This window comes from Cupressus sempervirens, chromosome 1 (genome assembly GCF_028749045.1).
Source record: "Cupressus sempervirens isolate cs-2001-9-10 chromosome 1, ASM2874904v1, whole genome shotgun sequence".
Taxonomy (NCBI): Eukaryota; Viridiplantae; Streptophyta; class Pinopsida; order Cupressales; family Cupressaceae; genus Cupressus; species Cupressus sempervirens.
Genome location: NC_143118.1, coordinates 273,656,148 through 273,728,236, shown reverse-complemented (window position 1 = coordinate 273,728,236; position 72,089 = coordinate 273,656,148). Strand labels below are relative to the sequence as shown.

The window sequence follows — 72,089 nt, the reverse complement described above, 5'->3', positions numbered from 1 at the left end:
CCCTTTCCATGAATTTTATGACAACATATGTCCCTAGTCCTATTTAGTTGGTTTGAATGCATCAAAAGGGGTCATGGGTTAATTTATGATCCTTTTTGATGCATTTCATGACAACATATGTCCCTAGGGGCCTTAGGTTCCCTAGGGATCAATTTGGTTGGTTCGAATGCATCAAAAAGGGTCATAGGTTAACCTATGAATAATTTTGATGCATTTCATGATACTATATGTCCCTAGGGGCCCTTGGACCCCTATGGACCTAGTTGGTTGTTTTGAATGCATTGAAAGGAGTCATACAATAAGCTATGACCCCTTTCTATGTATTTCATGACAACACATGTCACTATGGGCCCTAGGAACCCTAGGGATGTTAAAAGGGGTCATAGGTTAACCTATGAACCCTTTTGACACATATCATGATAACATATATCCCTAGGGGCCCTAAGACTCCTAGGGAACTATTTGATGTCGAAACAGATCATAGGTTAACCTCTGACTCCTTTTGATGCATCTCATGACAACATATGTCCCTTTCAACACATTTCATGACAACATAAGTTCTGAGGGGCCTAGGACCCCTAGGGAACTGTTTGGTTGGTTCAAATCTGTCGAAAGGTGTCAGAGGCCACTTTCGACGCATTTCATGACAACATATGTCCCTAGGGGCCCTAGGATACCTAGGGACTCATTTGGTTAGTTTAAAAGCATCAAAATTGATGCATTCAATGAAAAAATATGTCCCCAAGGGCCCCAAGATCCCTAGGGACCTATTTGGTTGGTTTGAATGCGTCGAAAGGGGTCATAGCTTAACCTATGATTCCTTTTGATACATTTCATGAAAACATATATCCTTAGGTTCCCTAAGACCCCTAAGGACCCATTTAATTGGTTGAACTGCATCTAAATGGGTCATAGGTTAGCTTATGACCCCTTTTGACACATTTGTCCATAGGGCCCCAAGACCCCTAGGGACCCTTTTGGTTGGTTCAAATGCATCGAAAGGGGTCATAGGTTAACCTTTAACCCCTTTCAACATATTTCATGATAACATATGTCCCTAGGGGCCCTAGGACCCCTAGGGACCTATTTTGTTGGTTCAAATGCATTGAAAGGGGAACCTATGACCCCTTTCAATGCATTTTATGAGAACATATGTTCGTAGGGGCCTTAGGACCCTTAGCGACCCATTTGGTTGTTTTGAATGTGTTGAAAGGGGTCATAGGTTAACCTATGACTCCTTTTGATGTATTTCATGACAATATATATTCTTAGGGGCCCTAGGACCCCTAGGGACATATTTGGTTGGTTCGAATGCATTGAAAGGGGTTACAGGTAAACCTATGCCCCTTTTGAGAGATTTCATGACAACGTATGCCCCTAGGGGCCCTAGGAACCTTAGGGACCTATTTGGTTGGTTCAAATGTGTCGAAAGGGTTCATACATTAAAAAAGTTTCATAAGTTAACCTATGACCCCTTTCGATGCATTTCATGACAACATATGTCTCTAGGGGCCCTAAGACACCTAGAGATCTATTTTGTTGGTTTGATTGTGTCAAAAGGGGTCATACGATAACCTATAAGCCCTTTTGATGCATTTCATGACAACATATGTCCCTAGGGGACCTAGGACCCCTAGGGACCTATTTGTAGGGCCCATTTGCCGTTGCACCAAAAGCCATGACTGTTAGTGAACATGGAACACCACATAATTAACCACTTGTGGGAAGGGGAACGCATCACATCACCCAACAATCTCCCCCTCGATGCGCATACCAGGTGCTTACGTGGGTCGGGATGGCACCGGGGAGATTTGAACCCATGACTAGGCCAAAACCAGGCTCTGATACCAATTGTAGGGCCCATTTGCCGTTGCACCAAAAGCCATGACTGTTAGTGAACATGGAACACCACATAATTAACCACCTTTGGGCAGGGGAGCGCATCGCATCACCCAACACTATTTGGTTGTTTTGAATGCATCAAAAGAGGTCATATTTGATGCATTTCATGTCTATATATGTCCCCAGTGGCCCTAGGTCCCTTAGGGACCTATTTGGTTGTTTTGAATGCCTTGAAAGAGGTCATATGATAACCTATCACCCTTTTTGATGCATTTCATGACAACATATGTCCCTAGGGGCTCTAAGACCCATAAGGACCTATTTGGTTGGTTCAAATGCATCAAAAGGGGTCATAGGTTAAACTATTTCCCCTTTCGAGGCATTTCATGACAACATATGTCCCTATGTTCCCCAGGAACCCTAGGGACTCATTTGGTTGTTTTGAATGCTTTGAAAGGGATCATAGGTCAACCTATGACCCCCTTTGATGCATTTTATGACAACATATGTCTTTAGGGGCCCTAGGACCCCTGGGGACCCATTTGGTTGGTTTGAATGCATTGAAAGGGGTCATAGGTCAACCTATGACCCCTTTCAACACATTTCATGACAACATATGTCCCTAGGGGCCCTAGGACCCCTAGGGACCCATTTGGTTGGTTCGAATGTGTTGAAAGGGGTCATAGTTTAACCTATGACCCCTTTTGATCCATTTCATGAGAACATATGTCCCTAGCAGCCCTAAGACCCCTAGGGACCCATTTGGTTGGTTCAAATATTTTGAAAGGGGTCATACAATAACCTATTACCCCTTTTGATGCATTTGATGACAACATATGTCCCTGGATGCCCTAGAACCCATATGGAACCATTTGGTTGATTCAAATGAGTCGAAAGGGGTCATAAGTTAATCTATGACCCCTTTTGAGGCATTTCATGACAACATATGTCCCTATGGGCCCTAGGACTCATAGGGACCCATTTGGTTGGTTTGAATGCATCGAAAAGAGTCATAGGTCAACCTATGACCCTTTTCAATGCATTTCATGACAATATATGTGCCTATGGGCCCTAGGACCTATAGGGATCAATTTGATTGGTTCGAATGCATCTAAAGGGGTCATTGGGCACCTTATGACCCCTTTTAATGCATTTCATGACAACATGTCCCTAAGGGCACTAGGACACCTATGGACCCATTTGGTTGGTTCAAATACATCAAAAGGGGTCATAGGTCACCTTATGACCCTTTTCAATACATGTAATGACAACATATGTCCCTAGGGGCCCTAGGACCCCTACAGACCCATTTGATTGGTTTGAATGCATCGAAAAGTATCATAGGTCAACCTATGACCCCTTTCAACATTTTTCATGACAAAATATGTCCTTAGGGGCCTTAAGACCCCTAAGAACCCATTTGGTTGGTTCGAATGAGTCGAAATGGGTCATAGGTTCTTTCAATGCATTTCATGAAAACAGATGTCCTTAGGGGCCCTAAGACCCCTAGGAACCCATTTGGTTGGTTCGAATGAGTCAAAATGGGTCATAGGTTCTTTCGACACATTTCATGACAACATATGTCCCTAGGGGCCCTAGGATCCCTAGGGACCCATTTGTTTAGTTTGAATGTGTGGAAAGGGGTCATATGTCAACCTATGACCCCTTTTGACATATTCAAACAAACTAAATAGAAATATTTTCCTAGAGGCCCTAAGACTCGTAGGGACCCATTTGGTTGGTTTGAATGTGTTAAAAGGGGTCATACAATAACCTATGACCCCTTTCAATATATTTCATGACAACATATGTCGCTAGGGGCCCTAGGACCCTTAAAGACCTCTTTGGTTGGTTCAAATGTGTCGAAAGGGGTCATAGGTTAACTTATAACCCCTTTCAATGCATTTCATGACAACATATGACCCTAGGGGCCCTAAGACCCATAGGGACCTATTTGGGTTGTGCAAATGTATCGAAAGGGGTCATAGGTCAACCTATGATGCCTTTCGATGCATTTCATGACAACATGTCCTTAGGGCCCCTTGGACCCCTAGGGACCTATTTGGTTGGTTTGAATGTGTTAAAAGGGGTCATAGGTTAACCTATGACCCCTTTTGACACATTTCATGACAACATATGTCCCTAGGAGCCCTAGGAGCCCTAGGGACCCATTTGATTTGTTTGAATGCGTTAAAAGGGGTCATATTTTGACCTATAACCCCTTTGAATGAATTTCATGACAACATATGTCCCTATGGGCCCTAGGACCCCCAGGGACCTATTTGGTTTGTTCAAATGTGTCAAAAGGGGTCATATTTTAACATATGACCTATTTTGACACATTTCATGACAATATATATCCCTAGGGGCACTAGGACCCCTAGGGACCCATTTGGTTGGTTTGAATGTGTCGAAAGGTGTTATAAGTTAACCTATGACCCCTTTTGACACATTTCATGATAACATATTTTCCTAGGTGCACTAGGACCCCTAGGGACCTATTTGGTTGGTTCAAATGCATTGAAAGGGGTCATAGGTTAATATTTGACCCCTTTCGACGCATTTCATCCATTTGGTTGGTGCAAATGCGTCGAATGGGGTCATAGGTTAAGCTATGACCCCTTTCGATGCATTTCATGTCTATATTATATTTAATAATAATAATATAATATTGTATATTTTAATATAGTGATAATATATTACTAGGTTATATAACAATAATAATCATATATATATATATATATATATATATATATATATATATATATTACTATATATATATATATATATATATATATATATATATATATATTACTATATATAATAATAATCATATAATATTACTAGATATATTTAATAATAATAATAATAATAATATATATTACTATGTTATATTTAATAATAATAATCATAATAATCATATATATTACTATGTATAATAATAATAATATAATATTACTATATATAATAATAATAGTAATCATAATCATATATAATAATAATAGTCATAATCATATTTAATAATAATACCTAATAATAATAATGCCCACACTTCCCAAATTTTGGTTTCCCTCCAAAATTTCAAAAATATAGGTTAGGCTATGAATGCTTGAAAGAATTTTGGCCGCCATTTTTCGAGTACCCGATCTTATATCGGGTATCCAATTTGTTGTTGAATACATGATTTGAAATTGGGTATCCGATTAGGCTTGGTATTTACCAAACCTGTTTGGTTAACTCAAAAAATGTGTTTGAGAAAGGTTTCACTGACATTCAGACTTCGAGTAGCATTTTGACAATATTATTTTCATCAAAGTTTAATGAAATGAAAAGAGTTTTTTATAAAACTCTCAAGATTCTATAGATATAATTGCTGTAAAATTCTAAGTTCGATAAGTATTTATCAATTTTTTAAAAATAAAGATGACTGTAAAGTGCTGATTAAAATACTAATTGAAAATAACTATAACTTTGAAAGGGTATAACATTTTTGAAATCGAAAAGTTGCATCACATTCTATGCTTCGCCTAGTACAAGGAAAAAAAATAATTTGGTAAAGTTTTCAATTAGTTAAGGTGGTCAGAGATGAGAGTTTTTAAATTCTAGAAAAGTTATAGTACAAAATTCATATTTAATTATTTATTTAGAATAAAAACACCCAAAAATATGTGTCATATCTAAGCATGAATCTACTTTTTATATCTATAATTATATTATAAATATTATCATTTGATTTTGATTAAGGTGGTTAGACATATACCTATTTTTAATTTTTGCCCTTAATTTTTTGTAGTACTGCATTAAAATCCAAACTTTTGACCAATCAAATATTTTTTTCTCTAGATAAGGGCTAATATTTTAGAATCTAAGTTTAATTTTCTATAGATTATTTTCTTACAACTTTTTGATATAAAGTATTGAACCACTTTAAAATTATGTGTCAAGTTGACATAACCCTGATTTGCTGATTTTTCATTATCAATTAAGGCCATAGTTTGGTTGACCATGATTCTGCATATACCCCAATATATAATGTCAATATTTCCAAAGGGCTTAGTTGGTGTATTCTTGATTGAGAAAATTCTTCTATCAATGTTGTACAACATTCAAGAGTCAACAAGTGAAGCTTCATCGATGAGAAAGATTTGCAATTGTTCAAGTCACTTTCTTAAACTATCCAACATGTTTGAATCTAGCAGTAGCATCTTTGAAGAATTGCATGGTAAGTGGAAAATGGAGTGGACATTTACATTACTTGCATTCAATGCAAATTTTCCTGTAGAGGCTACAATAATGCCCTTGGATTTGAATGGGTCACTATTTAATTTCTTAACATAGACACATATTAGTGCTTGAAAGAGCACTTTAGCCACGAAGGTTTTTCCTATGCGAGCTCTGCTTGTCAAGAACAAGTACAAGGGCTTGTTAGGTGTGAAATGGATACACAAATTTTGAGTATGAGAAGTTTTTAGTATCATATATATCTTTTGGGTTTTTGTAATGTTTGAGGTTAGTGATAATATCATATTTGTTTGTTGCATCTTCCTCAATTTTTTTTGTATAGTTTATTTTCTAGACATATTGTTGGACAATTTTCAGTTTGTATAGCATCTTGTTCAAGGTCTCTCCCTTTGGTTCTAACTTTTGTTGTAAATAATTTTTCAATCACTAAGATTCGATCTTGATTTGCATGAAATGTTGCACACCATATTTCATGTCCAAGTAACAACATTTTTTCATTGATTCTGAAAGGTATGTATAGCATAACTTTTTCTCGGTAGTAGTTTTTGTAATTGATGTGTAGGTTGTACCTTACATAGCGGATGATGAGTGGATTTTCTCTCTTTTACCTTTCTATTGAATGGCCAAAGTATAGTATGTTATGTATTCAACTAATGATAAGATTTCTAAATCTATTGGAGGATGTATATACTTATCTACTATAGAGGCATACATAATATTTTCCAAACTATTTGGTTCCTTTCCCAATAGTTGTGGACTTTTTAACATCAAGACTCTACTTTGTGGTGGTGTATTATTGATGAAGACAATTTTCTCTGAACTCTTATGCAATGAAAATGAAAGGACATGGTGTATGACTTGGTGACTGTACATCTATTGGTAGTTAAGTACTGTATTGCCTAGTTTTCATATGAATTGCATTTTTTCATTGTAAGAATATGTACATTGCTCTCACAATTTTCAGAATGCAAGTGACATTGTTCTATCTTGTTTGGTCATGTACGAACTATAGTAAGCTACTGCAATGAATGCATCCAACATAAATTGCATATCAATATTTTCATACTATAGTGGGGGTACCTCTTTGGGGAATGAATTTATCCAAATATCAGCTAGGTCTCATTGCAAGAGGACAATTTTCTATAACAATGTTTCTTGCAATATCATAATATATTCTACCTCATTTAATTGGAAATTATCTAAGAAGTTGTCAAATGTAGTTTCCTTTATGTATTTTTTTTCCTGTAACTATTTGAAGAAGTTTTGTGCTTGTTCTTTAAGTGTGGTATTGGTGAATGGTAGGGGCTCTATTTTTTTTTTTCTTCTTATTGGGGGCCAGGGGAAGTTGAAGTGACATGATGATTTTTTGTAATTTTTGCACCTTTTTGTATGGTGGTGGGTTCACATTTTTGATAGATTTACATCTAGTAATGAATTGTCACATGAAATGTATTTGTTGATGAAGTTTTTAGTGTCGTGCCTATGTCCACATATGGGTACATCATTTATCCATAACATGAAATGGATATGTTTATTTTCTCTATTCTAGAATTTGATCACAAAGAAATAGTCCAAAAAATTCCAAATATCTTGTCATTTGAAAGCATCATCCTTCGAAATGCATTGATTCTATGATTGAAATAGTGACTACAAAGCACTATATTTTTCTTGTATTTCAATGTCTAGGTCTATGTCCTCTAAAATCTTGTTGTACTTGACATTGGTAGATGCATATCACAATGCATTAAATAATCACTCCCAAAGATGCTCTACACTTGTTAGTGTGACAAAAGAAAGTCAGGGGGCTTAGTTGTCTTGTTATTGCAAATATATTCTTCTTGATATGTTCTAGATAGTCAGGAGAAGTATGAATACTCTTTAGAGAACAAAATCCTAATTGTGATCTTATTGTAGGTTTTTAGTGTTACATAAGTCTTTTGTAGTTAACCATTTCCCACGTAACTCACCTTTCTGTATACAAACCCATTTTAATGATGATATTTATTGGATAATGATTTTGATGGCTTTGAGAAAGATATTTTTTATGTGTGTGGCAAAGTCATTTTCCTTGTGCATGAGCTACCATTTTTCTATTTTCTGGTATGAGAATGTCTTTATTATGTTATCTAGTCATGGAAAGCCATAAAAGAGTTTTGAAAAATTCATTTCCTCTGAATAGGTATCTTGGAATATACCTAGAGGTCTCAAACCTTCTAATGGAGAAATTTCAATTATGGTTGTATTGAGATCTTTGATAGAGTGTGGGTTGTTAAACCAATGGATGAGTGATTCAACTATGACTCTTCTTCATGTTCAGACAATGTTTTGCTCAAACTTGTGTCTTCTTCCATGTCCTTTTGTTCATGTTCTTTGTGCTTGGAAAAAATCCTTTCCCAATCTTCATTAATGTTAATGTTCTCTTTCACATATAGAGTAGTGTTTTTGATAGTTGTGCTAAAGAATTTATGACATATGTAGGACATGCATTATCCTGTGCATAAGCATTTTCCTATTGTAACTTGTGCTTCAATCAAACAACTACTGTTCTTGTTTCATTCATTTTCCTAGGACATGCTTTTTGCACTTTATAAAAATCCACCGGTACATTGATAATGATGTTGTCTAGTCTATATTATGCTCTTTTGTATCCTAATTGTTGAATATGTGTGAAATAAATCCATAGTGAGACAAGTCTTTCTTCTAAAGTGGTTAAGTCATGAACAAAATGTATATGTGTATTGTGTTCCATATTGTATGGAGAAGCAAAGGAGGGGACTTTACCAAGGGTCATGAAATCTACACATTGCTTGCAAATAGGTGTTAGGATTAACCTTAGACCAAAATAATATTTACATGCAAATATAACCAATATCAGAAAAATACTAGATCACATAGAAGAGAACACAAGACATCAAGATTTAATGTGGTTCACCCAATTCCTAGGCTACTTCTACCAACAACAATTCCACTATTATTATTATCCAGTGACTACAATCCGCAATCCCTTACAACTCAATACCACCACAAGAAGCTACAATATCACCATTACATTATGAAATCCCTAACCCCAAGCCTTTTTATACAAGCTTTTGCCACTTACAAAATTAGGGCTAGAATAAGTTATCTAATAGAAAAATAGCAATTGATGCCTTTTACAATATTAGGTCATTATTGGCTTCATGGGCACTACCCATGAAAGCCCCCAAGGAGGCATTTCTCCTTGACCCCACATTGTATTGTGACAAGGAGCGCACCTTGGACGCTGGCCTAGGACCCTGTCTTGAAGGCAGTACCCCTAAACCCTCTCGTAGAAATAATCTAGGGAAAAAATGTATCGAATAAACTTAGAGTCTAATTAGACTTCACATCACAACAATAGGTTCACCTACTAAGATTGTTTTCATGTTAATTGGAATAGATATCAAAGTCAAATCATGTATAAATGTTTGATCAACCTTGTAAATATCCTTGTGCAATAATTACATTTTGTAGAGGGTGTATGATTGGGTAAGCAAATCATTAATGCTTCACAAATATAGTGCAACGGATTTGTCAATTGCATTTTTTTGGGGACTTTCACGTGCATTACTAGCAAGGTAGTGAAGTTGACATGACTTACGAAAGGTAACTTTCCTTTTTCACTTTTTGGGGGAGTTTATATCAATCGGAATTTTGCTAGGTACAATACCATGGTCATGAACTATTTGTGATGTGTTTGTATGCTTGTTATGGATGTCTATTTTTAACAGTCGTAATGAGCAATGTGCGATAGATTTGTCAATTACATTTTTTGTGGGACTTACACATGCATTATTAGCAAGGTAGTGAAGTTGACATGACTTACGAAAGGTGACTTTCCCTTTCCCCTTTTTGGGGTCATTTATTTGAATTGGAATTTTGCTAGGTACAATACCATGGTCATGTAGTATTTGTGATGTCTTTGTATGCTTGTTATAGATTTCTATTTTTAATAGTCGTAATGAGCGATGTACGATGGATTTGTCAATTGCATTTTTTTTGGACTTAAATGTGCATTACTAGCAAGGTAGTGAAGTTGATGTGACTTATGAAAGGTGACTTTCCTTTTCCCCTTTTTGGGGTAGTTTATTTGAATTGGAATTTTGCTAGGTAAAATACCATGGTCATGTAGTATTTGTGATGTGTTTGTATGCTTGTTACAGATTTCTATTTTTAACAGTCATACTACGTGATGTGTGATGGATTTGTCAATTACATTTTTTTAGGACTTGCATGTGCATTACTAGCAAGGCAGTGAAGTTGACGTGACTTACAAAAACTGACTTTCCTTTTCCCCTTTTTGGGGGAGTTTATTTGAATTGGAACTTTTCTAGGTACAATACCATGGTCATGTAGTATTTGTGATGTGCTTGCATGCTTCTTACAGATTTCTATTTTTAATAGTCATAATGAGCGATGTGCGTGAGACTTTGTCATAGGCAATGTTGGGATTTTGGTTGTGGAGATGTCTGGTAAATTGTTATTGCCCATGCCCTATAAAGAACATGCATTTGTAACTTCTTGATAAAGCCTACATTGGTTTGTATCTATGCCATTAGAATGAATCATGTCTGATTATAGTGGCTTATAATGACAATGACCTAGACTATCATTGAAAAAAATTAAGTTAATAGAACTCTTTGGTTCTAGGCAGTTATAGTATACGTGAAATTGTAGTTGTAGATATGATGACCATACATATATGGTTAGCTAGAATATATTTGATAACCATAGTAAATAATATTAAGATCCTTCAAGGCCACTTGCAGAATATGGAATCCCAATCTTAGATATCAATGCTCATATTTGTTCAAGAGGACCATTTGTGGTAGGAGAGTGTTGCAATGATCTAAAACATGATAGTGATTAGTCTGCTATATTCTTCTACTATAGCCAAGTGAAATGACGACCATAAACACTTGTCACAAAATTAACAACATCATAATATGGAGGAGTTCTGGCTGGACTTTATTATTTGGCTCTAACCTTCACTGTTTACTATGATGAATATGTGCCATTGATATAAGTAAGGAAATATGTTTTAGATTGGATGAGTTGATATTATAATTCCAATAGCAAGTCATTTATGATGGTAAGTCAAATATCGATAGCTGACATAGAAGACAAAGACTATAAAATAAAAATTATTGATTTGATATGAAGTTGATATCAATTGTGTTATGCTTGAAGTCTTCTATGCAATGATTCAATAATCAGTAGACATGATGTACAGAGAATTATTTTCATTTACATAAATACAAAATGGTTCAGGTATAGTACAATCAACATTTGTTTTCCTTTCCTCTTTTTTTTCTTTTTCTGTGAATACTACTTTTTTGTAGTCCAATCCGTTCACTTCTAGAACTTGTATTTGATGTAAAGAATAGATTTGATGTGAGGATTTACTATGATGTTAGAAATCGTCAAAAAATGGCATACAAGGTACTTTTTTGTCAAATTGGGATGGAAACCTTTGAACTAACTTTTTTGTGGCTTATTTACTCATTGATAGGATATTTGTTACACAAACAAGTAAATATTGATAAAATTTATGCAACTGTTGGATTTATAGGAATACTTGTTTGTTGCATATGGTGATTCAAGTTGGTCATGAAATTTAATTGAGTTCATCTATGTAATTTCACCAAGCTCAAATTCAGTCATCAACCTAACTAAAAAATCTAGTTGAAACTCTTTTGGGTGCTCCTAGTAAGACAATTTAGTAGAGAATGATAGTTTACATAAAATACAGAGGCATAGCATAGATCTAGAGTGGTTTTTGGACCAAAGAGGACTTTTAGAAGTAGACTACTTGAGAATTTTATCTATATCTGTGCCATTGGTTGAAACATAAACTTATGAGGGAGTTTGTACAATCCTAAGAACTATCTCAAAATGAACAAATAGAGGAGTCAATTTGCCAATTTGTGTCATTTAAAACCATCTTGCATTCGTGAAGGGATCACACAAGGTCAAAATTGTATAGATGAGGACATATTGGTAGATTCTATTGGATCAATCGAACTTGAAGCATTTGAAATTTTATCTCTTCAAAAGTAATGCTTTTAAATTACAGAGTTGGAGCTTATGTATGTCTCTCTGGGATCATGAAATGCTACCTTGGTTGAGTGTTTAACAAGTTAAAGCATGCCATGTGCAGAAGGCATTATTTTGTATGTGACCATATTATCACAAAAAAATCTTTCCATTTCTCTATGGATTCTTTGTATGTATATATCGATATATTTTGGGAGTTAATTTATAAAGACATTATTTGTAAACTAGAAGATGCACTGGAAGGGGAAGAAAGAAGATAAAAAATAAAGGAGCACATTTGGAACATGAGAGAGGAATTCAAGAAGAAAACCAATCCAGGGAATGGTAGGAATATAATGTGGTGACAAATGAGTGGCAAGAGTTTATGTAGAACCCAAGACCATTAATAAATTAGAAATTACCAATATGAAACTAGCAGATTAACATTATCATTTCTAGTATTGAAATATCCTACACAGAAGTTGCCATATATAGTTGAAGTTTGTTGTGGGATAATATAACCTTAACACTTCAATGTATAGCATTCTGTTTGAGCTCTTAAATTTGGGATGTTAATGATTGCAAAAATAAGGTTGTTGCCATGATTTTCAAAGAATTATTCATTAGGATCAATTCAAATTGTGAACAATACTAGTTTTTGTCATGGATTGGGCCATGTCTAATACTTCCACGACAAAAAATAAAGATACTTGCAAAGTATTAATTTAATTTCAATAAAGAATCTAGATACATCTAATGAAGATAATGAACATCAGAGAACCATGCCTGTAGGTGGTAATCACTTTATCTTCATTGAAAGCTTACTTATTTAGGATTCTAAATATTTCATCTCTATGACCATCATAAATTCAACAAATACAGAATAACCAATGGTTCTATTTATGATGGAACATTATAGTTGCCTTATAATACCACAGGTATTTGGGTTTTCCTCTTGATGCAAGAAAATAATATCACACAAAATCCTTTCTACTGATAAAAATCAAAACCTAAAAAGATGCTTTGAACAACGTTAAAAACTTGCAAAAGATAACTCGTAACTATTCATTTGAATTCCTAAAACCATTGATTATCAATGTTAGTCCTAAAAATTAGAACAACTAAAAAAATCTGTCCCTTTTTTTCTTCTTTTGAAAATGAAGATATGTAGTTTAAATTTGGAAAAATTGCATTGGAAAAATAAGAGTTTCCAATAAAAAAAGATATCCAAAAATATGTTGAATTTCCAATAAGTTCTCTAAAAAACTAGAACTAAAATGATTGTAATTAAGAAAAATAGCTTATACAATCTTTTTTCAAGAATAATTCGTTTATACAATATTTTATCAACAATAATTAGTTTAAACATTTTAGGAAAAAAATAAAAATCATTTAGGGATGATGCGGTTTCTAACAAGGCGAAGCCCAACATAGCATGCACAACATGTGTTGTTTTTTTTTTGACATAAGTTTTAAAATGGTTCATTATTCTCTCTCTCTCTCTCTCTCACACACACACACACACACACACACACACACACACACACACACACACACACACACACACACACACAATAATAATCTGTTCCAACAAAGAGATCAAGGTCTTTTGATAGAAAAATGGAAGAGAACTAGAAAAGAGATACCATTTTAGTAGGAGAGACCCACAAAAATGTGGAAAATTAGAGAGGGGGAATGGCTAAAGTTGCAAACTATGGGTATGGGGGTTTATCAACATTTTGGGAAAACTCAAAGCGATGCATGAATATAATCTCAAAAATTGCATTAAGCAATGGAATGTCTCTATTTTTGGTGGTATTTTATAGGAATTTAGTTGCTACAGTGGTCACTAATCCTCCTCTGGCATACATCTTAAAGAGGTGAGGAAATATGAATTATAACACAGAAGTCCTAAATAAAAGTCATACTCTAACAACAGGGCATGACAGTTCTGTAGAAAATTTGAAATTCCAATGCATTTGCTGCATGAAAAAGGTATACATTCGAAAGAAAAAAAACTATTATTGAAGCGCAATAAGGGTAGAAAATAAAATGACCAATAGGAGATGTCATAAAAGAACACTTGATGATCACCAACTAAGAAGTGCCTAAAATAACTACCATGGTAAAGTGAAGATAGTTAATAAGGGAATCCCATATTAGTGAACAATTATTTCAATAAACAAAGCAGGATCCATGCAATGAAGAACACCATAGAATGTTAGTGAAACGTGCAAAGGGCACGTGCTTTGAGCTGTGTAAAGAACATATGGAACTACATCTATTCCAAATTGATTGCATGAGAACATAATGAAAAAGACTACAGGGAAAAATCATTTGGGACCAATAGAAATGCATTGAAAATTACAATGAGGATAATGATAAATGAAAATGGAGTGGGAAAGAGGATTTTCGTGGGTTTTTTTTTATAGTTTTCCCCAAACAACCTCTAATAGGAAAGCATGGTGAAAATATTAGATCTCAGCTATGGGCGACACAGACTAACAAAGGATAATAATAGCATAGCACAAGTAATATAGTAGAGTAGGTTGACATGAAATGTAGGCAATAGTAGCACAATTAGTCAGACTTTACAATATTTAAATAATTTAATACTTATAATCTCAAAGTTTACATAACTTATTAATACTTATTTATTTAATTTAAGATGCACTTACATTTAATAAAGTCAACCTTATTAAATAAAATAAAATATTTTTATTTTCATACGTCAAGATGATTATTAATATTTTTGTATCTTTTTATAATTAAAAAAAACTACAAAAAAGTTATGCATCTTGATAAAGTGCAGGATGAAAGAAAATTAGTGATATCCAACCAAGATGTATATGAATTCAAAGAAGAAAAAACATCAAACTGCTAGCTAACCCCCATTGGAGGGGCATTGAACAAAATACCATCCTAGGGAAGAGGGACCAATAGTCATCAGAGTCAACTTTATCAATATGTAATCATGAGATGAAATATATAGCAATATATTGCTATCCTAATAGTTGTAGACATTAGAATAGTATTTAGTGTAGAGTCAACTTTATCAATATGTAATCACGGGCTGAAATATATAGCAATATATTGCAATCCTAATAGTTGTAGACATTAGAATAGTATTTAATGCAAACCTAGCAATGATTATATAGCTTCATTTTCTCTAGGATATTTGGGATCATGATTGATTGAGGTGTTTCTTTTTGTCATTAATTATGGCACCACGTTCATGGAGAACTAGATTAAAGTAAGCTCTCTGTTTGAATGAAATCATATAATTCAAAATGGTTATACTCGTCAATTGAGTTTAAGATTGCTTCAATGCGAAAGAGAGAAAACTAATTATATCAGCAGTAGCAGTGACAGGGGAGATGGTAAATTTTGACACAAATAGCAGTGAAAGTAAAGGAGGAAAAGAAACACTAGTAGCATATATAACAACAATAGAGGGTACATTAAACAAGGGGGTAGTAAGCCTTATGACGTGAACATGAAACATACTAAGCCCTGATCAGTGAGAATAGAGCAAACCAACATAGTAATAGTAGTAACAAGAGAGGACTATAGTAATAGTAGTAACAAGAGAGGAACATAGTAACATGAGGAGCAGAAGATAGCAACATAGTGACTAATGAAGAACATAAAGTCAAACTTGCTAGTAGAGATGACTGGCAGAGAGAGATTCATGGGGTAGGGCGAGTTCGTAGGGTGTCTGGTTGGCCTAGTCGAGGTTGGGGCCGGTGCTGACTCCTAACATCTGGCAATACCTCTCAAAGAAGCCAATGTGATTCTCCATCTGCGCGTTGGACCTGTTGGCGCTCAAAATTGTAGCCTTGATTTTGAGCATTATTGAGAATTTTAAGCCCTATAAATGCTTTTTGATGCCTATATACCCGACTGTCAGTTTGAGGCCTAAGGTGTTTAATGTTTCTAACACCTTCTATTCAGTGCGTCTACCTGTTCCATGAAGTTAAACCATCATTTTGAGTCATTTTCTGAAGTAATGTTTTGAGAAATTGTCAGATTTTCTTTTTCACCTAACTGTTAAACAACGACAGGAAGCTGTGTCTGAACTTGAATATCTTGCACCCAGAAATGTGTCATAACTTGCCACTTCAGGAACTTATCTAATATCCATACCTGAGAACCTTTGTTTCAGATTTTGAGTTGTTTCGAGTACGTTTGACTAGGTTTTGTATCCCTCAAAGTTGGTCAGTTACTGATTTCATGCTTTTGCAATCAATTCATAATTCTGGGAAGCCTTGTTTGACATGCTGTAACTTTTGACTAGTTGACCCAAATGTTGAAATTTCTTTTGCGTTACATTGTAGATGTCAGAAACTTGTTGTGTTTCAAGTTTTAGCTTATGATAAATCCGTTTGATCAGTTTTCAAACACAATTCCAAATGCAATTTTTATCTTTTCACTGGTGTTAGCATTTGCAGATTTGTCAGGACCCCTGTTCGAGATGTTATAACTTGAAATCCGTGATAGATAAAGTTGAATGGATTGTACCATTGTGTTGTCTCCTAAAAATACTCCAAGTGTGCTAGTTTGTAAGTCATGACGAATCTGTTTGCACACTTTTCCAGGCCAATTCCGTTTGCTAAAATCACCTTCAGTCAATGTTCCTAGTTGTAAAATTTTGAGTAGCCTACTTTGAACGTCTGTCATTTCCGCTCAGTTATTCATAATGAGCCTAAATTGTAGATCCATAATGTACTCATGCTAATGATTGAGTGTCCTAGCTTTCATTTCCCCATGTGCTCATTTGCCTAGTTTTCCAAGCCGATTCCAGAGCCAATTTTTTGTTTTTTGACGTCTTTGCTTGCAAGTAAATCTAAGTAAGGAAACTTTGACTGTCAATATCTTTTGACCTTGAATTCGTCATGAGACGAGATTCAACAGGGTACAAGAATGTAGAGCAAAGACTCAGTGTATTCAATTTCAGGGCATGATCAGTTGATTTGGTTAGTTTTCAAAGCCAGTCAATGGACCTCCTGGCGCATATTTGATAGTTGATTGAACATTGAAAAATGAGTTTTAAAAGTTGTTTTCAGTGGTTGAACTTGGTTCTAATCAGCATCAGATGGTCAATGGATTAATTTTGAATATTAGTTGTTTGAAAATGAATTTTTTTTTAGTCGGACCCGTTTCGGGGCCTGACTAAATGCTATCAGACTAATGTGATGTTTAGAGATGAAGGCACTTTGATATGAGGGCATCATTGTAAAAGATTTATCAAATGTGGCTTGATATAATTACAAAGTCTAAGGCTGGTGGATTGGATGTTATTGAGACATATGTTTTTCGGAACATGCATGAGCCTAAGAGACATAAGTAGAATTATGGAGGTTTCCCAGTTTGGTTGCACTATATACAACAAATTCTGATAAGGACTGACAATGAACCATTTAAGAATGAGATGCAAATCAATGCAACAAGATAGTGATATAAGCTATCGTCAAAGTAGTTAATCACAGTCTTAGCCAATAATTGCAATGTATATGCTGAAAGGGAGGAAGTCCGGATTCTTCTTAGAAAGGATCCACAATTTTGGGCAAGTAGACCCTTGACAAAAATGATGAAAAGAGCAGCTTCGGATGATGTACGCTTTCTTCTCGATATTTATCATAAAATGATGGAAAGGTTAGATCAACGTTCTTTATGGCAACTTGCCGTGAGAGGATCTCTTTATTGTCGTTGTTTCTGTGTGAATGATAACGACTTCAAAGATTGGCCACCTATTCTGTCACTACCAGATAATTTGATCACAGATGGAGAAATCCTTGAAAAAGAAGTTCTTTCTATTATAGATGTTCCAAATGGGAAAATGGGAAGAGTAATTGGAAAGAAAGGTGCATCAATTTTGGTGGTTAAAGAATGTTGCAAGGCTGAAATTTTATTGGTGGTGCTAAAGGGCCACCATACAAGGTTTTTGTAGTTGAAGGGCAGAAAGAAGCCCGCAAGCAAGTGTTAATAGAAGCTAAGTGTGTTTCAAAAAGAACCCCACGACTTCACAGAGGGACACCTTGTGGTTTGGAACAGAGGAAGGAGCCCACATCAAGAAGATCAGGAGGCGTTGTAGTTTGAAAGCATGCCCATGAAAGAGAGGTGCGGCATGAGTGGAGGAGAAAAAAGAAGCTGTTGGAGGGAGGAAAAGACAACCAGCGACAGGGGATTTCTAGGTTGCAGGAGACAACTCATGCCTCTGAACAAGAAAGAGCCACAGACAAAGAGAAAACCTGTGCAAAGTGGAGGAATCCGTAAGAGAACACATGCAACAATAGATGACTATTCACGTTAAAACAAGAAGAATCTGCCTGTGGAAAATGCCACAACAAAAACCAGAGGAGCTCAAAGATTGAAGGCAGTCATAAGAAATGCCACGCACAGTCAAAGGACGGCATAAGCCACGCAAGGGGAAATAGAAATGAAAATGGATCCACGCATTTTAAAAGTTTCCCACGTTAGTAGCAGAGGTGTCATCGTTGAGGCATCCACAGCAATGAAAGAACCAATGCTAAACAAGGATGCCACCAGCGTATTTAAAAGGGGCTTCAGTGTCAAAACAGAGAGCATGCATTTAAAGGAATCCATTTTGCAAATAAAAAATAAAGCCGTTAGAGGTAAGAATAGAACCCTGCGGTAATCAAAGAGCACACGTCTTATAAAGGAGAGCGCCGCCAAATGGCAAGACCAAGTTACCCATCAAAATAGAAACTCACGCAAAATTGGAGGCGTCCATAATCTTGCAAATGAAGTGAAAGGCAAATGATATGGCTGGGTTTAATGTGGATTGTTCAAAAAACATGAATAGGGCCAAATAATGCAGTCTTTGTTGAACATTGATGCCAGTAGTAGCAAGGGCGGCATTGAAAAACAAGCTACATGGAGGAAAACAAGCTAAGGTTTTATCCCATATTCTTTGTGGGAAGTTGTTTTTAGTTGTTCAAATATAAACTTACACAAAGCTATGGTGTCTAATAAAGACACTAACTTTAAAAAAAAAAAAAAGCCAACCTTGCACGTGGGCCCCCCTTGTCGACTTAGTCATGTAGATGCCAGCTGGCACGGTATGAAAGCAATATTTTAAACAAACCCGCACCTCTGATGATGTGGCATGCTCGAAGGCAAAGCTTGAGAGATGTCGACACGTGGCTCAATCTAACGATAGGCGCAAAACTGCAAAATCAACATGCTCGCTGGTTAAAAATTACGGGAATGCAGATTTTTGCCAAGTGGAACCGCGGGTCTCGTGGATGATGAGATGGCATTGCAAGGTAGGTTCAAGCGAGAAGCGACCAGATCGTGACACGTGTCACAATCCGATGGCTGGTGCTTCCCCGCAAAAAGAAGTTGTGCAGTCGTTAAAAAATGCGGGAATGCAAATTTTTTCCATGTGGCACGGGCCCGCCCAATGATGATGTGGCATTTGAGGAGTAGTGGTTGGCCAATCAGAGGCTGCCACATGGCAGAAAGGCTCGGTCAAACATGAGTTGACCCAGATTATAAGGCAAGGGCAGTATTAAAGAATAAAAAATTATAATATTTTATTATGATTTTTATAAAAAAAATTTGTTACGTGCAACTCATTTTAAAATCAGAAGAGGTCACTTTATAAAGTAATGACTTTAGTTTATTTCAAATTTTTGAAATTTCAAATATTTGAAGATGCAGACCTAAGTTTCCTAGCAAGGGAGTCTTTTTCAAATCAACCTTCTGGGCATTTCTGGGAGGCTAGATATGCACTCCAATATACCACCGGAACCAGGAAGATCTAAAATTTTCAAATATGAGGTCAATTTTTGCACATGTAGCAGTCTGTTTTAGCTACAAGAGGTTTTCTTCCAAATTCTCGTTGTGCAACCGAATTCAGGTATCAAAGCTCAGAACTAATTTCTAATGAGGTGATGATCTAAATATGGTTAAAGGGCAGTGAAAATGCAGTTAAGGTAAAATTCTGATCAGATTCACTCCATAAAAACTGAAATTTCACTAGCATTTACTGAGGTGGATCAAATATTTTTTGGGATGCATAAAGGTTATTCATCATTTGAACAGAGTTATTTTCCAATCAGTTAGAGTGAAATGATGAAACAAGATCAGATCAGAATGGGAGATGAAAGGAAGAAGTTATTCAGTTATAGAGGATTGCATTTCAAATGGACACTTGTCACTTGAAGATCAGATCCGAGATTCTTTCCTTTGCTATGTCTTTCTATCTTTCATTCTTTCTAGGGGTTCCAGTTTTTTGTGACTGAGAGACCATTCATGGTTCCAATCTTGAGTTCTCTCAGATCTGTGATACCATTCTTCAGCAAATTTCTCATGTGATGAACAACAAGAAATAAGAATACAGATAGTTTGATCTGTTAGGTAGCTTTGCATTTAAATTTTATGCATCTTATTGTAATTTGTTTTAAGGAAATGAATGATAAGGCAACAGCAAGTCAATCTTCATTCTGATATCTTGTCTCCCATTCATGTTGTATGTGATCTTTTGTGTTTTGTAAACAAAGAATATGAAACTCAGTTGCAACCTATTGGTTGTATATGTTGATTTATTCTGCTTATGACTCAAAGAGTTATGTAAATGCTTGATTCATCATCATAGGATTGCAGATTTCATGAAGGGATAAGTCGAGTATGAAGTTCAGAAGGATGCAGATGTCTAATTCACAAAGTGGATAGATAGATCAGGAAGTCCTTATGTATGGCATATGTCAGTGACTTTCAGGGATGTGTGTTAGGGTTTTGTGTGAATTGCCCAATAGATAAGGCACTAATAATTTTGAAGGATCATAAGGCTGTGTTGTTCATATCATGTTTTGCTGAGATCAAGATCAATAATCAAATGTTTTTCCCCTTTTCATGTTGAAGAGCTATAATAGAATGCCCTCACTAAGCTTATGAGATTCCTAAATCTGCATTTAGCTACTCTAGATTGATGTTATCTCATGAGTTATTAGGAGAAATAAGAGTTTTATCTGCTTCATGTTAGATTCAGTGTATGCTTTGATAATTGGTACCATATAAAGAATCTACAGGTCTACACGCCTAGTTTTTGTAGAGCCTGAAGAAGAAGAAGGGTCAAGCTTTATAGTTGGCCTGATGTCTGAATGAACATGTTGAAAATAGGAGTTAGCTGCCCCTAAAAGTGTTTTGTTCTCGTCAGAGTAATTGAAAACCGATAACATTTTCAAACACTAACAGAAACCCTTTCCCGCACTTAAGCCCTCCGTTGATGACGTTGGTAGTCATTCCGAACCCCGCGCTCCTGCCCGCCGCAACGTCATTCTGCGACGGCGTCCACGCGCCCGTCATGACGTCGTGGCAGGACGGCTTCGGAGACTGCGACGTCATCCAGAACCAGATCGCCGTCTCGAAGGAGATGACGGGGTCTCGAGCGACTATGTCCGGGTAGTTCAGCCCGTCGAAGCCGATGGCATTCCCGGCCGGCACGTAGTTGTAGTTCCTGCAGAGTACATATACATGCAATGCAATTCAGAAGTGGAAAACCAGCCAATACCTAAACCAACTTATAAGTACTTAACTCTAAGATACCATGATAGCTGGATGGGCCCTCGGCCGTAGTACTGCTTTCCCGCAGCGCAAGGAACCTGCCGCGAGTCGCAGTAATCTGCCTTGTTAATCTCTTCGACGAAGCAGTACCCCCAAGCGTATGGACCGTCTGGCGCTGTTGCCCACCCACCTGTTCATCATCAGATATTGCATGACATGACTTTCTATAAGTTATATCGATTGAGCTCATTAGATTATAAGATCACACAAGCTGCTCGGAATGCAAAATCATTAGTCAGTCAGTTACCAGTGGTTTCGTGCGATGTTTGGGCTAGAAAAGCGGCGAGCTCTCTTTTCTGAGTGGTCAGATTGCCGGTGGTGCCAAAGCCGGGGAAGTCATTGGCAGCTGCAATGAAGGCGTTGTAAGTGTAGAAATCCTTGGCGGGGCAGACGGAATCGTTTCTGTGCTTGAGCATCTCATTGAAGACATCTTCGGTAATAATGGAGGCCACGCCTTGGCCAGGAGGGGAAGGGGGAGAGGGAGGGGAAGGGGAAGTGGGAGGGGGAGGAGGGGGGGAGGATCCTCCTCCGCCGTCGCACTGGCTCTGGCAGCCGGGCTGACGGCAGTAGGGTTCAGTGTTTCCACACCACCCGTACTCGCTGCAGCACAGCCCGTTTGCACACACGGCCCCACCCGCTTGCGACCCGCATTGCTGACCAAATGCACCAGGGACGCCCACAACGAACACAGCACACAATACCATTACTATTACTATTACCCTCGCCATTCTTAAACTCTAAGTCGATGATATGCTTGCTCAGGATATGCTCGAAACTCTCCTATTTATAGACTTCTTTTATAACCACAGCGCGTGTGGTGTTGGTGTTGGCTCATGTGGACCACATTCTACCATCTAATCTAATCACGGGTAAGGTGACAAACTTGTCCTCCAGGGAATCCATGCCTCGCACGCCATTAAAGTTTCTCAAACTCTTTCTAGAGAAGGTAAGCACGAGTTGAACAGAATGTACTAATTCAACATGTTTTCTTTACTGTTGGAAAACTACTTGATCTTAATGTATTCTCATGTGTCTCATTCATATAGCAAAATATGAAAAATGAAGACAAATAATAAATCAGTATGCGACCCCACATTGCAGATAGGTCTCACTTTCTCGATAATGGAGTCCTATAATAAAATATGATGTACTTGTACTCACACATTAAATACACTGGCATTATGCAATTCACATATGTACAATACTCTTCTATATAGATCGCATGTTTGATAACTTCAAAAAATATACTCGAGGACATCACTTCTACTCCATTTTTTCTAGAACACTCAATTTTTTCTCATCCAAATAATGTGCAATGAATGTTATTTTGAAGATTTGTACAATCTAATATTAAAATGCCCTAAAAAAAAGTGGCATTCTCATGTGTTCTCTACTGTTCGAAAACTACTTGATCGTAATGTATTCTCATATGTCTCATAAATATAGCAAAATATGAAAAATGAAGTCAAATAATAGGACAATATGTGACTCCACATTGCATATAGGTCTCACTTTCTCGATAATGGAGTCCTATAATAAAATACAATGTACTTGTACTCACACATTAAATACACTGGCATTATGCAATTCACATATGTACAATACTATTCTGTATAGATCACATGTTTGATAACTTCAAAAAATATACTCAAGGACTTTACTTCTACTCCATTTTCTCATCCAAATAATGTGCAATAAATGTTATTTTGAAGATTTGTACAATCTAATATTAAAATTCCCTAAAAAAAGCGGCTCACCATTTGATAATGTATGAATTATACTAATACATGTCATGGAAAGAAGTGCAAGGGGTATGCTTATAGCAGGAAACAAAAGTGCAAGTTTATATACAATGGTTGTATATTTTTGCTTTGTTTTTGTGTTTGAAATTGTGCCTAACATCATGAAGATTCACTTTAGTGCATACATTCAGGCCATGAAAGGACTAAAATCATGAAGGGCAATGATTTTCCTTCTCATAAACCATAGTCACACATTGATAAAAATTAAGGAGGAATGTTGATCTTAAGTCAATCATTCATTTATGCAAGTGGCAAAACAAAGTTGTCTTAATTGCAAGCTACAACCTATTGTTTGCTTTAGGTTGCTAGTTAATTGGTGGTTATATCCTAGGCTACCCTCAATCTTTGCAACATATTTTTAGCCATTCATTTGAGACAAGATTTTTTTTTCTAACTGTAGATTCAAAATGATTTTTAAGAATATTAAAATAATGATGCATTCTAGGAGGATTCATTCAACACTCTACATGTGAGACCATAGTTTGAATGCTATAATACAACATAATCGAGAAGCTCACAACATAATAATTGTTGTGTCTAGTGGTTAGATATGATTTCTTCTATAAGCCAAACTATATGTAATGTATTCTTGCAACTACAAAGAAGGCAAGGCTAGTGTTGTGCCCTATTTACCTACTCGAAATAATAAACATGGATTTAGTTTGGAGTTTAAAGTATAAATCTAATCTGACTTGCTTCCATTTTTATATATAATCAATGGAGACCAAATCAAAAGGGCTAGTTGACCATTCAAATCAATTTGAGTTTCAACATATAAATCCCCATGAGAAAACAAACAAACTCATTTTTTAACTTCTAAAAATCTAGTTTAATTGAACTCTTAGTGTTACTTGCACATTTATTTGTGGTTTTGCAACATTTGAGAGATCCTTCTAGTTGATTTTCCTTATTGGATTAAAATTATGTCCCTCTACATACAATTATAAATAGTTTAAGACAAAGTATATAGAGTGCAACTAAACATAAAATTATATTATGCTTATATTAAAATATTAACATTTAAAATAAATGAGAAAACATATGGAAGGATGTATTTTTCACAATTAAATTATTGTAAGTTTATTGTTATATAATTTCATTTAAATGTCATAGTTTAATCTATTTTAATGTTTCTTTTTTATTATTCAATTATAAAGTTTTAATTGTTCAAGCTGACTATTTTGTCTATAAATAATTAATAAATATGATTTTTTTTTTGTGATCCTTATTCTATCAGTAGTGAACCTTATTGTATCACTAGGGCGTGACCATCTCAGTAGTGAAGTCTATGATAGAGCCATTTCATATTGTGGAGAGCATCTCAAGAAGTTAGCATTATTGTAGAAAATCATGTTTAACATTGTTTTTCATTTCATGAGAATTAGCTTCTTCATGGATTTTTTCCTTTCTGGATATTCCTTGTAAATCCTAGTGTTGGTGTTTCTCTATTTTCGTTCCCATCTTTACATTGGCGATTTACTATGTCATGATCTGTAGATCTTAAGAGGAGGTTGTTGATTTGATTTTGTTGATAACTGTTTGATCATATGTAGGGTAGGCCTTTTGTTTCTGGGACACATTTGGAGGTTTTTAATGATAGACATTGGACAAAATCACTCTTAAAAAAAATGAAAATGACTTTTAGTTTATTGTTCTTATAAAATAGATAAATAAATTATATGACGTGAGCTAGTGTTTTGATATATAATATGAAAATTCATAAGTGTTTCTTACCTTTTTAGATTCCTAGATGAAGATGCCAATTGTATATGGTATAGCACCTTGGGTGACCCATATCATCTAAAACACTTTTGAATGGGTTCTCCACCAACAATTAATCTTGCAATTACTCTATTACTTATTTATCCTTTGTATTTGGCTCTCATCTTCTATCTTGTCCTCTTAGGAAGTTTTGATAAGAAGTGACTTAGTGTCATGTATCTACTTCATTGTTTGATCCATTTTTATATTTTTGACAACTAATATTTGCAGGATAGTCATTTTAGATGTTGTCAAATGATGAGCACTACATAATCTAGTGCACAACACATTCATAGACACATCGCATGTCCCAATTAAGTACATAACACATTCATCAAATCATTAGTGCTATGCCAAACACAACCACACATGCTAGTATTTTGTAGTCAACCTTGAGAAGTCTAGCTGTGGGATGCTTAAACATTGGGCAAGTACCTATCCATTAAATGGCATCCCTGACACAACCAATGTATTCCTCTTATTTCCACATGCCAACAAGTATGATGAAAACATCTATGCCAATTTTAACATCTAGATATCAATACATTGGTCAAAGTGGTGCACTTCTACCTCCACCACGTCATAATTCACCACTACCCTATAATCCATTTGGAAAATCTCATTGATTTTTTTGCATTTTATGGAGAATGCTTATTTGACATTGGTTTTATAGGGACAATATTTACAACTATCCGACTACAAAACTTAACTGTAAAAAATTTCATTCATTTATTCTATTAGGAGGCAGATTCACATTTCCATGGTCGTGTCACAAGAAGAGGAAGTGTGACAACAATGATGATCATGAAGCCCATGAGCAAAAGAAGGTCCATGAGGTGGAGCAATATGATCATCATGTTCATGTTCCACAAAAATGAACAATGCTCTAAGTTTACCTTTGGCAAGTTTCACCAATGGACGTAAAAGCTCTTGACATTACATAGAGAACACCATATTAAGGAACCTAAATCCAAAATTTCTAGAGTACAACATAAAACATCAAAGAATGAGTCAAAGGGTGACCCCTTACCAATTTTCTCTTGTGACGAAATGCCCCCTATTCGAGAAGAGGAAGACCCATGACTATAATTCTCCATGGAAGATATTAGGAAAAATCATCATGAATTCCATCCCTAAGGACTTTGCATGCCAAATTCAATCATTAGATTGTTGTAAATCCAAAGAATTGGATAGTAAAATAAAAACCAATTGATATGGTAAAGCAATCTACAACCCACTGGAGATGGAACTTCATCACCTAGAAATGCCCTAACATATCATGCACATTTTTTTCGCAATCCATTTTGAAGAAAACATTCAGATCTTCATTTGAAATCTTACTAGCACAAATTATTGGTATGAATTCCAAAGATATGCACTAACTCATAAATTTTGCACAATGAGTTTCATCCTCCTAGAAATGCAGCGAGAGTTGAGTTCCTCTTCCCTCTAGTTCTCAAATATGATTTCATCTAAAGTCATGGTGTTAAAGCAATGACAACATGTATGAACCAAACCAATGTGAGTGAAGGCAATAATGAAATGAAATGGAGGGTGAAATGAGAATTATTGAGTGAAATATATAAAAAGACTACATTATTGGGAATGTTTCCATTTATGCGAATTTCCAACTACTCATATGAAAACCACTGCTTTTCCATCACATACATGTGGGAGTGAAATTGTGTCAGGACTCACCCTATGTCACATATATTTTCTAGCATATTTTATGACTATTTGACTGTTGACTTAGTCGTTGGACTTTGACTATAGATAATCTTAACTTTGGATGATTATATGACATTAGTTAAATAACTTTGGTGATTTATTTTGATTTTTTATGAAATCTACGATGGATGATTATGTTCAATTTAATGTTATGTTCCATGATGTTCATGCTACTTATGTTGATTTCAGACATTTACAAAATGTTTACTTAATGTAAGAAATAGGATTAAATTGTGAGTTATTATTTGATTATGATTTATAAGACACTAACCTATTGATGTGTCTTTGAGTGTGTTTGAGTGGTTGGAGGAAGAAGATGAGAGTGTGTTTGAGGTAGAGGAGGCTAGTTCCTCATAAGGGTAGGTGTGGATTGTCTAGTGGGCACATACACCACTTAGACATTATTGCATGCTAGACTATTGATTTTTATTTTTACCCTTGTGTTTTATTGCTAGTTTATTCCATAGATTAACATAAAATAAATTGATAGACATACTGGAGTAGAGGAAATGTTAAATTTTTCCATGTTAGAAAATAGAATGAATAATTTTGCATTTTCTTCATAGACTAAAGCATTATTTTAGCATGGTATTTTATTTTCGAATTGTTTTCTTGTAATTGTATTTTTATAATTTAAAATATTGAATTTTTATTTAATAAATTGATTAATATATATTTATAAAATTGAATTGTTTAAACTTGAATTAGTTTAGATTTAAATTAGTCAATTGAGAAGGTTGCATTATTTGAATTGAAATTAAATAGATTGGTTTATGCAATTTTATTTTCTTTAATATTACAAAATTTGAATTAGCTAACTAAGAATGATTAAATTTTAAATTAGTTACCTCAAAAATTTACTTTTTCCTATGTTGTCTATTTCTAGCAATTAAATAAGAAATAGCCTAAACTAAGTTTAGAAGTAATGAAAACTTTCTTTCCTTGTGTGAGTTATCAAAACATAAGTATGGAGATTCATTTTTTGGGAATTAGCATGTTTCATTCTAAATAAGAAGCTGAGAGAATTATTATAGAGGCACGGAAAAAAACATAGGGAGGGAAAAAAGCATAGAAAAATAGTGGTGGATTTGGGAAGCTTCATAGGTTTGGGAAGTCAAAGAAAATCATTGAAATCAGGGAGCATTCCATCTTTTTCCAAGTTCCAACTTCCTTCAATCTTTTTTGTGAATTGTATAAAGAAAGTTGTTTATTAATTCTTGTTTGATTATTTTTAACGTCTTTAACAAGTTCTTGTAAGTTTGGCCTGGATTATTATTTTTTCTATTTGTTTGCAAGATTTTGTCATTTGTGTGACTGTTAGAAATCACTAGCACACTCACTTTTATTTTATTTTTGTGTTGGCTTTTAACAAAAAGGAAATGCAATAGCAAAAGTGGTTGCTCATTTCCTGTTTACTATTATTAAAATTGATTTACTTATGTTATTTCTTGATTAGATCATTTTAATTTATTAAGAGAGATAGAAAGTAGTAGAATTTCAAAGTTAAAGTGTTGTAGTAACATCATAAGAAAGAAATGTGTTTCTTAAATATGTCTTCCTAATTTTTTATTAAAAATAATATCCTTAAAGATATAATTATTAAGAATAATATTCTTATGTCATATTTATTTATTTATTTTGATGAGATGTTTGAGAATATTTAGTATTAAATTATTTTAAAAGCAATTAAACATATGTTAAGATAGATCTATTGGAAATGTTAGCTCATTAATCTAATGATTAAATTAGTTAATACATGAGATAGAAATTACTAATTTGATGAAAATAATATTATTCTATTTTTATTCCAATGATTAAATTTGTTCCATCTTATGTGATAAGAAAGTGTGTTTTAAATGATATTGGCAAAGTTTTTAATTTTTTCATCTTCATAAGTTAGATAGTGAAGATAAATTATAAATTATCTATTTGAATATTCTAATTGATCAACTAAATATCAATAGGAAAAAAAAAAAAATCTTGCCTGGTTGTGAATATTGTATACAACTAAGGGCTCATTATGATAGACTAAGTGACTTTGTAGTACAAATATTTTAGAAAATTCATTTTCTTGAATGTAATGATATGGGAGGGATGTTGAATGTGGAATAATAGGGAAGGGTAGAATTGAAAATGATGTGCATTTGGGTGGGTGCACCAAGATGGTGTACAAAAAGGGGGGAATAAGTGGACACCTTTTTCATAAAATCAGATAAACTTGAACTTGGACAAGACATTTGAGGGTCATCCACTAAAAGTTACAAGATGTGTAAATTATATAAATTGTAGTACTTGGAGTCTACTTTCTAAACTACTAGAGTTTTTACAAAATTGATAAGATTAGGTGGGTCAAACCTTGCACACACGAAAAATAGTTCCTAATTTTTTTAGAAAATAGAACATAGCTATTTTTGTGTGAAATACAAAAGACATAGTTATATTTAGTATTTTGCATATCCCTTTGGTAGGATGATAGTTAAGAGTCATATCTAGAAGTTGTGTATTCTTTTTACAATTTTATGATGAGTATTTTTTTGTTATAAGTATTGAACAGACTACATCCTAAAATTTTGGTACCTATTCATATGCTAAGCATAACTTGCATCAAAATAATTGAAAATGGAAACTACTTTTATTTAAATTTGTATATAATCAAGTGTAGAATAGTAATATGTAATTTATTTTGAATTTGGTTAAGTATATCAAAGTTATTAAAAAATGGTAGATATATGTCTATGAGGAATGTCAGGGCATTGGTAAAGTAATTAAAGTTTACAATATTAATATTGTCCAAAAAAAGAAAAAAATTATATGGTTAGAAAGTTAGGAAGATGTATAAGATTATGGTTGTGATTTTAGAGATACCCACTTCATCATTAGTGTACTTGATGAAGGAAAAGATGAGAATTCATTTTAGAAGATGAAAAAAATATCTAAAGGAAAAAAATGGAGGGAAAACAGTCTCCCAAGACTTTGGGTCATTTCCCTAGGCTATCACAAAGCCATCATGATCGAGTTTTTTGGATTCAAATAACTTGATCAGGTTATGAAAATAAAAAATGTATTTAGAGCCCGATCAGGTATTTTATCCTAATCCTTATCTCCATCCCATCCTCTCTTTCTCTCTCTCCATCACTCCCTCTCTCTCATTTTTACTCTTTATCCTATTGCCTAATCACTCTCTCTCATTATCTCTCTTTATCCCATTCCTCTCTCTCTTTCTCCTATCCCCCTTTCTATCATATCTCTTAATCTCTCTCTCTCTCTCTCTCTCTCTCTCTCTCTCACTTTCATTCTCTCTCTATCCTATCTTCCTCTCTCTTTCTCCTATTCCCTTCTCTCTCATTCTTTCTATCATATCCCCTAATCTCTCTCTCTCTCTCTCTCTCTCTCTCTCTCTCTCTCTCTCTCGGCCTAACTTCTCTCTGCATCACATCCTCTTCTCTCACCCCCCCCCCCCCCCCTCTCTCTCTCTCTCACACACACACACACACACACACACACACACACACACACACACACACACACACACACACACACACACATTCCCTCTCCCTCTTCATATCCCCTTATCTCTCTTTATCTTATCCCCACCCTCTCTCTCTCTCTCCTCTATCACTCCCTCCCTCCTTCAATCTACCTTTGTGTAGTAGTAATGCATAACCTGATTGAGTTTTTAAAAACTCAACCAGGCTATTAGTCCATATGGATAATGTAGTCAGAACTCAATAACTTGATTAGGTTATTGAAAACTATAAATAAAACAACATGTCAATGGTTATTATGTTGTTTCAATGCAACCCACTATATTCTATTGTTGTTTCACATGTATTTCTATACCAAGTATGCAAGTGTAAGGTTTTTTGTTCTTGGAAATGCTAATTTTTTTTCATGCACCAACATCTTATTTTATACTAGTATCTTGTTATTGAGCATAAAATAATCATGTGAATTAGTTTAGTTTTCTATTTTATTGTGTATTTTTCTCATGTTATTGTTTGTGGGGTAATTTCCATCTACAACCATGGGAAACAACAAGAGAGAAATTATTGAAAAATGAGAGGCAACAGTGACAAAAATAAGAGAGTGTATAAGGAGATTATGTAAAGATACATCATCAAATGCCTCCAATGTAAGTGATGAAAATCTACCTATTGATATTGATGTTGCAAACCCACCTAATTTGACAAATGAAAATGTTCAACATACCCCAATTGAAATGATTATGACAAATACATTTATGTCACCTGATGCCTCTAATGCGACATCTCAAGTTGGAATGATGAATGCACATATTGTAAGTAATAAAACTATAGAGCATGTGTGTACATCAACATCTCGTAGAATAATTCATAGAAAACCAATGTTTCTAATTGACAATGATAAAAATATTTTGAAGGCAATGCATGATAAAATGTTAGAAAGAAATTGTAGGAGAATTGTTCAAAAGATTTGGAATAAATATTTTGAAAATTTAAATCAAAGTGGAATATGCCAACATGTTGTTGAAAGGGTTTAAATATGAAATTTAGAGTGACAGTGATAATTTCGGGGTTAAGAACATTTAAAAAATAGTAGTGAAAGAAGCATTGTTAGAAGTCTCTTTGATGCATACCAATCCATTGGTTCAAAAGCACATACTAAAGATGCTAATACAAGTCAATGGGTCCTCACATGAACCATAATGGGAAAGGAAATGGTAAAAACTCACATGGTAAGAAAAACAAGTAAATCATTAAGGATAAGTAGAACAATGTTACTCAAAGCCTTAGTGAGGTGAGAGAAAATTGAGAATTCTAATGAGATTTCTTTTTGTTCATTCCAATGTAGAATCTCACATAAGGATAAATTTATTTTTGATGCACTAAGAACATTAATAGAAAAATTTTGGCGTGACAACACAAGGGATTCACCAAACCAAAAAGATGTTGTCAAAAGACGAATTGGAAAAACAAACCATGAGCCACATGCAAAACATTTTTTGGATATGAGTCAAACACAATTTTATGAAATGTTTCTTCAAAGATTTACTCAAATTAAAATCAAGCAAAGGTTTTTTGAGATGACAAGACAATTATATGTTAAGATAAATTATACAAGAACTACATGTCGTAGGGTTCATGTTTAGTTTTCTATGCATTATGATATTTACTATTATATATGTTGTACTTTGCATAATAACAAAATATGAAAGGAATGTGTTCTAAAATTACCTCCTAAGTCATCGAGAGAATTTATTGCAAGTGTACTATGTAATGAGATGATGGGTGCATTTATTATAAGACCATGTGCTTGGAAGATTTTTTCCCTCAATGTGGTGGTTTGAAAAAGTTGCATAGATGCCTACATCTAGATAGCACACATGAAATTGGTAAGACACTAGTTTCTCTTGAAAAGTACATGTCAGTTATATATGGTATTTGTTAATAAATAGATTTTTCATTTGAAAATAATTACAAAATGTCCAAATGAAAGAACAAAAATATACTAATAGTTGGATGCATTATCATTGATTGATAACCATCCTATGAATTGAGAGCTAGAACTCCCTCTTAGAAATTTTTTCAATGAATTGGATAACTCATAATGTCTTTCACCTAAAGACACAAAGGTTTTCTAAAATTCATTCATAAACATGAAACAAATGTGGTTGCTAGATTTACAAATAAGAATAATGAGAGAAAGAGAAACAAATAGCCATACAACCATTTACTCAATCTTTCTTTACATTGCAAAGAAAATGAAGGAAAATGTTATTTATTCTACAAACTATAACTAACCATAGGACTACATCCAAACAACAAAAGACATGACTACACAATCAATATATATCAAAGAAAGATAGATTTAGACCACAAGATTTGATAATATAACCTTCTCTTATTTCTAAACACAAAACAAAAGAAACCACACAATTGCGTTGTACCTATGATTACAATAAGCTCTTGCAAAAAATAAATAATCTTTCCCCTATTTCCTTTTTACAAACATAATATATGTTCCTCCCTAGAAGCCACAAGACTTGTGAAAAAGAAGAACACCTATATTATTAGCCAATTGTATATTTATCTTCTTTCTTGCAAGGTCCCTTTCAGTTATTACAACTAATTCTTGTAAATCATGTGTCTTTTTTATTTAGAAGACTTCATATACATTAGGCTTCTTCATATCTTAATACCTTTATTATTCTTATGATATGAGTCTCCTTTGGATGATATGCATGTACAACTAAAACTTGGAAACTTTCAAAAATAATATCATGTATCATGTCATAGTGTAACAACTCTCATGGGATCATTGCCACTTGGCTTTGGACCCATCACAGATAGATTACTTATCTATATCATTGTGCTCGTAGTTTCTATTTGAACTCACTTATTGACTAATTATGCAAGATGCAACATAATGAGAAGATTACCTATTAAATGTAGCTGTCTCCATTATTAATTCCAAAGATTACCATGTTATTGGAAATACCTAGCCCTCTATATATTTCACTTCTCATCCTCCCTTAACAGGTCCCAAATGCATTTATCCTCCATCATGGAATGTGCAATTGTTCTTCATATTTTCCCTATTTTGGCTACCCTACTGTCTTTCTTAAAATGGCTTGATAGACTTGAAACGTTCCTTTAAAATCTTTTAGCCTACAATATGAAATGGATGGGTGCAATGATTTCATTATTATGACCACGAGATTTCATATTAACACAATTATAGTATTTGGTGGAATTCATAAATCCACCACTATCGGCATTTTCAAACCATGGTTTATGTCACCCAGATATCTTTGGACTTTGGACTGCATGTTTTGGGAATACATGGCATCAAAATATGAAGTCTTCCCATTCTCAAGACTTTAAATTTCATATGATACCACTACCATGTGTTGGTCTGGGACCTTTGTCTGTTCTAATTGATCGTCATCATCCATAGGCTATCGTGGAGTATTCGAGTATTTTGAAAAAGAATTGTGGGATCTCATCATATAATGATTTTAATAATTGTTAATGAATTTTGACAATAGTTGTGTAATGCTTCCATACTTTTTTGGTGATGACTCACATGTATCCAAGCATTGTTGGTACACCACTATTACGACTATGATGTCATTTCATCAAATAGTTTATGAGCATGATCATGACTTTGGTTTCATTGCAGATACCCATTGATTGACTTCAATATAGATTTATTAGATCACCATTTTTGTTCCCATGTTTGATTCAAATCTATATCCTTCAATCCCCTCTCATCTCTACAAGGCATCTATCAAAGGTTGACATATGTCTATGATGCAAGAGCATCCTAGGGTAGTTAGCTATCCTACATGATTAAGGGATTTTGGAACTGGGGTTGAGTGCACCTATTTGGATCTTAGGTAATTAATTTTGATGTATTTAATAAGTATTGTAAGCCTTTAAATGCATTTGGTATTTAATATCTGTTGGAGGCCAACTTGTGGCTCTTCAAGTATTTAGTGTAAGGGATATTTATTTTGTAGCATATTGGGCCATTTTGTGGCTTAGTTGGGTATAATTAGGGGTTTTGGTGAAGTCTTTAGTCATTATTCATCCATCTTGGAGAAGAGGAGGTGGTAGAGGAGTGAATTTTGAGAAGGGCTAGTAGTTGAGGCTTGGGAAGCAAGGAGATTGCTTGGTGGGCTTGTGAGTACCATTTGGATCTTCGTTAGAGGTTTCTACCAGAGTGTGGATCTGGACTAGCTAGGGTTTGGATTGGATCTTGAGGGATCTTGCATAACTATTACTTTCTTTATATTTGGCTATAACTGGGAAGGCCTTTAGCCTAGAACATTGCATGTAATCAGTTATATTTATGAATAAATTATTGTCACTTGGCTTCAAATTTTGCATTGTTGTTTATCTTCCATTGTGTGGTTATTTGTTAGGGGCTAAGACATCTCCTTTGGGAATTTTCCTACCTTGCACTGCATCAAGTGGTATTAGAGCAAAGATTATTCCTAAGTGTGTAGACCAAGCACCAAAGTTGATGTAGTTTGTACTAGGGTCTTGTGAAGTGGATTTATTAGGGTTTGTAAAAATCTTGGAAGATTCCTTCAAAACGATTGGACTCTAGGGTGATTGATGATCTTAGTGATGCTATGGAAGAAAGGATCTTAGAGAAGGTTAAAGTAGATTTTAGATCTAAAATAGAGGAGGTTAAAGCCAGTTTTAGATCTAAGATGGTGTTGATGAAGAGTGATATGATTGTTGACATCATAAGTGCTATATGTGGTACACCTCAACATATGGGTATTGAAGATGGTTATGAGGAAACTATTGAAGAATTTGAAATTTCTAGATTGAGTGGCAAGGCTAGAACTGATCATGTGGAGAGACCTATGGGAAACAGGGTTGTTTAGTTTTCTAGACTTGGATCTTAGTTGAAGTTGAAGCATAAGATGAAGGTTTCTAATTTCTTGGATAGTTTAAGTCCCAAAGACCTGATTGATTGGATTGGTGAATTGGAAGACTACATTGAGCTTGAGGATATTGAGGATCCACTCAGAGTAAGGTTGGAATAAACTAAGCTGAAGGGACATGCTACTCTTTGGTGGAAAGAAATACAAAGAGACAAAGAAGAAGAAGGTGAAATGAAGGTCACTAGATGAAGATTGATGGTGACTAAGTTGAAGGTTAAGCTCATTCCTACTGATTATGAACAAGTTGACTATTTAGTTTGGGCATAGAGAATTGTCAAAGGAAAAGGTAGCTTGGTACATTAATGGTTTGAGATTTAATATTTAGGATGAGGTTGGTATGTTGAATATTTCTTTAGTTGAGGATTCTTATTAGTATACTTTGAGAGCATAAGAAAAGTTGAAGAGGAAGAATCAAGGTAGTTCCTGGGGGAAGGAGAAGCATGACTAATTGAAAAAGGCTAAACTGATTGTAGAAGATAAACCAAAACCTATTGATCAGAAGAGAAGGATAGGTAGAGGTGAGTTTAAGGGTACTTGTTTTAGATGTCATGAAGAAAGACAGAGATCATATGAGTGTCTACAGAAGGCTAGTGATAGAAAAGATGCTATTAAAAATTGAGGTTGAAGACAATGAAACTGAGAAAGGAGAGAGTTTTATAGTTCAGTGAGTATTCATTGGTTAGAGGACACTGGAATCTTGTCAAAGGACTAATTTTTTTAGGACTCATTGTAATTTTGGTGATAAAGTCTACAATGTGATTGTGGATGGTGGTAGTACTAATAACCATTTTGCTGAGGAGATGGTTCAAAAAATTGATTTGAAGAGAGTAAGACATCCTTATCCTTATAAGATTGGCTGGTTGCAAGGTGAGCATGCTTTGGAATTGAGGGAGCAGTGCCTTGTTGATTTCTAGATTGGGTAGTATAAGGATCATGTGTTGTGTGATATTGTATACATGAACAAATGTCATATGTTTCTTGGTAGACCTTAGTAGTATGCTTACAAGGTTGTGCATGATTGTGTCAAGAATGTGTTTACAATTGAGAAAGGTGGCAGGAAGCATTCCCTGATTCCTTTGCAAAATGAAAAGGTCAGTAGAAAAAACCTAAGTATTAGCAGCTGAGTTGAGTTGGAAAATTTTGAAAGGGTTAGCGATTAGTGTGGACAAAAAACCTATGGAACACCGAGGATTAAGGTAAAGAAGTAGAAGAAGAGCAAGGGAAAGAGTGTACAAGTTGACGACTTAGAGGACATGTATGTGAAGAACTAGTTTGGGATTTGTTTGTTCAATCCCAAAGATGTTCTTCTAGCTACTGAGAACATATTTTCACACATGGGGAGTCTCTGATGCAGGAGCATCCTAGGGTAGTTGGCTATCCTACATGATTAAGGGATTTTTGTGGGGTTGAGTGGACCTATTTGGGTCTTGGGTAATTAATTTTGATGTATTTAATGAGTATTGTAAGCCTTTAAAGGTATTTGGTATTTAATTTCTATTGGACGCTGACTTATGTCTCTTCAAATATTTAATGTAAGGGATATTTAGTTTGTAGCATACTGGGCCAACTTGTGGCTTAGTTGGGTATAAGTACAAGATGTGGTGAAGTCTTTAATCATTACTCATCCATCTTGGAGAAGAGGCCGTGGTAAAGGAGAAAATTTTGAGAAAGGCTAGTAGTTGAGGCTTGGGAAATAAGGAGATTTCTTGGTGGGCTTGCAAGTACTAGTTAGATCTTCCTTGGAGGTTTCTACCAGAGTATAGATATGAACTAGCTAGGGTTTGGATTAGATCTTTAGGGATCTTGTAGAACTATTACTTTCCTTGTATTTGGGCATAACTAGGAAGGCCACACAGCCTGACACATTGCATGTAATTAGTTATATCTATGAATAAATTATTATGACTTGGATTCAAATCTTACATTGTTGTTTACCTTCCATTATGTGGTTATTTTATGGGGGCTAGGACATCTCCTTTGGGGATTCTCCTACGTTGCATTGCATCAATCTATGATTTACACAAATACTTCAATCAATTGAGACAATTTGTTATTTATTTTGCAAAGTTGCAAGGGTGAAAGGCACAAAGTCTTAATTTGAAAGTTGATTTGAGTATGCATACATGCTTCAAAGTTCAAACTTCATGCACTCCTACATATACCAATCCTTCTCATAGGCTTCACAACTTGATATTGTCATCATCTTTGATTTTATCATTATCACTTTTTAGGGACTTCTTTTGATTTATCACTGGATGCCTTTTAATTCTATGATGAGATTTGCAGTGTAAGATCTCTTAGCCATATTTGGCAACTTGGTTCTAAAATGTGAATCATGAACTTGAAAACTTGCATTATTTGTGACTAGTTGTGGTAAATTGAATCAACAAAAAGGGCCTTCAAAACCCAACCTTTAAATCACTTAATTTACATTTTGAACCTTGAATCTATGCTCACTGCTTGTGATATGAACTTGAACTTGAACATCGAACTGATCATCTATGCCTTTGAACTTTGATTTTGAAAACTTGAACTTGAAATCATGTGAACATTTTTACTTGAACTTGAACCTGAAACTTGTCGTTCAAGTTTGAGTTCATCACAACCCTAGAAAATTGGTTCTTCATAGGTCAAACCTTATGAAGTCATTGTTAGCAACAAAGACCAACAAGAAACTGAAAAAATTTGTCCACAGGACCAATTTGAAAAGTTCAAAATGTGGGTGCTAAAAGCACACTTACAACTGGCTTTGATTGGAGATGTGGGGCATGAGGGACATAAAGAATCTAAAAATATTTGGTAAAGACTAGTGCTTAGCTATTAGGAGAACAAAGTTGACATAATATAGAGGTCAAAGGGGTTACTTGAAAAGGTGGTAAGAGGAGGGGAAAACCCAAAAATGCCTAACTACCAACACCATAAAGGTGACAAACTAAAACCAAAACTGACAAAGCAAGCTACACTTAAGAATTTTTTTTTTTATGTACAAAGGATAGGGTGACTGACCCACACCTTGAAGAATGCACATGTCTACTTCATATAAAGTCATTAACCGATTGAGAAAAGTATGTGCCGGTGCAAAAAAGAGGTTGAAGAATAGAATGCATCACTCCAAGCAGCCATTCTACAATAAATATGACAAAGGGTATGATTACCATGAATTGTGTAGGTCTTTGGAACAATATGTCAGATCCAAACAACCATCCTACTCTATAGGATTGTAGTTATGACACTCTAACCCGATTTTCAATGAGTTGGTTTGCATCATAAACACTTATGCTATCTTCTATCTTAGAAAAAGAAATTGAGTCCTCTAGAATGTCTTCATCGCTATCCAATGTTTTGGGCTGACAATATTCTCCTTGGTGTGATGCGCAATCAAATAAGAAAGTCTTACATTTCACTTATCCTTCAAATAAGAGAATTCTTTGGTCTCTTCCTTATCAATATTTTCATGCTCATGTTAATTTCTTGCACTTTCTTGGTCAAAGTTGTTAGCTGAATGTATATCAGAAGTATAATGTTTAAAAGATTCCAACTCTGAGAAAGAAAAATATTTTAAAAAGTCCTCATGTTCTCGCTGATTCTCACTAGTGGCTAAAACAACATTAGGAATTTCAAATTTAAAAGATTCAAGTTCAAAAATGAGACAACCTTTGGGAGGATTTTATTTAATTGGCCACCGCCGAGTTCTCCTTCAGTGGGAAACATAACAAGGCAAGTTGTTGGATCAAATGATTAAGGAGTGTACTCATTATTATTTTTGACATGCACACAAGAACCTTTTGCCATATTCAAGGAAACATTTTCAGCAGATGTGGGCTCTTGAAGATCCTCATCATCATATTCAACATGTAGATGATATGCTCCAACCATATTATGGGAATTTTTTTCAATCACAAGAGGTATTAGAAAATCTTCCACACTAAAAACTATCAAATTTGGACAAGTGGAAACATGAGATGTTAGTTTAGCTCTTTTTAAATAAGTCTTCTTTGAGCAGGATTTTCTTTTAGATAATGTTGTTGTTCATAGGTGTGTATTTTAGCCTATGAGGGTTTAACATATTTCACCCACTGATGATCATATCATCATCTAAGCTAATAGCCTCCCTTTGTGAATCTTGCAACCACTGTGTTTTTAGATGTAGAAGTAAAAATCTAACTTTAGTTTGCATGGTAGAAATGAAAACACGCAACTAATTATTTTTAGCTGGTTGACTACTAGAGGAATCTTACCAATAGTTCTATTAAATCTATCAATGAAATCTCTCATGGTCTCCCCTTATTCCATCTTCATTTGGAAGAAATTAAATAGAAATTCAAAAACATCAAGTGTGGGCATAAAGCTTTGAATAAATTTTACCTCAAGATCATTCTAGCAAGTGATGCAACCATCTGGAAAATTTTGGAACCAATCCATTGCACTTGAAGCGAGGCTTCGAAAAAAGAACCTGACAAAGATGTTCTCTTCGTACACACCAAGAATCCCATAGGCAACTGCAACTTCTTTGATGTGATCATTGGGGTCTTGGTTTGTATCACTAGAAAAATTAGGGAGATATTCCATTGATCTTTTAGGTAGAGTTGAATACTGGGATAAAGAAAATGGCCCAATCCAATCCCCCCATAGATGGGCTGCAACCAAAGCCATAGCATAGTGGACTTTTTTACCAAATCGAATTAGAGTTTCCAACCTCCATCTTTAGGGAGGCACCTTTACATATCCAAGAAAAGAACACACTAGAACTTCGCTTTCTCTCCCCAACAGAGTCGCCAAAAAATGTTAGTAAACTAATTTTTCCTTCAAAAATAATTACAAAATGTGACTCAAAATGCCTTAATGGAAGAATACAAATCTACTAATAGTTGAATGTGTTATCATTGATTGATAAACATCCTTTGAGTTTAGAGATACAACTCCCTCTTAGAAAGATTTTCAATGAATTAGATGATTGGTTATGTCTTTTAGGTCTGAAGCAACGAAGGTTTTCTAACATTGATTCATAAACATGAAATTAATGCAATTTATAGATTTACAAATCATAATAAAAAGAGAAAGATCACCAAATAGCTGCATGACCATTTATTCAATCCTTCTTTACACTATAGAGAAAATGAAGGAAAATGTTATTTATTCTACAAACTATAATAGACCACATGCAAAATACAAAAGACATGAACATACCACCAATTTCAATCAAAGAAAGATATATTCAGACCACAAAATCTGATAATATAATCTTCTCTTCTTTCTAAACACATAACATTGGAAACCACACGATTTATCTATTCCTATAATTACAATAAACTCTAGCAAAAAATAAATAATCTTCCCCCAATTTCATTGTTAGAAATAGAATGTTTGTTCCTCCCTAGTAGCCACAATACTTGTGAAAAAGAAGAACCCTTATTTTGTTATCCTGTTGCATATTTATCTTCTTTCTTGCGAGGTCCCTTTTAGTTATTACAACTGATTCTCGTAAATCACATGTCTTTTTTATATAGAAGACTTCATATACATTGGGCTTCTTCATATCTTAATACCTTTATTATTACTATGATATGAGTCTCCTTTAGATGATATGCATGTAAACTTGATACTTGGACAATTTTAAAATTATCATGTATCATGTCATAGCGTAACAACTCTCATGGGATTATTGCCACTTGGCTTTGCACCTATCATGGGTAGATTACTTATATGTATGATCATGCTCCTATTTTCTATTCGAACTCACTTATTGACTAATTGTGTAAGATACAACATGATGAGAAGATTACATATTAAATGTAACTATCTCCATTATTAAATCTAGAGATTACCATGTTATTGGCAATACCTAATCCTCTATATATTGCACTTCTCATTCTCCCTTGACAGTTCTTGAATGCATTTATCCTCCATCATGGCACATGCACTTGTTCTTCATATTTTTCCTATTTTGGCTTCCCTATTGTCTTTCTTAAAATGGCTTGATAGACTTAAAGTTTTCCTTGAAAATATTTGAACCTATAATCAGAAATAGATGGGTGTGATGATTTCATTATTATGACCACAAGATTTAATATTTGCACAATCAAAGTATTTGGTGGAATTCATAAATTCACTACTACTGACATTTTCAAACCATATTTTATATCATCTGGATACCTTTGGACTTTGGATTGCATGTGTTGGGAATACATGGCACCAAAATATGAAATCTTCTCATTCTTGAGACTTTAAATTGCATATGATGCTACTGCCATGTGTTCGTCTATGGCCTTCATCTATTATAATTGACCATCCTCCTTCATAGGATGTGGTGGTGTATTCAATTATTCTAACAAATAATTGTGGGATCTCATCATATAACAATTTTAAGAATCATTAATGGATTTTGAAAATGGTTTTGTAATGCTTGTGTACTTTTCTTGGTGATGATTCACATGTATCCAAGCATAGTTGGTACACCATTATTACAACTATGATATTATTTCATCAAACAGTTTATGTACATGATCATGAATTTTCTTTCAAAGTAGATACCCATTCATGGACTTCAATATAGATTTATTAGATCACCATTTTTATTCTTGTGTTTGATTTGAATCTATATCTTTCAATCCCCTCTCATCTCTACAAGGCATCCATCAAATGTTGACATATGTCTATGATTTACACAAATATTTCAATGAACTAGGACAATTTTTTATTTGTTCTGCAAAGCTGTAGGGGTGAAAGACACAAATTTTGATTTTGAAAGTTGATGTGAGTATACATACATGCTTCAAACTTCAAATTGCATGCACTCCTAGATATACCAATCCTTCTCATATGATTCACAACTTGATACTATCATCATCGTCACTTTTTAGAGACTTCTTTTGATTTATCATTGGATACCTTTAAATTTTGATATGAGATTTGCACTGTAAGATCTCTTAGCCAGATTTGGAAACTTGGTTCTAAAATGTGAATCATGAACTTGAAAACTTGCATTATTTGTGACTAGTTATGCTAAATTGAATCGCTAAAAAGGGCCTTCAAACCTGACTTTTGAATCACTGAATCGACATTTTGAACCTTAAACTTGATCTAATTGCTTGTGATATGAACCTAAACTTAAATATCAAATTGATCATCTGTACCTTTGAACTTTGACTCTACAAACTCAAACTTGAAATCATGTGAACTTTTGAACTTGAACTTGAACTTGAACCTGAAACTCATGGTTTAAGTTTAAGTTCATCATGACCCTAGAACACTAATCCTTCATAGATCACACCTTATGAATTCATTGTTAGCAAAAAAAACCAACAAGAAAGTGAAACAATTTGTCCACATGACCAATTTGCAAAGTTTAAAATGTGGGTGCTAAAAGCGCGCTTATAGTGTTACAAATAGAAAAGAATTAAACAGGTGTGAATTAGTGTAAAAATGATGTATGTGTAGCTGATTTTATATAATTATTTCAAGAGAAAATATTTTATGACTACAGAGGTCATACACATAGAGATAGATGGTTAGATGAGCAATTCAAGTTGTGTAAGGACATTTTCCCCTTGAGTATGACTATGCTAGTTGTTGACTTCACTAAAAATTATACATTAAAACCTCCAATAAAGTGCAAACAATGTATTACAACTCTATACAAGTGTCAATTTTTGTACACATAACATTTATTCATGTGCATGATAGCACATAGGATGATAGAAAAGTATTAAGAGAGTATCACTTCTATATAAAAAATGATTGAACTCATTCGTTAGAGTTTGTGCAAGGATTTTTTAGAGTTTTCTATGAAAATTTGAGGGAAAGAGATGAAAGATACAATCAACACAATATATTATTAGACAATTGCACTGCACAATTAAAGAATGTAAGGATGTTATATTGGTTAAGTAGGATGCCTATGACAAATAAGTGCAACATTTTTATAATTTCATTGAGGCAGGATATCAAAAGGGAGAGCATGATGATGATGGAGCATGTGTGAAAAGAGCCCTTAGTAGAGAGAAATTAAATTATGAAGGTGGCACAATATTAGAAAATGTTGAAACAATTGGTCAATGGTGCAAATCTACAATGGGACCAGGTAATACATGTAAGTCTATGGTTTCTAGATATTTTTGGTTAATATGTGAACCTAAAATTGAAAATTTATAAGATTTTTGTCCACTTATAGGATGAAGTGAGATGCATTCATTTTGAAGTTCAATTGCAACGCCACTAGCTAGTCATACTAAAAAGTTTGCGTGCTTTTTCTCTTCTTGTATGCATCACTTATGAAATGAATGTGAATCAAAAGAGTGGGTTGACCAATGGTCTTGTGGACCTTTGTATCTAATTGATTCATATCAACTTCCTACAACATTACAACTCAACCAAATTGAAGCATCAACATATTTTGAGCATGTATCTGACCTAGTTGAACCAGGTACTAAGTTATCAATTTAATACTTGGTTAAAATAGAATACTTTCAATTTTGGCATTAACTTATCCTTCTATATAATGTAGGTCATGTATATGTAGTTATTGCATATAACAATAATGATGAAGGAACACACTACTTTCTATATCAGTGTATTGATCCCAAAAAGAAATTGATAGCTATATCCATTGATGGTGAGGATATTGAGTACCCAATAGTATCCATCATTGTGATAGGCACATGGCTTAGAAGGTAATATAATTTTTTCCCCTTCCATGAAGATCCCTTTAAGTAAAATTTTCTTGTATAATGTATCAATTTTGACTTTAAATTGTCTTTACAATTAAATGTAGGTACCTTATCAAGAATTCTACTATGTGGTTATTTGAGCATTTTGAGATATTTAGACATATTCTTCATTACTCTAACCTTATTGTTGCAAAAAATATTCAATTGATATTGTATTGTGGTAGGCCTCTTTGTTAGAAATAATAGTCCACCAAGATAACCGAAGTGGGGGGGGGTGTGAATCATTTATCCAATAATTAAAACATATATCTTATTTAACCAAACTTAACTATTCAACCAAAGTAAAAATCAACCATAATAAGATGCACATAGATAATTACACTAGATATGTTAACTATGGAAACCCTTGATCAGAGGGAAAGTGGGAATGATGCCCACAAGATGATGTACTAATATACATATTCCTTGTTAGAGGATGGACCCTATTAAGAGTCTATTACAACATTTAGTACAACGAGTCCCTATTAGGAGACTTTGAATCCCTATTAGGAGATTCCAACCCTGTTAGGCGTTGTGCCAACCCTATTAGGAGTTGTAATATAATCTATGCAAGAAGAGCCCACTACCCAAACATGTAATTTCAATTACAAGAAGAGCTCACTACTCAAGCATGAAATTTATTGTTATGTTCTCCTTTCCTTTGTTCTATCAACTGAACCAGTAACTGCCAGACCTTGTACACCAAGTCACGAACCTCAAATCCAAATATCAAACCTCAAATCACTCAACAAAACCTTGACAATGAAGTTTCCTTAACTTTTTCCCTGCTTTGCTCAACTTTGCATTTTTCTCTCTTTACTTCTTAAAAATATCATCCACATCCATATTCATCCATATCATGATAAAGGAAAATGTCCTTCCTTTATATGAGTCCATAAAAAAATTCCCTAAGTCGGTTGTTAGACCTTCTCAATTAATTATTATAGGACTACATCAAGAACAAGTTACACTTAGTGATAACATTAATCTTTCATCTAGCAACTTGAATAACTTTCTATACACATGATATCATGATGAGAAAGCTCAACCATGTCATCATCAACATGTCTTCTACACATCCTCAACCTTGATTCTTAGAATAACAATTCTACTAAGAGATATAAAAAGTTTACTAGGACATGCCTCTATAAACTCTATCTTAGAATAAACATCACCAAAACTTACATAACTTCTTCCAGACTTAAAATTTCTTCATTTGACGTTAACTGCATATACTAGATACTCAAAAGTATCTCCCGTAACTTTGGATATTGTAAATACTTAGTTGTCTGTCTGTACAAACTTGATCTTTTCATTGTTCTTCTATCAGATACTATAGAAAACTAGTATGTGACATCAACGACAAACTCATTCATGAATGCAACATATCATCATAGTAACATATCTACAATACTCCCCCATAGGAATATCATTAGCATTCATGGTTCCAACAATCTTCCAACAATCGTCCCCTTTGGCATTGAAGGAAACATAGATGAAAAACATCTAGTTCCAAGAATACCAACAAAAGATTGTTAATCTTTCTTTTCAAATCCCCTTCATCAATCATTGTCCCCCATTGATAAACCTCAATGTAGTTCCATGTTGTACTTCTTCCTCACGATATTCTCTTGAACATGTTGTTTCTCCTCATGATGTTTTTCATGCCAAAATTCTCCCCCATTGACATCAATGTCAAAGGTTATAGCAACCAACAATTCTGCATCAAACTCTACAACAACTGATTCTACTAGCCTAAGTGTCTAACTATTTAAAACATCATCCAACAAGAGTCCTAGATTACTCCATCCATCATAGATACTCCTCCATTCATGAAGCATCAGTATTCAGTCCAGACAAACAATGGTTCTCTATTACACTAGATTGATGCATCCTTGCATCTTCTACTCTGATGTAGGGATGGGCATAACCCCTAGCATACCTTGCAAATACTCAAGAGTCTCTTTGGGAAGAGGCTTAGTGAATATACCTACAATCTTCTCTTTAGTACTTACATACTCCAATCTGATTTCCTTTTCTACACTTTTCTCTCTCAACATGTGATACTTAATAGAAATTTGCTTAGTCTTTGAATGCAACACTAGATTCATAGACATATTTACTGTGCTTGTGTTGTCACAATATATGACAACAAGCTCACTAATTTCTATCCTTATATCCTTCAACATCTACTTCATCCAAATAAATTGATTGCAATTGTTTGTTGTTGTTACATATTCTTCTTTTATTGTACTTTGTGATGTACAATCCTACTTCTTGCTTAGCCAAGAAACTAATCTTCCTCCAAGAAAGAAGGCTCCACCTTTGGTGCTCTTTTTTTCATCAATACTGCCTCCCCAATCAACATCAATATAAGAACTTAGAATAAAATCATTAGATCTGTCATACCACAATCCAAACTCTGATGTTCCTTTCAAATATCTAAATATCCTTTTAACTACTACATAATGTACTTCTTTGGGATCAACTTGGAATCTTGCAACAATTTCAACTACATTTGCTATATCTGGCCTTGTGTGAGTAAGTTTTTACAAACCTCCGATCATAGATCTATACTTCTACTCAATAGTAAGTGTCTCATTCTTTGTAGATAACTTGTTTCTAGTTACCATAGGTGTTCCAATGGGTTTACATGTTTCCAAACCAAACCTTTTTAGTAAATCCTTCAAGTACTTAGTCTAAAAAATAAATATTCCTTCTTTATTCTATACAATCTATAATCCTAGAAAATATTTCACTTCTCCTATCATACTCATTTCAAATTCTCTCTTCATTTCTTCTGCAAACTTTTTTCTTTTCTCATCATTTCCTTCAAATATGATATCATCAAAAAATATTACCAAAATCATCAAACCATCATCAATTTCTTTCCAATATAGATTACTACCTGCCATACCTTTGCTATATCCAAGCTTTGTCAAATCCTTGTCCAACCTTGCATACCAGGTTCTGGGTGCTTGCTTCAAGCCATACAATACTTTCTTCAATTTGTATACTATGCCCTTGTCATCTGTCAAATGACAACCTTTAGGCTATTCAATGTATACCTCTTCTTCAAGTTCTCCATTCAGAAATGCTGACTTGATATCCATCTGATATACTTTGAATTTCTTTTGTGCTGCATAGGCTAAGAATAACCTTACTACTTCTATTATAGCCACTAGAGCATAGGTTTCATCATAGTCTATTCCTTCTTTCCATGAGTAACCTTTACATACCAATCTTTCTTTATTCCCTACAGCTTCTCCTTGTTCATTCATCTTGTTCCTCAATACCTATTTAGTTCCTATCACATTCTTGTCTGCTAGTCTAGGGACCAATTCCCATGTCTCATTCTTTACTATATGATCCAATTCCTTGTTCATAGCTTGTTTCAAATAATCATCTTTACAAGCTTCATCTGCATTCTTAGGTTCAACTTGAGATATCAAACATAGTTTTTCATTGACTCTACTTCTTTTCATCACACCTTTATCCTTGCTTCCAATGATTTGCTCAGATGGGTGATTCTTTATCATATTTTTTCCCAAAGTAGGATTTGCTATCTCAACTCTTGGCTCTATTGAAGGTTCCAAGCTTTGTTCCTACCTTAACTCTCCTTCATTTTGCAAATCATTTTTAGTCTCAAGAAATACTTCATAATTCCTTGGCTTAGTAAAAACATCATCATCTGAATTATAATCGATTATTCTCTCTTGTATCTTGAATTTCTCATCAACTCTCACATTTTCACTTTCCATAATAGTCACCAAAGCTTTCTCTTCTTTTACTTTCTCTTTATTAACCAATCTAAGTTTATTATCATAGTCATTCAATACTCTTTCTACACTTGCTTTAAATTCTTCAACTTGATGAGAAAGCAAACTCTTTCTAGTTTTCCTTATTCTCTTAGGACATCTATATGAAAAATGACCAAACTCTTTGCATGTCCAACAAACAAAAATTTTCATACCTTTTGGTTCTCTTTTTGTAAGTAGACCAATACCTTCCTCTATCTTTATATCTTCTTTGAATCTAGATCTATCTTTTCTTGAACTTGTGTTCTTCTATATACAACAAAAGGATTCTAGATCTAAAAAATCAATACTTTTCTCTTTACACAAATTTGATAACTCACCAAGAATTTCCACCATCCGAGTGTCAAAATTTCCTCTGCCAGACTTAGGACTATCTTCCCTAAACATGCTCACCATGGATCTCCTAAATTTGTTAAACTTTTTCTTCAATGACCTGATACTTTGATACCAATTGTTAGAAATAATAGTCCACCAAGATAATTTGGGGGGGGGGGGGGGGGTGAATCAGTTATCTTAAAATTAAAACATATATCTTGTTTAACCAAACTTAACCATTCAACCAAAGTAAACAACAACCATAATAAGATGCACATAGACAATTACACTAGATATGTTAACTAGGAAAAACCCTTGATCAGAGGGAAAACCCTAGTAGGAATGATACCCACAAGATGATGTACTAATATAAATATTCCATGTTAGAGGATGAACCCTATTAGGAGTCTATTACAACATTTAGTACAATGAGTCCCTATTAGGAGACTTTGAATCACTATTAGGAGATTCCAACCCTATTAGGAGTTGTGCCAACCCTGTTAGGAGTTGTGCCAACCTTGTTATGAGTTGTAGTATAATGTATGCAATTTACTATTTGCTCTCCTTTTCTTTATTTTGTCAACTAAATCAATCATTGTCAATTCTTGTAGACTAGGTCATGAACTTTGGATCACTCAACAAAACATTAGGAATGAAGTTTCCTTCACTTCTACATTGCTCTTCTCAACTTCACATTTTTCTCTCTTTGCTACTTACAAATATCATCCAAATCCATATTCATCCATATCATGATAAAGGAAAATGTCCTTCCTTTATACCGAGTCCATAAAAAAATTCCTTGAGTCAAATGTTAGACCTTCTTAATTAATTATTATAGGACCAAATTAAGAGCACGTTACACTTAGCAATAACATTTATCTTCTGTCTTACAACTTGAATAAATATTCATACACATGATATCATGGTGAGTGAGCTTGACCACATCGTCATCAACATGTCTTCTACACATCCTCAACCTCAATTCTTAGAATAACAATTATGTGAAGAGATATAACAAGTTTACCAAAACATGCCTCTGTAAACTCCATCTTAGAACATACATCACCAAAACTTACATAACTTCTTCTAGACTTATCATTTTTCATCCAATGTTAACTACATATACTAGATACTTAGAAGTATCTCCCATAACTTTGGATAGTGTAAATACTCAACTAGTTGTCTGTACCAACTTGATCTTTCTATTGTTCTTCTGTTAGATACTATAAAAAAATGCTATATTAACATCAATTAAAAACTCAGTCATGAATGTAACATATCATCATAGTAAAATATCTACAATACTCCCCCATAGGAATATCATCAACACTCATGCTTTCAACAATCTTCCGACACTCTTAACAAGAAGTTTTGGGAAGTACATTAATCTGATCATGATGCAACATTTGATACAATAAGGCTCCGTTTAGTTGCAGGAATAGGAAAATTTAAATACCCTTATTCACCAATTTTATGTTTGTTTGTAAAATACAAAATTAGAATTAGAATTCACCTATCCTAATTTGACCCCAAAATGAGCATAGCAGAATTCCTAAAAATAGATGGAATAAGGATAGCTTATTCTTATTCTAGTTTTTAATAAACCCAATTTGATGGGTTGTCAGGTCCATGACTTTGTCATTTGGTTGTATTTTGTCATTGAGATGCATTTTTGGACTATTTTCTCCATTCATCATAAGATTTAAACTAGGTCAATATTATTTAACATTTAATATGTATTTTTTTAAAATGGAAAAGAAGACTTATATCAAATTTGATATATTTTCTAAGTTTTCATAAATTTATCTTTACAAATAAATCTTGTGTTTAGTCTTATTATTAAAACCATGTTGAAAGATCATTTAAATATCATATTAATGATCTCAACTTATTTGTATTTTATATATTCTTCAATATATTTAAAATAAAATGATTTTAGTTTTGAAACTTATACTCATTTAAATAATTTGATTTAATATAGAATTAAATTTATAATATACAATATAATATGTCCTTTGAATTTCAATGAATTTCAAAGGTTAAGGTATATCTTTCACTTATAAAGTCAATTTAAATAAAATAAAGTCTAATTAAGATAATTAGGCTTTTTAATAAATTAATAAAAAACATTTTTATAAACAAAAATTCATTCTTTATAAATGAAAGATCTTGTTTATTTAAAATATTTCCAAACTAAAAAATAATAATTTAATTATTAAAAATTTAAATGAAAACTTATTTCAATTCCTATTTCAATTGTTACAACTAAACATAGAATATGCATATTTCAACTCCTCTTCCAGGTCTACCAAACAAGTCCAAATGATATTCCAAAAATTATTTTAAGAATGCACAAATACCAGAAGAGAGCTTATTCCAACATAGATGAATGCTACATTCGGCAATTCTTGCAGCCAAACGGGCCTCAAGGGTTAGAGCTGATCCAAAAGGTTCCCTTGATTGATTGTTCACTATATAGTTGAATCATTCTACATATGGTAGAATAATTTTAAAATTTTTGTATACAATTATGCAAAATTTTATGACTTTTCAGTGATGTGCATATGTAGATGCCAAATTTTGTATATAAAAAAGAGAAGACATGTAACATGTGCATATTTATATGCGATATTTTGTATAAAAATCTAATAAGAGATGTCACAAGTGCATATTTAGATGCCAAATTTTGTATATAAAAATGAGAAACATGTAACATGTGCATATTTATATGTCATATTTTGTATACAAATTTGACAAGAGATGTCACATGTGCATATTTAGATGTCAAATTTTGTATATAAAACTGATAATAGATGTAAATATTGTACGTTATTGTTAAAAATTTGTCTCTTGAACTCTTTTTTGTAAGTTTGATGATATCCTTTAAAAAAATCATATTATCTTCAACTTATATGGATTTAGATGGCTATCCTCTTGCATTTTTCTCCCAAATTTACCAAAACATTAGGAAAATAAACTATACATTTGGATACCCATTTGGCTTCTCTATAACATACACAAAGCTTGGATAAGGTTGTTTTGGACCATGTCCTTTCTGTCACACTATGACACCCCTTTTTAGGCTCAAAATAGCCCTCTAATTAGTACAAGACATGATGATAATGTCATCATGAGGTTGATAGGGTCTAGGAAGAGTTAGGGTGAGGTTTCTACCATAGGTAAGGTTTTTTGTTAAATTTGAGAAGATAGGAAGGACATTTGACCAAACTGGTGAAAAGTTGTAAAAAAATGTAAAATTTGCATTGTGCAACTTTGCAAATTTCAAAAGTTTCTTGAGAAACTTTAGGAAAGAAAGTTGCAAAGCATTGAAGAGGAGTCCTAACGGGAAAATAACCACCCAACCACCCTATATAAAGCATGAGAAGACCTATGAGAAAGGTTGGAAGTCCTACAGATTGTGTGTTATTACAATGAACATGTTGAAGCATTTTGAGAGAAATTTCTTTGTTTTGAATGATAGTAGGTAGTTAGGAGTTAAAGATCCATACTATCACTTGTTCACCATTTGGTTCTCATGTTATCTTGAATCCATGTGTTGGTTGATATCTAAGAACAAGCCCAGAACAATCTTGTTTGTTGAAGCAACCAGTTGGTGCAAGAGTACAAGGTAGGCAAGGGGTCTTATTAGTAAAATCATCAATTTTGTTGTGTAATAAAATCTAAGGGAAAAAAAACTAGATAAGTTGAGCCTAGAGGCCTTTGTGGTAATGTTTGATAGGTTGGCAAACTAATTTGGAGACCAAAAGATCACCTAGTGTTTGTTTGTCTAGGTTGTTCTAGGTTGGTCAAACATTGTCAACATTTGGTCAAAGGTAGACTCAAGGTTGGATTGGACCATTTTTTTTCATCTTTATTCTTTAGAAATTATTTGGGGTCATTTCATACCTAGTTGGAGTCAAATTGCATAACAATGCAAAAAGTTGTTAAAAAGTTGCAAAGGGCAAATTTTGCAAAAGTGCAATTTTTGAAATTTCTTGCAAAACTTATCAATAATGCATTACCAAGTAAAAAAAATTGGTTGTTCAATGAACAAATGAATTGGAGGAGTGTATATGTGTTGGAGATCACCAAATTTTTGGGTTGGAATCTGTTGGTGTAAATAAGTATTTACTTATTACACTTAAGTTTTACTTAGGTTAATGCATTATTTGATTATTTTGCATTATTTAATTATTATTTTAGGTGAGACACTTAGGAGTTTGTGAACTCTCATTGATTTATGCAACTCTAATTATGCACATGGTGTCTACAACACAGGAGTATGCATCATTCACTGAGTTGTCATGTTAACAACACAGTTATCTGCACTCCTCATTTAGCACATGTTGTCTACACCATTGATTTGTGTGCTACACCATTGTAGGCTTATCCCCACATCATCACACTTAATCCTATGCTTAATGAAGGATAATCCATATCTAGTGGACATGTGCTTGGTTGTATGACATATCATGGTGCTAATTTCTATGCATTGTAGAAGCTCTCCTGAGGCCTTTATATTCAGGGACTCCTAGTGTACTCTCGAATCAAGTTATTGAATGAATATCATCATTTTGATCATAATCTATCTATTTTGGTCTACTGTGTGCTTGTGTTTAGTTCTTTAGTTCTTGGGTGAATTCTGGCCTAAGCCAAATTCTTACAGAATCAAGAAGACAAGTTTTAGAGCAATTTTTTATGCCTTCTAGAGAGTTGATCCATACTTTTCCAATTTTTTTTTTTGGTTTTGTGTGATGAGATGATTGAATCTAGTCCTTTGATTTATTTCACATGTTCAAGGAATTTATTTGAATTAGTATAATAAATTAGAACAATAGATTGCATTCATTCTCCTTCATTTTGTGCTTTCCTAGCAACTAGGGTTTTGAAGCTTCTAATGCATTCCTAGCAATCCACAACTGCTTTGTTTGCTCCAATTGTTGGGGTTTAGGCTAGTAGCAACCTTGTTTCAGCCACAATGTCACTTCGATGGTAGAAACCACATTGAATGGAAGCATCCCTAATGGTCTCTAAGCACCATCTGGTTGTGATCTTTGATTAGACATTTCTTTGAGATCATGCAAGCTATTGATGAACTGTTAGGTACTACAAGATCACATTATCTAGGCCTACAACAACATATCTCATTTTTAGAGATTCAAATTTGTTTGGATTTGGCATCCATATCTCTCCTATTGAGAAAAGTTGCAATGTTGCTTAGTTCAAATGAGCAAGGTTGTGTATATTTCAAACTATTGGTCCTAGGATTGAATCATCTACTTTGTTAGCTCCACTTGGTTGGTTTTTGGCTAGGACCAACCTAATTTCAGCCATGTACTCATTTATAAGAAGGAAAATATGAAAATTTACCTCTTCCATTGCCTTAACATCGATAGTCTTAGGTGCATTCATCAACTATACAAAACTCAATTATTTCTACATATATTTAAAAAGTCAACACATATTCATCAATATTTAGTACATGTATATACATTCATTCATAATAAATTTCAAAATATAAAGTTGACTTGTATCTAATACTTTTTTTTTGTTTCAGTGTTCTTGTAGATTTCCTTCCCTTTCCTCCAGACTTCGAGCTATGTGGAGTACCCTAAAGAAGAAACAAATATAACATAAGAGGAATCAATAAGACACATCATGAGTGCAACTCAAATTGTAAACTTGATAGTTGTGTAAGCTATGATGCCACATAGCTCTCAAGGCCAAAGTTAATGGCAAAAAGCATGGCATCATCAAATTGAGAAATTTCAGCCCTCGACAAGCCCTATAAATTAGTAAAGAGTATTGTTATAAATATGAGATAATGTTGTAAATGGAAAGAAGGTACAAAAACAAGAAGAAGATCATAGGAGGGAAAGAAGAAACAATAGGGACTTGAAGGATAATATTGGAAGGATAGGTGAAAGATAGGAAAATTTGTTGCTGAAAAAGGCTACAAGGCCTAAATTGAAAACAAAGAGACTGAGAAGGAAAAGAGAGATACAAATGAATTTTTGGCACCTTCTCAAGGAATACAAGTGGAGATTCATGATCTCCACACTCCTACAAGAAATCCTATGTGATATGGAGGTTCTTTGATGTGATTGGGTACATGGAGGATGAACTCATGAGGTTTATTAGATGGAGTTTGAGTATGCTAGGAGAAAGATATGTGGATGGGAATTGGATGAATTTGGGAGGGTTTTAATGATGGTAGGAGATGGAAGAGGATATATAAGTGGGTTGGATGAAAGAGGGATGATAGTTATGGGACATGGAAGAGGAATGATGAGTGTAGAGATGGAAAGGTTTTAGCATGCTAGCAACTTCACATGATGTAATTAGATGAGATGTCCTCATCAACTTAACTTGGACATGGATATTCTATTGGCTTCCTCATAAGACTTCTTAGAGGCTAGGTGTTTGTTGTAAAACAATTAAGAAATAACATTTATGAAACATTGTGTTGTTAGTGTCATATCAATTAAGAAACAATATTTCAAAGCCAATATATTATTGTACTTTTAAGAACATTTAATTTTTTTTTTTACCTCAGGTGTTCTTTCTCCTAGCCTCACACCTCAAGTGGAACAAATACTATGTGGTGTTCTCGTACCGCTTGTTGCACCCTGCATTGCATATTGTTCATGCATATCAATCTAAAGTGCTCTATAAAATAAAATAAAAATTTTCTTTTACAATATTTAGGTGATTAAATAATATCATGTCAAAACTCATGAGGTTCATTAGATGGGGTTTGGGTAATGGTAGGAGCAAGAGATGTGGATGGGAATTGGATGAATTGTCTAAATGGGAGGGTTTCAATGATAGTAGGAGATGAAAGAGGATTTATAAGAGGGGTTTAAATGATGGTAGAAGATGAAAGAGGATCTGTAAGTAGTTTGGATGAAAGAGGGATTGTAGTTATGGGACATGGAAGAGGAATGATGAGTGTGGAAGATGGAAAGTTTTCAATGTGCCACCAACTTCACATGATGTAATTAGATGAGATGTCCTTGTCAACTTAACTTGGACATGGATATTCTATTTACTTCCTCATAAGACTTCTTAGAGATGTTGGAAATATAAGAGGAGTAACTAAGAGGGGAGGAGTAAATTAGTTACTACTAAACTAAATCCAAGATCCCTTAGATGTTAGTACAAGATAAACTTTGAAAACTGAATTCTACTAATGCTTGACAAACACACATAAAATGCTATAACTCGGTAAATATTGATTATGAAAATATTTAAATGTTATCTATAATTACCATTACTTTAACTTAGTTTCAAACACATAAAAGAAAATAGCATGAACACATTTGACACCAAGATTTAACGTGAAAACCCAATTTGGAAAAAACCACCAATTACAACTAGTTACTATTTTCACTCTTTTGCAGTGAGCCCTGTTAGGGGCCAACCCTGTTAAAGGTTACAAAACACACTATTAGGTGTGATCCTATTAGAGGATTTAATCACCTTGTTAGGAGTGACCTTGTTAGAGGATTCACAAATAGTTGTTAATCCAACTCTGTTATGAGATTTAGATCACTGCTACAATGGTTAAAGAGTAATAATGAGATGACCTAATTTGCATGCAACTGAATTTTTGATTATAGATCTTGATTTTGGCTTTACTTGATCCTTCCTGATCGAATATATCTTTTCTTCTCCACAAGGATATTCTGCTTATGCTTTTGATTTTCTTCCTTACTGCATCATTAGATCTTCAAAATATTCCATGTATTCACACTCTTACACACTCAACTTGACCTTATAATTATATCATTTATATTATCAAGTCAGCTCATATACAACTTAGAATAATTAATATTAATCATCTTAGTTGGCTAGAAACAATAGATAAATCAATTAAGTTTAATATGCCAAAATAAGAAAATCCTTCATTAGCCAACCCAGCTTGGTAGACACTAACTCAGAATTGATTTCCTGTGTTAACCAATAGAAGCTTAGTTAACACTACAAACTCACAAAGATTATTTGGTAACTGAGTGAGCTTGGTGACACTGATTCCATCCAACTTTTTCTTCATTAACTAAGTGAGCTTAGTTAACACTCATCTTCTATAGACTTTCCTTTGACACCTGAGTGAACTTAGTAGACACTGTCTTCTTAGCTTGGAAAACTCAAGAATGCTCAGTAGACACAGAAAACTATCTTCACTTCAGAGTGATCTTGACATACACTAAATGATAATGATATGACATTTGTGTAACATCAAAGAGAATACACAATTAATCAATTGTATCCAACAATCTTCCTCTTTGGCATTGATGACAACACAACATGTCATAACAAAATGAAATTTTGAAACAATAATAAAGTAAGGAACATATCCTTATATTTATCCATGAGAAATCCCTCTATTAGTGTGAGCTCTTTCTTTCTTTAGTTTCTCCCTATGTCTATAACAACTTCTACCAAGTTCATTCTTGCTCATAGATATCTCTTCATAAAGCTTCTATGATAGCAAACTTCTCTCTCTTACAAAAAAACTCTCCCTCTTTGTAATAAAAAAAGTTTCTATGAGATATGATAGTAAAATTCTCCCTCTTTGACAACACATGCCAAATACAACAACTTTGTTGATATCAATGTACCTTAAGTACTGATTCATTTGCAACATGCCCTTGTCAATTTTGCACCAACTGATTGATCTTCAACTTGATTTGGTTGATGGATCACTAAAATTTATTTAGTGAACCTTAGCTTACCTCTTAGATAAAGAAATGCATCCTTAGGTAATGGCTTGGTGAATATGTCTACAATCTATTCTTTTATATTTACATATTCCAATCTGACTTCTTTATCCTGCACCTATTCTCTTAAAAACTGATATTTTGTAGCAATGTGATTTTTTTTGGTATGCATTAGTGGATTCTTTGATATATTGATTGCACTGGTGTTATCACTATATATGACTACTAGATATTTGATCTCTATCTTCATTCCTTCCAATAGTTGTTTGAACCAAAAAATATTAGAACAATTAACTACTGTTGCCACATATTTTTCCTTTGTTATGGATTGAGAGATGGAATTTCATTTCTTGCTTGTCCAAGACACTAGTCTTTTACTAAGAAAGAATGCTCTACCACTATTGCTTTTTCTGTCATCAAGACTTCCTGCCCAATCAGCACCAGTAAACACCTTCAAGTCCAAATTGCCTCTGAGTTTGTACCATAAGCCATAGTCTTTAGTACCTTTTAGATATCTCATGATTCTCTTGATTTCCATCATGTGATTTTCTCTTGGATTTGCTGATAATCTTGCCACCATACCAATTGTGAATGCAATATCAGGCCTTGTATGCACTACATACTACAATTTTCCAATTATTGATCTATAAGTGTTTGATCTATTTCTTTTGAATTATCATTCTTGGAAAGCTTATGTCCAGTAGAAATAGGGGTTCTAACTAGTCTTGAATCTTCCATTCCAAACTTCTTTAGTATCTCCTTGATATACTTAGATTGAGTGATGTAGATACCATTTTTGTTCTAGTGTATCTATAACCCAACAAAGAATTTTATTTCACCAAACATGGACATTTCAAATTCTTTACTCATTTCTTCTGAAAATGCTTCGCACAAGTCATCATTTCTTATGAATAAAGTATCATCAACAAATATTTCTACCAATACAATCTTCTTGTCTGTTCCTTCTTTGATATACATACTACTATTATCATTTGTTCTGTGAAATCTAATCTGTATCAAGTAAGTTACATTAGGTTTGTAGCCATACCATAGTTCATAAGAAGTTTTGTTTAAGTATTTCTTCAACTATACTCTATTCAAGTTATGAACTATAGTGCTGATAGCTTCCTTCCAGTATTTGATTGCAACATTCTTTTCTATCATCAATGTTCTTGCACAATCCATGATGGATTTGTTCCTTCTTTTAGCTATACCATTTTGTTGAGATGTACCAGGGGCTGATACTTGTCTCTGAATTCCTCTTTCAATGTAGAAATTATTGAATTCATTTGAGATGAATTCATAACCTTTGTTCGATCTTAAACATTTCAATCTCTTTCTAGTTTCTTTTTCTACTCTTGCCATATACCATTTGAACTTTTGATAAGCTTATGATTTTTCTTTTAGATACATTACAATCATCATTCTAGAATACTCATCAACAAAAAGAATAAATTTTTTTTCTCCACTATAACTCTCTATTCAAATAGGTCCACATAAATCTATATGAACAATTTCTAAGACTTCTTCTGACTGATAGTTTTTTCTTTTGAAACTAGTCTTTCCCATCTTACCAATTTGGCAATTCTTGCATAAACTCATATTGGGTTTCTTCAAACTAGGAATACCTCTTACTCTTCTATGTTTTCTTATCTTAACCAGATTATCAAAGTTTACATGAAATAGTCTTTTGTGCCATAACTAGCTTTCTTCTACTTGAGCAATAAAACATGAACATTTCCTAAGATCAAGATAAAACAGATTACCTTTTGTTTGCATGCTAGATCCAACTAGATTTCTTTTTCCATCCAATAGTTTGTCCTTTCCATTCATGAATTCTACCTTGAATCCAATGTTATTCAACTATGCCACACTTAGTAGATTATGCTTTAATCCTTTAACCCAATAAGCATTATCACATACAAGTTCCTTAGTCAATGAAATACATCCTTTTCCTTTTATGTTACAAGGTTCATTGTTTCCAAATCCCACACTACCTCCATCATAATATTCCATGTGCTCAAATTTTATTTTTTTCTCTAGTCATATGATGTGAATAGCCATTTTCAATAATCCATTTATCATTTTTTCTAACATGAGAGATAAGTGCCATCTTATCTCCTTCATCATCAGGTTCATCCTTTACATCAATATATGCCATTTCATCTTCACTATTATTAGAAATATTTAGCTATAAAACAAGATTTATTACCTTTGTCCTTGAATTTCTTGTAGTTCTTGAAATCCTTCTTGTATTTGTGCTTATTACTTTTATTTCCATCTTTTTTTTCCTTGTTTGGATACCTTGCAACAATGTGACCAATTTCTTCACAAGAAAAATAGATCATAGAAAATTTTCCTTTCTACTTTTCTCTACCTTTGGAATAGTTTCTTGCAAGTAGGGCTTCAATAACTTCAAGATCACCATCTGAACTTTCTTTTGATTCTTCTTCTTCACTTCTTGATTGACTAGACTTTGATTTCTTACTCTTTTTCTTGAGTGAGAGTTTAGCTTCAAATGCAAACTCAATAACGTTTGAACTAGGAACATAGTTATCAAAGTTATCTAACTTAAAAGTTGTCAATATTCCAACTAGAGCATCCAAAGGTATTTTATTATTTGGATCACATCTCATCTCTTGAATAAAAAGCACTCTAATTGCATAAATAGGAAGAAGAGTTCTAAGTAACTTGCTTACAACTGTTTTATCTTCAATGTCTCCTCCAGATACTTTGATTGCACTTACACTTTCTTTGATTCTTCTATTCAACAATATCTTCAATTGATAATGTTCCAGTGGGAGTCTTGTATTCAACATCAAGATATTTACACCCTAAATTACTAATAGTATCCAGATCTAACCTCATAAGTCCTTGCCATAATGCAAAATTGTCTCTGTTCAGCTTGGGAATATCTCTTCTGTAAGACATCCTATTCATTGTAAAATAATTAAGAAACAATATTTAGGGAACTTTTTGTTGTTAGTGTCATACCAATTAAGAAACAATATTTTAAAGCCAATGTATTATTATAACTTTAAGAATATTTAAATTCTTTTACCTTAGGTGTTCTTGCTCCTAGCCTGGCACCTCTACCAGAATGAGTACTCTATGGTGCTCTCATACTACTTGCTACACCTTGCATTTCATATTGTTCACATATCAATCTACAGTGGTCTATTTTTTTTTTTTACTTTTACGATATTTAAGTGATTAAATAATATCATGTCAAAACTCAAATAGACAAACTCGTGTCTCCTATTCATTGAAGACCATCACCATAAAATCATTTCTCAATGTGAAATCCTTATCTTTGTATGAATAACAAGTATGCCAACAATATACACATGGATGAGATGCCACTCCATCCTAAGAAGTCTCAATATCCATCCCATTACACATGCACTAGCACCTAAAATAAAAATGTTGATTAGGCCTTGAAGCCGGTAATGATGCACATGATGATGATATAGGTGGAATAAGCAAGGATGACACTAGTGGTGTAGGTGACACAAGTGGAGATGACATTGGTGGTGCAGGTGACACAAGAAGAGATGAATTTGGTGGTATGGATGATGTTGATGGAGCTATCACAGGCTATGATGATTGAGGTGCCATAGGTGATGGTGATGGAGTTGTCACGTGTTGTGATGACCCTAAAGGTGCATTTGATTATGGTTGAGGTGCCATAGGAGAAGGAAAATCACCTAACCATGAGCCACACTAAATGATAACATCTGTCAATGATACAATTGCATGAAGAGTCTATAAATCAATAGACCCCTTTACAATTAATGGGATGGTCTTTTGTGTTGTACATCTCTTCTCATGTTGTGGCACCACCCTATGAACCCTAGGTCTATCCTGTGTAGAGCCTCTCCCTCTACCCTAGAACTCATAGATGTAAAAGTAATTTAGCTTCTCGCCAAGGATAAAATCACAATATAGATTTCTCAAAAAATATAGAGGCACCTCATATTTATTACACGGTGGTAGGTCAAATACCATATACCACCTATTCTTGACATTAAGGTCAATTTGTCTCTTAGTGACTCAACACTTAGTCAGTTGGTTACATTGCTACTAAGCTTGATAGTTACTGCTGAGCTTATCATTCATCTAGTAGTGTTAACCAAGTGTCTCAGTTGCTATTGAGATAAATAGATAATTTTCAGTTCATGCCAATCTTTACAATATCTACCAAGCATCAGAGATAGTTTACTATATTGCCCAAGCGTAGAAGTGTCTACCGATCTTCCCAGTAGAAGTGATGAAGACTCTAGTGTTAACTAAACTTTGTAGTGTTAACCAAGTTCTATAGTGTCTACCAAGTTTACAGTGTTAATGAAGTGAATCTAGTGTTGACCCAGTCATGCAGTGTCAACCAAGTGATTCATTAGCTACCAAGTTTCTTAGTGTTCATAGAGTTACACAATGTTGACTAAGTTTGAGCTACTCAAAAGTGATCAATATGGACCAAGCTTCAACTTCAACACTTAGAAAAATGTTTACATTCTTACTAATCTCTATAGCTGCTACCAATCCTATCATTCAATTTGCAATGTTAACAAAGTGATTTAGTTGTTCCCAAGCCAAGTAGTCAGAATACAATGTCTACCAAGCACCTGGGTCAATTTGTAGTGCTTTTCAAGCCACATAGTGTTTATCAAGCTTCAAAGACAATGTAAAGTGCAAACCAAGCATAGAAAAGGCTACCAAGCTATTTAGTGGAAGTGAAGAAGATTTTAGTGTTAAATGAGCTATGGTATGTTAACCAAGTTATACCATATCTACTGAGCTCACCATGTTAACATATAAATCTAGTGTTGACCAAGTCATGTAGTGTCAACTGAGTGATTTAGAAGCTACCAAGTTTGTTAGTATTCCCCGAGTTACATAGTGCTAATTGAGTTTGGGCTACTTCAAAGTGAATAGCATGGACTGAGCTTCTAGTTCAACTGAGTGTCATGAACCAAGCATAGAAGAGGCTATCGAGCTATTTAGTGAAAGTGAAGAAGATTGTAGTGTTAATCGAGATATGGTATGTTAACCAAGTTATACTGTATCTACTAAGCTCACTAGGTTAACATATGAATCTAGTGTTGAATGAGTCATACAATGTCAACTGAGTGATTCAGCAACTACCAAGTTTGTTAGTATTTACTGAGTCACACAATGTTATCAGAGTTCAAGCTACTTTGAAGTGACTAGTATGGATTGAGCTTCTATTTTAATTGAGTGCCAAAGATTTTTGAGCATTTACAGTGTATTTTGAGTATTAGGACATCATCGAGTTTGTCTTCAAAACCCAAGTTACAATAGTTGGGCTAATTTTGTGAATTATGATGAAATTGATATTGTAGCCAGCTCTAGTAAGTTGTGATTTGGATTGGTATATATGTAAAGAATTATATCATATCTAAGTATGCATATGAAGGAGAAGATAATGAGTAGGTGTGGAATTGATGAAGGCCAAGTAGTATAAGGGAAAACAAAAATTTATCTATCACAATCAGGTGATCATTGCATTATAAGGAATCTCAACCAGAAAAACAAAGTTTCATATTAGAGATCATCCATTGGTTCGTCCTAACAAGTGTATCAATTAAATCCTCAAGAACAAGGTAAACTTAACAGTCTCTACTAAATCTCTTAACTAAATGCATACTTCATTGTATGTTTGTAAATCCTTTAACAAGGTTGACCTCATAGTCCTTATTTCTCCTAATAGGGAAGATCACTAGAAGTGGTCAATTGTAAGTCTTAACATATTAACTTTATACTACTGTACTAAAGCTTGTGGGTATCATCCCCACCCCAGTTTGACTTTCTATTTGGAAGGTTTCTGGGTCACCATATCTTGTGTCAAAGTGTTATGAATGTTTTAAATACTTTCATTCTTTCATGCATACAAATAGATCAAAATATTATATGAAGGATTAATTGGAGAAGTAAGATACATTTTTATTAGTTCCTGATTTACCCCTCCCCTCTCAGTAACCTTGCCTACCTTATATTTCCAATAAATTTAATCTGTAAAAATTAAACCTAATTAGGGGATGACATCAATTGATATTCAATAGAAACCAAGGTATCCTAAAACATTTGAAATGGGAAAATTCATAAAAATTAACAAGGTAATATGATTTCATATTGCAACCATTTAATTAAAGAAAATGACATTAGGAAAACCCTGATATATAGAAATACCAAATAACAAATTAAAAAACTCAAAATTTTCATATACATTTAGAACTTGACATGTCTATATAAGGCCCTTGCTACATAATAAAAGATCTAGTGTATATGGTATACCTTGGTCTATTCAAGACATAAGATTATCATATTATTAGTAGATCATAGATCTAAAAAGTTATCAGAAAGTAATCATTATGATTAGATTGAAACAAAGGGCTTCCATAGCACAATCATTCCATGGAAACTAATGAATCCTAAAACAATAAATAGGAAAGTTTGAAATATAACCAGGAAATAGAACTTCATAATATCATCATCTAATAAAAGTATATGGCTGGAGAAATATATCATTAACAAAAAAGTAGGAAAATTTATAATATAACTAGGAATTAGAATCTTATAGTATAAAATAAACATATATGATAGGAGAAATATATCATTAAACCAAAGTAGTACCAAAGAGCATATAATTCTAAATCTCCATGTAAGTTTAACCATAAGATTTATGTTTAATTGCATATTGAATAGGTGAGAAAATAAAATAATAGAAATGATTAGCTTATTCACATAAAACAAAGTATGACAACAAAGGAAGTTCTATGCTAAGTCCTAACCAAACCATTTTATATTTATACATTCCATATCATACTAGTTATACTTTATAACACATTTTATTTGGAAAAAATCATAGAATAATCCCCTAAATATCAATTTATTTCATCCCTTGATGCTACATTTTCTAGAGACATAGGAGAAGTTACTACTGGATTCAGTATGTCATAACACTTTGGATCATTTAGTAATTCCAAAATTAATAGTAGTAATAGCTACTTGGGATCCTCATAGGGAGACTATGCCAATACATTCATGGTTATATCCTTGGCTTCCATTGTTGGGCCAACATATGGAGCCTTTATATCTAACCATTCGTTATAATTTGGGGAATGCACTTCATTCCTCGCATGCAAGTGATGCATCTACATATGCAACTTTATCACCTTGAAAAACTATATTTGATCATGCTAGCTGGAAACAACTGCTCGTTCATTTTATTATACCTAATCTAATGAAAATTCTACAAGAATTTGTAATCAGCCTAGTTAATCAGCAACTAGACCAATTTTAATGGGTTATGGCTTGTTTCTTTCTACAAAAAACCTTCCATGATGTATTTTTTGTAAAATTTCATATTTTTTCTAGTTTGCATTATTTTTGTGCAGGATTTGGAGCTAATTCACTTAGCATAGGTTGAATGAGTTTTATTGTTTTATTATTTAGATTCTAGAATATGTATGCAATTGGATCAATTTTTCTATTTTTCTGATATGTAATAAGCACCTTAAAATTAATCTCTGTATATATAAAGACTATAAGTTGTGCAATTTGTCATATATTGCATCTACATTTGCTTTGCCATTGCCTATAAGAGTGTTTCAAGGTTGGGAACCACTTCAACATCATATGCATGTTTTAGAGGTAATATCATTGTGGAAGAGGCTTCTACAAGAGAATGAGCATCGTGATTATGGCATTTACATAGAAGAAAAACTTGCTTCTTCAACTCCTTACACTCAACTCTTCGCTGAAGTTATTCTTCCAACAGTGAGAATAACTACTACAAAAGCCTAGGAACTAAGGGACCTTGAGCCTATTCTACATTTTTTGGAGACATGGGAGAAATTACTATGAGATTCAATACTTCATAACATTCTAGATCATATAGCGATGCCCAAATTAAGAATAATAATAGATAGTGTGCCAATACGTTCATGGTTATATCCTTGGCTTCCATTATTTGGCCATCATATGGATTCTTTATATCCAATAATTCATTATAATTTGGGGAATAAACTTCATGCCTAACATGCATGTGATACATCTACATATGCAATTTTATCACCTTAAATAATTATATTTGATCTTACTAGCTGGGAATAGTTGATTGTTCATTTTATTGTACCTAATCTAATGATAGTTCTATAGGAATTTGTAATTAACCTAGCTAATCAATAATAGACCAATTTAACTGGGTTATGACTTGTTTCTTTCTAAAAATATATGCTATGATATATTTTTATAAAATTTCTTGCCAACCCCACCCATTTTTTGTGGTCTACATTATTTTTGTGCAGGATCTTGAGGTAAGTCACGTGGCATAGGTTGAGTGAGTTTTATTGTTTTATTATTTAGATTCTAGAATATGTATGTAAATGGATCGATTTTTCTATTATGAGTTAATATGTAATAACCTTCTTAAATATGATCTCTCTTTATATATAAAGAGATACATGTCTAGAAGGAAAATAAATTAACATTTGCATAGGTACCTCTTCTCTACTTGGAGAAAATCATAGAGCAAGGGTATGAAGATCACAAGGACATGGCATGATAATGAAATTGTAGAGCAAGGGCACATACATGCAATGCAAAGATTACAAGGGCACAATAATGAAATGCACTGATCATAAGGGCATGACAACATTCAGAACTCTCCACCCTCGTTCAAAGCTCTACACTTCTTTCATGCACAACTCTCCATAATCAAAACAAATGAGGAATGATTTATTTCATATTTTCTTTTTTTTTTATACTCACATAGGCATCACAATTGTGACACTAATAATGATATTGCAATAGTGTCAGGGACAATTGCAAAAAAAAACCATGAAAATCACCAAAAATTACACTGCCATTTTTAAATTGTCATCATAATTTGACCCAAAATGTTGTAATGTTCATGGTTTTTTTCTTTTTGGGTTTCCTTATAAATATTGTTTTTTATTGTGTTTGTGTTTCTCTACTTTCATTCTCATCTTTACATTGGTGATTTATTGTGTTATAACTGATAGATCTTAAGAGGTGGATGTTGATTTATTTTTGTTGATAACTATTTGTGTTAGTTTTTTGGTGATTGTTCCAAATGTAATTTCATTTCCTTTTATTTGGTATGTGTGTTCCAAATGGCAACAAAATCTAATTTATAATGAGAAAAGGCTATGAAGAGACATGTCCCTTCATGGGAAATATCTATTTGATAATTAGATATTAATATAATAATAATTGTTAATATATCACATAATAATATGTTATTTAATTCATATATAGATATATATTATCTCTCACTCTCTCTCTCTCTCTCTCTCTCTCTCACACACACACACACACACACACACACACACACACACACACACACACAATATGTATATATATATTTACACTTTAGTCTCATAGTTTATCTAATTGAAACTACCAAACATCAACACTCCCTCTTAACTAATGAGGATAAACACAAAACAAATATTAGACCATTAGTAATATTAGGAAATTGTATCAAGGAAATCTTTTATTAGAAGACTTCCATTATATAATATCATATGGGTATTGGCCTATCAAAATATCAACACATGATATCCACCGAAAAACACTTTTGATATCATATTAGGTAACATGAGTATTGGTCTATCAGAACATCAATTAAATGATATTCACCAAGTACTTTGAGTAATGACCTATCCGAACATCAACTCAATGATATTCAATAAGTATTCAATGTGATAATGGCCTATGATAATATCAAAGAAAGATATTCACCAAGTACCTATCATATATATACAAACAAATTGTAGACAATCAATTTAATGGCATCTAACACTTAGTTTTTGATTTACAAGATAAATCCTTTCATGATATTTTTCAAAATTTACACAAAATGAATGTCATGATTTAAGTTATTGTAAGATTGTCATCTTCCAATAACCTATACAAATATAAGTGATAATCATTTGGAAGTTGTCACTTCCTCATGATGTACATAGGGGAAGGCCCATATATACATGACATCAAAATTTGAAACATAAAATCAGAATGGATACTGTCATGTGGTGTAGTCATGACATCCATGATGAAACATATTAGAAAGTAAGGTTATTCACCTTAAACATATCTCTCATAGACAAGAGTGTATTACAAGGGAGTGTACTTTGAAATTTTTCTTCACGAAGAAAAACCAACCTTTTGACCTCTTTGTCAAGGTTATATCCAATAAGGTGTCAAAGCTCCCTATGAATCTGGAACATATTCTCTATCTACTCCCTCTCTTTGTCTAAGTATGCCTCTAATGAACTATCATGCTCCCTAGTTCAACATGTAATGCCCACCCGTAGTTTTCTTTTCTGTTCTGATTGCCAAACTCTTTTAGGCCTATTTCATGGATGTCTTAGTTTCAAAGATATTTGATTTATAGGTACATGGAATTATTTCATGAATTGGGTTACATAGTTGATTATATTTCATGTGTTGATTGTAGATTATGAGTACTAGCACATTAATGATGCTTTAATGATTCTTAGTTAGTAAATGTGATTTCTCTCATGATGATGTCATATAATATGTCTCCAAATGATGATTATTTTATATTTATAGTGATACATTGTTATATATGAGAATTCAATCATTTGACTTGTGATTTACTATGGTACTTAGGCCATACTTATATGTGTATGGTGTGCGTATTTTACTTTTCTTTCTGATGTGTTTGGTGTGGTTAAGGAGCAAGTCATAGTCACCTTCTAGTTAGGATCTACATGATGTACCACTCCCTAGGTAAGTGCACCAAGTTGTGGTGCCAAAAGGGGTATAATTGGCCACTTTTCTTCTTCTTTTTAAATCAACTATTTCTAAAATTTGACAAGAATTTAAAGATAGTTATGCTCAAAATTTTAAGATATGACAAAAATAGAAGTAGTAGTCCTTTGAATCTAGTTTCTAAACTACTAATTTCTTTTCAAAATGGTTTAATTTTAGGTCCTCATAAAAAGGGGGTTACAGAAAGTGGTACTATTTTTTTTTATAAAAAAAACATAATATAGTGCAAAGTGTGGCACCCCAAAAATTTTAATTTTAATTTTTAAAAATTCATTAATCGCTCTGGCTAAAAATTAACTAACACCGTGTAGTTTATCCTAGATTTTTTGGGTAATTTTATAATGTGTATTTTTTTAATGAATTTTGTAATTGAACACACCCAAAAATGTGAAATATCTATGTGGTCCCTCTAGAAATGATTGAAAACTAATCTAAAATCAAAATTTGTTTTTTTCAAAGTGTGTAGAATAGAGTCTAGTTTCTAAAAAACTAAGTTGTTGCAAAATTTGATGAATGAGTTAACATCTATAGACCAATTAGTACATGTTAGTTTTTGAGAGAAAATGGACATATATTGAAAATAAATTATAGTTGAAAGGATTGAAATATTTCAAATTTGAAATAAATCATATGGTTATATAGCTAATATAGAGATCTACAATATTATGTAACTTGATTTTATTGATGTTGAACCATGAGGAAACTTGGAGGAGAGCACACAAGAAAAATAAATAATTTTTTGTATGCTTGCTACAAAACACGTCTCATACTAGTTTAGAGACTCCAAACCTTTGGGTTGGAGCCCCAAGGAAAATCCAAGCCTTACACTTGGTAGAATCCAAATCTTTAAATAACATGTGCATGCTATAGCACACACACACACACACTATTTAAAGCATTTTTGAATCTAGGCTTAAAAAGCATGCCCACACTATAACACATATGTGCTATAGTGTGCAAGCACTTTGTAAGCCTAAATTTCAATAGAGAAGGAAGGGAGAGGGAAGGGGAGAGGAAGAGACAATAGAGAGTGAGAGGGAGTAGAGGATTGGGAGAGAGTAGGAGATGGGAGAGGTTGGGATAAAGAGAGAAAGAGAGAGTGGGGGGATGGGATAGCGAGAGATAGAGGGAGAAATGGAGAGGGAACGGGTGAGAGAGAGTAGGGGATGAGAGAAGGTGAGATAGGGAGAGAGAGTAGGGGATGGGAGAGGGTGGGATAGAGAGAGATTAGGGGATGGCAAAGGATGGGATAGGGAGAGAGGGAGAGGGAGAGAGAGAGGGAGAAAGAGAGAGATAGAGATAGAGTACGAGATGGGAGAGGGTGTGATAGAGAGAGATGGAGGGAGAGAGAGATTAGTAGATGGGAGAGGGTGGGATAGAGAGAGATTGAGGGAGAAATGGAGAGAGAGATTGGGTGATGGGAGAGGGTGGGATAGGGGAGAGAGATCAGGGGATGGGAGAGGGAGAGAGAGAGAAAGAGAGATTAGGGGTGGAAGAGAGAGAGGATGGGAGAGGATGGTATAGGGACAAAGAGAGAGTAGGGGTTGTGTGTGTGTGTGTGTGTGTGTGTGTGAGAGAGAGAGAGAGAGAGAGAGAGAGAGAGAGAGAGAGAGGGTGAGATAGGGGGAGAGAGAGTAGGGGATGGAGGGGGATAGAGGGGAGAGAGAGAGTAGGGGATGGGAGAGGGTGGGATAGAGAGATGGAGGAAGTGAGAGAGATTACGGGATGGGAGACGATGGGATAGGGAGAGAGGGAGAAAGAGAGAGAGATAGAGGGAGAGAGTAGGGAATGGGAGAGGCTAGGATAGAGAATGATTGAGGGAGAGAGAGAGGGAGAGAGAGTAGGAATGGGAGAGGGTAGGATAGAGAGAGACAAAGGGAGAAATGGAGAGATAGAGGTTGGGGGATGGGAGAGGGTGGGATAGGGGGAGATAGAAAATAGGGGATGAGAGAGGGGGAGAGATAGAGATAGAGAGAGTAGGGAATGGGAGGGAGAGGGAGGGAGAGGGGGATGGAGGGAGGGAGGGACGGGGAGGGAGGGAGGGAGGGAGAGAGAGAGAGAGAGAGAGAGAGAGAGAGAGAGAGAGAGAGAGAGAGAGAGAGAGAGAGAGAAGGGGATGGGAGTGTTGGAAATATAAGAGGAGTAACTGAGAGGGGAGGGGTGAATTAGTTACTACAAAAAATAAATCCTAGATCCCTTAGATGTCAGTACAGAATGAAAATAGATAATTGAATATTATTGAAGCTCGGGAAATACACAAAATGTTGTAACTCAGTAATAACTGGATTAGCTTGGTGAAAGATTGACATATAAATCATTAGATGTTAACTGTGATTACCATTACTTTAACTTAGTTCCAAACACATAAAGAAAATAGCATGAACACATTTGACACCAAGATTTAACATGGAAACCCAATTTGAGAAAAACCACCAATAGCAACTAGTTACTAATTTTCACTCTTCTATAGTGAGCCCTGCTAGGAGCCAATCCTATTAAAGGTTACAAAACACACTATTAGGTGTGACCCTATTAAAGGATTTAATCACCTTATTAGGAGTAGCCTAGTTAGAGGTCTTGAGAACAATTCGATGGAATTGCCACCTTGCTAGAGGATTTACAAATAGCTATTAAGCCAACTCTATTAAGATATTTAGATTATTGCTACAATGGTTAGAGAGTAACAATGAGATGACCTAATTTGAATACAACTAATTTGCTGATTTTAGATCTTTGTTCTGGCTTGTACTTGATCCTTCCTGATTGAATATGGCTTTGCTACACCACAAGGATATTTTTCTTATCCTTCAAATTTTCTTCCTCTACTCATCAATAGATCTTTAATCACTTCATAATTCCCACATTCTCTTACACTTTTTCACACACTTGAGATCATAATTTGACTTTATACTTATACCTTCCACTTTGTCAAGTCAGCTCAAATACAATTTACAATAATCAATATTCATCACCTTAGTTGGCTGGAATCAATAGATAGGTCAATTAATTTGAACACAACAAAATAAGAAAATCCTTCATTAGCCAACCCTACTCAGTAGAAACTAACTCCAAAATGATTTCCTTTGTTAACCAACAGAAGCTTGGATAACACTAAAAACTCACAAAAATTCTTTGGCAACTGAGTGAGCTCGGTTAGCACTGGTTCCATCCAACTTTACTTCAATTCTTGAGTGAGCTCGGTTGACACTCACTTTCTACAACTTTTCCTTTGATGCCCGGGTCAACTTGGTAGACATTGGCTTCTGAACTAGGCAAACATAGGAATGCTTGGTAGACATTGAGAACTATCTTCACTGCCTGAGTGAGCTTGCCATATACTGACTGATAATGATTGTGACATTTTTGTAATATCAAAGACAACACACAATTAATCAATTATATCCAATGATCTCCCTCTTTGGCATTGATGGTAACACAACATGTCATAGCATAATGAAATTTTGGATATTTGATTTGAGAACTCCCTCTATCAGTATGAGCTCTTTATTTTATTGAATTTTGTCTGCAGTAGCTATTACCAAGTTTATTGAGAACATCCTCCCTCTTTCAGCATACTTCATCTTTAGAAGACTTCTTCCTCTCTAGTTTCTAACTTTATTCTAGTTCCAAAAATTTCTCAGAGATATGATAGTAAACTTATCCCTCTTGACAACACATGCCAAAGATAATAACTCTGTAAATATCAATGTATCTTAAATACTAATTCATCTGCAATATGCCCTTGCCAATTCTGCACCAACTAATTGATCTTCAATAGGTTCTAGTTGATACATTCACTAAACTTCATTTGGTTAAATTTAGATAGGGGAATGAACCCTAGCTTACCTCTTAGATATAGAAATGCATCCTTAGGTAATGGCTTAGTGAATATGTCTACATCTATTCCTTTGTATTCACATATTCCAATCTAACTCCTTTATCTTGTACCAACTCTCTTAAGAAGTGATATTTAATAGCTATGTGCTTTGTTTTGGAATGCATTATTGGATTCTTTGATATGTTGATTACACTAGTGTTATCACAATATATGACAACTAGATCTTTGATTTCTACCTTCATTCCTTCCAATAGTTGTTTGAACCAAACAATGCTAGAGAAATTGACTACTGCTACATATTCTACCTTAGTTGTGGATTGAAAAGTACAATTTTGCTTCTTGCTTGTCCAAGATACTAGTGTTTTTCCAAGAAAGAATTCTCCACCAC

At 33.9% G+C, this 72,089-nt stretch overlaps 1 protein-coding gene across 1 annotated transcript; it reads right to left on the bottom strand.

Annotated features, from left to right (window-relative positions):
• Positions 1-21,109: 21,109 nt before the first annotated feature.
• LOC149577173 (endochitinase-like) lies at positions 21,110-22,497 on the bottom strand. Its single transcript, XM_089822592.1, has 3 exons — positions 21,977-22,497; positions 21,712-21,859; positions 21,110-21,622 (listed from the first exon to the last, which is right to left on the bottom strand). Exons 1-3 carry the CDS (start codon positions 22,455-22,457, stop codon positions 21,319-21,321), a joined length of 933 nt encoding a protein of 310 aa, XP_089678718.1. The 5' UTR covers positions 22,458-22,497; the 3' UTR covers positions 21,110-21,318.
• Between the last annotated feature and the right edge of the window lie 49,592 nt (positions 22,498-72,089).

Bases quoted from the DNA above. Each gene is read 5' to 3' on its own strand.
- LOC149577173 (XM_089822592.1), bottom strand. From the start codon at position 22,457: ATGGCGAGGGTAATAGTAATAGTAATGGTATTGTGTGCTGTGTTCGTT. The intron at 21,860-21,976 runs GTAACTGACTGA...GATGATGAACAG, and splicing joins AACATCGCACGAAACCACTG to GTGGGTGGGCAACAGCGCCA. The intron at 21,623-21,711 runs GTATCTTAGAGT...TGTACTCTGCAG, and splicing joins GGGCCCATCCAGCTATCATG to GAACTACAACTACGTGCCGG.